The 72089-nt window shown below is 36.5% G+C and overlaps 1 long non-coding RNA gene across 3 annotated transcripts; it reads right to left on the bottom strand.

Moving 5' to 3' along the window:
* Positions 1-11858: 11858 nt before the first annotated feature.
* LOC122904561 lies at positions 11859-37687 on the bottom strand. Of its 3 annotated transcripts, XR_006384227.1 has the most exons (4): positions 37551-37687; positions 32084-32155; positions 23369-23572; positions 11859-13404 (listed from the first exon to the last, which is right to left on the bottom strand). It is a non-coding gene; the product is annotated as an uncharacterized LOC122904561 (long non-coding RNA). The 3 variants fall into 3 exon arrangements; XR_006384225.1 differs by lacking the exon at positions 32084-32155; XR_006384226.1 differs by lacking the exons at positions 32084-32155; positions 37551-37687 and adding an exon at positions 23881-24209.
* Between the last annotated feature and the right edge of the window lie 34402 nt (positions 37688-72089).

Genomic DNA, 72089 nt, shown 5'->3' on the forward strand with positions numbered 1-72089 from the left:
GTACACTCACTGTGGTGAGCATTGAGTAATGTATAGAGTTGTCAAATCACCATGTTGTACACCTGAAAGTGATATAACATTATATGCCACTATATGTCAATGGCAAAATTTAAATACACAAATAAGTAAATAAAAATTAAAAAACCAGGGATACCTGGGTGGCTCAGTTGGTTGAGCAACCAACTCTTGGTTTTGGCTAGGGTCATGATCTCAGGGTCATGTGATGGAGTCCATCATCAGGCTCCATGCTCAATGGGGAGTCTGCTTGAGAGTCTTTCCCTTTTCTTCTCCCTCTGCCCTTCCCCCGATTTGTGCCTGCATATGGTTGCGCTCTCTCTATCTCTTTCTCTCTCTCTCTCTGTCGCTGTCAAATAAATAAATAAAAACTTTAAAAAAAAGGTGAAAATTGTGTCTACCTAATTTTTTTTAAAGATTTTATTTATTTATTTGACAGACAGAGATCACAAGTAGACAGAGAGGCAGGCAGAGAGAGAGGGGGAAGCAGTTCCCCGCTGAGCAGAGAGCTCTATGTGGGGCTCCATCCCAGGACCCTGAGATCATGACCTTAGCCGAAAGCAGAGGCCCAACCCACTGAGCCACCCAGGTGCCCCCTCACTAAAATTTTTAACTCAAGGTAAAGTTGGAGAGATTAGCCATATATAAAGTATCCATCTGAGAATTGGAAATTTATAAGAAATGAGAATCTATTAGATTCTGAAAAGGCTCATATAATCCAGTTGGTTTTCAAATGTCAGGCTAGGACAGTAAAACGGGAACCCAGGAGAATGGTTAGGGGACCGTTGCTGTGATGGGTTGTGGGGAAGGGATGAAGAGAGCCACAACCACAAGGGATAGGAGTCTGAGGCCCATGCAAGCTGTGGTGGATGAAATAATCCACTGAAATTTATGACTGATGAGTTGGGAGTAATGAAGGAAAAAGAGAATAGTCTAGGTCAATGGCTATCAGACTTTAACTGAGCATCAGAAGCCCCAAGAGGGCTTGTTAAAGCAAACATTATGCAATCATTCCAGGTGTCTAGTTCATTGGTCTGGGGTTGGACCTGAGAATTTGCATTTCTAACAAGTTCCTGGTCGGCATTGATTGCATTTGTTTTAGAACTCCACTTTCAGAACCCTGCATTAAATTAGGAAAAAGATGTTTTGTACTTGTCGAATACAATGCAAAGATACCCAGGTATGAGCTGTATATATCTTTCTGGAGCCCAGAAATGTAGTTTCAACTAAAGATTGAGATTCCGGAGTTACCAACATAAAGTATGGTACAAGATGAGCATCCAGAATTGAATTTCCATAAGTGTTCAGTAAATATGTGGTTAAGTAAATTAATAAAAAGATAAAAGAGAAGAGGCAAATATAAAAGAGAATTAACATTTATATGCTTAACAGAGGAGGAGAAAGCCTGAAGGATAAAACAGATGAGAAGAAATGAAGGGGGGTCAGAGTGTTGGAGTAGACAGAGGAGGGTAGTGTCATCGTCAAGAAGGAAAGTGCCAGGAGAAGGGGTATCAAATATGTAGAAGAGATTGGAGGGGAAAGTATTTTGTCTCTGGCAATTAATAGATGACTCATTACCTTTTCCAGTGATGTGACAGAAGTTAATTGCAGAATTAATTACATGGAAGAAAATTAAAAAATTGTTTCAAGACCAGGACAGTCCAATAGAACGATGAAGTGAGCCCCACATGTAATTTTAAGTGTTTTTAAGGCCATGTTCAAAAGGTAAAAACAAACAGGAGAAATTGGTTTTAATAATATATTTTATTTATCCCAATACATCCAATATATATTGCCTCAGTATTAAAAGTATGAAAGATTTTACATCTTTTTCTGAGGAATTACCTAAAATCTGGTGTGTATTTTAAATGTGTAGTGCATAGAGGGGCGCCAAGGTGGCTCAGTGGATTGAGCCTCTGCCTTGGGCTCAGGTTGTGATCTCAGGGTCCTGGGATCGAACCCCACATCGGGCTCTCTGCTCAGCGGCGAGCCTGCTTCCCTCTCTCTCTGCCTCTCTGCCTCCTCGTGATCTTTGTCAAGTAAATAAATAAAATCTTTATAAATAAATAAATAAATAAATAAATAAATGCATAGTGCATCGAAATTCAGACCCGCCACACATCAAACACTCTGTAGCCACATAGAACTAGTGTTACTGCCTTGAGTGCAGGGTAATGTCCTGTCCTTTTATGGGGTTGACTGTCAAAGAAAAGGAAGAAGTAAGGTACTAGTTAGAGCAAAACAGAGTTGAGAGTTGAGAGTCTTAATCTTCACTCTTTCTAGCCTCTCCCCTTTCCTTCTTTCTTGCTTCCTTATTCTGCTGTAAATTTGCATGTTTATATCCTGTGAACATAGGCACTCTGTGATTTGTTACACTTAGTCTTCAAAAGTTTTTATAAAATATTGCATATATATGAAATTATATGTAACAAAAACATAACAACATTACATAGTATTTACCAACCATACAACTTCTCTTGACATCCTTGCATATTCCTGTGTAAGTGAATAACTCTCTCTATTCTCCCAGTTTAATCATGATCTGAAATTTTGTATTTATTGTTCCTCTACTTTTCCTTATGTACTACAATATTTTTAGGTATCTCTAAATAAAATATAATTTTTGTGTGTTTTTAAGCTTTATAATACAGTATCATATGTGTATTTTTCCACATACTATTTTTGTTCAAAATACATTTTTGAGAATTTAATGCAAATTACTAGAGTTTATTTTTATTGTATCCCATTTTTAAAGTATATCATGGAAACTGTATTAACTTCTCTATTGTTGGATATTTGAGTTATATGTTATTTTATGCTTCTATGAGTCTTCTCATTAAACATCAATTTCCTTATACTTACCACCTGGTTAGTGAGATAGGGAGAGAGGGAGAGACCAACTCTCAATTCTGATTTCTCTAGATTACATAACTAAGAATGAAATCATGTATTCTCACCTTTATTAAATAATGTGAAATTATTCCCAAAGTATTCATATTAAGTTTTATTTCCCACTAATAGTTACCATTGATCCACGTACTTAACAACATTTGATATTGTAAGACAACAATTTTGGTGAGTCTGGTAAATGTAATGATACCTCATTGTGATTTTAATCTTTTTCTTGATTACTATTGAAGACTCATATATTTGCCTTTTCTGTTTCCTTCTCTTTCACATACATGTAAATATTTTTTGTCTCTCTTCTGTTTCATTTTTTATTTGTTTGCTTTTTTATTTATAAGAGTTATCTATATGGCCTGCATACTGATCACTTGTCAGTTTTATTGTTGGCAAAAACCTTGTCACATATGAGTCTTGTTTTTTCACTTTGTTTTTTTGGGTTTTTTTTTTGGTGACCTTCTTTTAATTAAAGAAAATCAAGCCTAGGAGCACCTGAGTGGCTCAGTCAGTTAGGTGCCCAACCCTTGATTTCGGCTCAGGTCATGATCTCAGGGTCCTGAGATCCAGGCCCAAGTCAAGCCAGCTCCCACCCTCTCCCTCTGCCCCTGCCCACATCTCTCTCTGTGTTTAAAAAACAAAAAACAAAACAAAACAAAACAATGCAAATCATAAATGCCCAGTTGATGAATGATGATTTTTTAAATGAAAAACTTCTGTATAGAACCAACTAAATATTGTCACAACCTAAATCCTTCCAACAGTCATTATTCCAAAAAAAGGTAACCAATATTCTGACTTCTATTATAATAGTTGAGGTTTTTTTGTTTTTTTACACAAATGAAATACAACAGAGTGAACTATTTTGTACCTGGATTTTTTTTTTTTAAACAGTGCTTGAAGGGCATCTGGGTGGCTTAGTCGGTTAAGCATCTGCCTTCAACTGGGATCATGATCCCAGGGTCCTGAGATAGAGCCCAAAATTGGGCTCCCTGCTCAGCAGAGAGCCTACTTCTCCCTCTTCCTCTACTGTTCCCCCTGCTTATGTGCTCGCTGTCTCTCAAAGAAATAAATAAAATCTTCAAGACAAAACAAAACAAACAGTGCTTAAATTCATTCATGTTGTTGCTAAGAATTCATGCACTAAGAATTTGTTATCTTTCAATAGTGGATCATGTTCTATTGTGTAAACATACTACAATTTATATAGCCATTTGCTGGAGAGCATTGGAGTCATTTTCTGTTAGGGGTATTTGAAAATAATGTTACAGACATTCTTATGCATGTCTTTTCATATACACATCATTAAGAGTACCTATATCTACAATTTTGGTAGTTACTGCCAAACAGATTTAGAAGTTGCTAAATTAGATTTTACTCTCACTACCAGTATACAATAGTTCTTGTTGTTCCATATCCTTATTAAGATACTGCTATGTAGTTTTTTTAACCTCAGACATTTCTATAGATTTAGACTAGTACCATATTTTGATACCATCATGTTCTTTTTTTTTTTTTTTTTTTTTTTTTTTTTAATTAGCATGTTCTTGCTGTCTAAATGTGGTTGAGTACCTTTTCATGTTTGGTTGCTTTGATACCAACTTTTTGTGAAGTAACTGTTTCAATGCTTTTTCCTATTTTATTTATTAGATTGTTGATTATTTCTATTAATGTGTTGGGGTTTCTTCTGGATAGGAGATCTTTGGCAGACACACACATTCCAAACCTACTTCTCACTCTGTGGTTTGCATTTTCAATCTCCTAATAGTGTTCTTTTGATGAACAAATGTTCTCAATTTATTCAAAGTAAAATTTTCCCATTTCTTCTTTTATGGGCAAGTGATTTTTTTGTCCATTTTAAGAAATTCTGCTCGCCCCAAAGTCATGAACATATCTTCTGGTAGCTCCAAGTTATCTGAGTTATCTTCTAAGTTATCTACCTAAGTTATCTTCCAGTAGCTTTATTACTTTAGATTTTATAATTAGGTCTATAATTCATTCGGAATTTATTTTTCCTGTGGAGTAAAATAAGGCTAAAGTTCAATTTCCTTGCGGATAGCGAATTTACCCAGTATCACTTATTGAAATGACAATCTTTTCTTCCCCGAATTGTAGTGGTAACTTCAGCCAAACTCAGGTGACTTCATGCACATTTTTGAACTGCTATTCTATTGTGTTAGTGCGTCAAACTGCCCAGTGTACCTACCATACTGTCTTAACTAAAACGGATTTTCAGTAAGTCTCCTTCCAAATGTGGTCTTTTTTATTCAAATGTCTTTTTTAAAATTTTTTAGTTTATTTATTTAATGAATTAATTAACTTACTTTTTGACACAGAGAGAGACAGAGGGAGAGGGACCACAAGCAGGGGGAGCTGGAGAGGGAAAAGCAGGCTTCCCACTGAGCACGGAGGCTGATGTGGGGCTCTATCCCAAGACCCTGAGATCAGGTCCTGAACCAAAGGCAGATGCTTAAGGACTGAGTCACCAGGTGCCCGGTCTTTTGAATGTTCTTGAAACTTTCATTTTCATACTAATTCTGAATCTTAATTTCAAAGCTTCTTCTCCACACACAAAAAATTACTTGAAATTTTTATTGGAATTGCAATGCATTTTGAGTTCAGAGAAAACTGGCATCTTTACAATATCAAATTTTTTAATACAAAAATATGGCATGTCTTTGCATTTGTTTAGAGTTTTTGTTAATTTCTCTCATTAATGGTTGGTAGATTTTCAGTACAGGGAACACCTTTCTCAGTTTTCTCCTAAGTATTATTTTAAAATTCCATGTTTACTACTACTTGTCACTAATACACAGAAATAGTTTAATTTCTCTGTATGTTAAGTGTGCATCTAACCATTTTGCTAACTTCATTTATTAATTCTAATAGCTTATCTGTAGAGTCTTCAGATTATCTACATATATTATCCTGTTGTCCTGAATCATGACATCTTCCTTTCTTTTCAGCTCTTGCAGAAGCTGTTTGTTTCCTTTATTGCAATTGTTAAAAAATCCTGTCTTAACATAGACCATAGGATCATCCAAAATAGATGCGGTTTTAAGAATTCCTTCTCATATTCTGCATGCATATGAAACACCTGGAGATTTAAAAATGCAAATTCTCATTGAGTAAGTCTGGAGTGGGGCCCAGGATTCTGTATTTCCAGCAAGCTCCTAGGGCAGACAGATGTGTCCATCTAGAAATGTTTCTTTAAGTAGCAAAGATGTATGGAAATCTTTGTCTGATTCTCACTCACTACAAGGGTTGCAGCATTTAATATTTGAGCTCTAAGTCTGATGTGTACTAGAGGTTTGGCTTGTTTATTTACAGATATCATGTAACAGATTAATAAATTGTTATTTCTACTTTATTTGTTAAAATTACTAGTAACTATTGAAATTTATAAAATTATTTTGCTTTTAATGAAATCATTATATAATTGTTCTACAGTATTCCATTAATGAGCTGAATTGCCCAGATCGATTTTCAGACTTTAATCAACCTTGCATTCTTGAAATCATTTCTACTAGGTCATGAAATATTATTCCTTTTATTCATTGCTGGATTCGACTTGCTAATATGTTGTTTAGAACTTTCATATCTATGTTCATAAGTGATATTGGAATGTAATTTTCATTTCTTTTGATATACTTTGTCAGGTTATGGTCTTATTACAACTTTGATCTCATAATTAATACAGTTTGGGAGTGGTCTCTCCATTTTTACCTTCTGAAAGAATTTGTGTAAGAACAGTTTTATTTATTTATTTATTTAATTTATTTGTCAGGGATAGAGGGAGAGAGAGCGAGCGAGCACAGGCAGACAGAGAGGCAGGCAGAGGCAGAGAGAAGCAGGCTCCCTGCTGAGCAAAGAGCCCGATGAAGGACTCGATCCCAGGATGCTGGGATCATGACCTGACCTAAAGGCAGCCGCCCAACCAGCTGAGCCACCCAGGCGTCCCTAAGAATGGTTTTATTTCGTCCTTAAATGTTTGAAAGAATTTATGGGTAAAACCAGCTAGGCCTGGAATTTTCTTTCTGTAAGATTTATAATTAGAATTGAAATTATTAGATAGAGAATTTTCACACTGTTTTCCTAAGATTTTTTTCCTTTTATTTAAAATTTTAAATTAAAATAAAAAATATATATTTTATTTATTTATTTGTCAGGGAGAGAGAGCATAAGCAGCGGGAACTGCGGGCAGAGGAAGAAGCAGACTCCCTGCTGAACAGGGAGTCCAATGTGGGACTTGATCCCAGGACCCTAGGATTACAACCTGAGCCAAAGGCAGATGCTTAACGACTGAGGCCACCCAGGCAGCCCTCACATTAAAATTTTTATAATATAGTCTTATGATCTGAAGAATCTGTAGTGATTCTTTCTTCATTCCTGAGATTGGAATTTGTACCATCTTTTTTTGGGTAAATCTTGCCAAATATTTATCAACTATGCTATATTTTTAAAGAAACTGACTTGTAGTATGGGTAATTCTCCATTTCCTTCTCTCTATTTCATTGATTTTTGTATTCTTTATTTCCTTCTTTTTATTTGCTTTGCGTTTTTATTGCTACCCTTTCTCTTAACTTTTTGAGACAAATTTAAACGATTGAATTTTCACCCTTTCTACTCCTCAAATATAATGCGTTTAAAATGATAAATTTGGGGGGCACGTGGGTGGTTTAGTCAGTTGACTCTTGGTTTTGACTCAGCTCATGATCTCAGAGTGCTGCTTTGGGCTCTGTGCTGGGTATGGAGCCACAGACCCTTCCCGCTCTCCTCCCCCCACCCTCCCACCCTCACCCCCACTTACACATGTGCATTATCTCTCTCTCAATCTCTCTCTTTTAAAAAAACAAAAACAAACAAACAAACAAAAACCCTATAAATTTTATTCTAATAATGAGTTTAGTTTTATAAGTTTGGACATAGTTATGTTTATTATCATACAATAAAAAGAGTTTCTTTTATCATTAATAAGTTTTCTTCTATACTTTTTGTTTTGGTCAATTTGTTCAATTGCTACTTGTATTTCTTCTCATTTCCATGCATGGGTTTTTAGGCTAACGTTTTGCTATTGTTTTCAAGATTAATTTTACTGTGATCAGAAAACATGTTCTGAATTATTTTCATTCTTTGAAAGTTTGAGGGATTGGTTTTGTGCACAGTAGATGATCAGTTTGGATAAATAGTCCATATGCACATTTACCTCTTCCTTACCAGCACATTTTTTAAAAATTTGTTATCATACCTTTTAATTCTATATGAATTTTGGTTCTAAAACACTATTCCTATATTTGTTAAATCATATAACATTTATTTTTACCCACATATTTACCTTAAATTGTTTCTTTGTTACTTCCTGCAATTTTGTGTTTCTGTCTAGAATAATTTTTCTTCTGCCTGAAAAGTCCCTTTATTTTTTTTTCCTTAATTCAGATTACTGGCAATAAATTCAATTGTAACAGTGTTTTCTTATCTGGAAATGTTTACACTGGTAAAGTTTTTTCTAGATAATTTTCTAAAGTATAAAATTTTAGGTTGTCATCTATTTTTTTCTTTTTTTTTTTTTTTCTCTTTAAAATTGTCATTCTGTTGCCAGTGGCATCTATTGTCTCTGATTAAAAAAAAAAAAAAAAAAAAAAAAGTTGTTTTCCTTACTGTTTCTTCCTTGATGGTAATGTGTTTTATTTTTGTCTGGCTTCTTTTAACTTTACTTTTTGTCTTTGTCTTTCAGAATTCTTCTTCTGATGCAACCAGAAGTGGTTTGTTTGTATTTATTCTACTAGGGGTTCACATTTTTTCTTGAATTTGTGGGTTGATGTCTTCTCTCAGTTCTAATGATACATTTTTTGTCATGGTTTCATTGTCATTATTTCAAATATTGCATCTGTTATGCTTTCTCTTTTCTGACTTTCTGAGAGATTTATTAGACCTTTTCACATTTCTGATGTTTCTTATACTCTTTTACAAAATTTCCATCTTTCTTGATCTTCCTATTTGAGTCAGATATTTTCTACTATCCTATCTTATAGTTTACAAAAAAATTATTCTGCAGTGTCCAGTCTAGATCAAACAGTTACTGGTTCTTAATTTTCATTATTACATTTAGTGATTTTATAATTTCCGCTTGATCCTTTTTATGGATGTCAGTATTCTAGGGAATATTTCATTTTGAACATGTGAAATATATTGTAATATTCAACAAATATTTCATATATTTTTCTGAAACGTGATAATTACTATTATTTTAAAGTTTGTGTCTGATTACTCTAATGATTGGGTCATCTGGAAATTTTGAATTAGTTTTCTTTCTCTTGACTTTTTGGTATGCCTGTAAACTTTTTATGCTTAATGACAGATACCGGACAAGAAAAGTGGAGAAGACTCTGGAGGATAAGTATTTCATTTTCTGTCAAGCAGCCCGAGTTGGAACAGATCACCTTAAACTAATCAAGGAATGAACCATCTGAACTGAAGTTTTATAAATTACTTTCTACCTCTGCTTCTCCCCTGTTTCCAGGCTTGGATCTTCTGGGTTTTCACTGATTGTCTGGGATTCTACCTACTTGCAAGTCTTGAAGTCTACTGAGAACTACTGAAAACTCAGCTCCATGCAGTAGCTTCTGCCTGTCTGTTTCACCTCTCATCTTGAGCAATATTAGAATTTATAAAATGTTTCTAGAGGGAAAATGTAGATATCTTGAACTCCTTTCTCTGTGCATTCTTTCTCTCAAGGATCATTTTCTTATGCTTCAGAACCCCCATTATGTATATCTACCTCTATCTATATCTATATCTCTACATAATATTATGTATATATAGATAGTCAAATATTGATAATGTTTAGAAATTCAGACTCTATGTTGGAAAATAAGAAGAGAGCTTTTTTTTTTTTTTAAAGATTTTATTTATTTATTTGAGAGAGAGAGACAGTGAGAGAGAGCACGAGCGAGGAGAAGGTCAGAGAGCGAAGCAGACTCCCCATGGAGCTGGGAGCCTGATGCGGGACTCGATCCCGGGACTCCAGGATCACGCCCTGAGCCGAAGGCAGTCGTCCAACCAACTGCGCCACCCAGGCGTCCCAAGAAGAGAGCTTTTGATTGCCTGAGGTACCAGAAGAACTTGGAACTGCTTTAGTTTAAATGTTTTGTTTTTATAGAAATCTACTTAAATGTTATCACAAAAATATATAGTTCTAGTTTCAACAAATAAAAAGAATCTAACTAGTATCTAATGCTAAACTTAATTACATCCAGGATATACATAACTGAACATACTTCTTAATTGGCTGTGAACAGAGACCAAATGGTCAGGCAATAGTGAAACTCAAAATGAAAAACAACCACACTGAGAAAGACTAGCCGTGCTGTGGCATATACAACACCTGGTACTGAGATTTTCAAAATGGCTGATTTTGACTCACTGACAGATAGCATTTTTAAAGTTGGTTGTTTTTATTAGCTGAAGAGTAAAGTTGGCATCCTGTTGAGATGAGTTTCAGTGAGGTTTATGGTTGTTCTTTCCATTTCTGGGCTCTTGTCCTATGAGATATTATCCATTTCAAAAAGTTGTGCTATTTCAGCAATTTCTTGTTCAACATTGACAGTTGCCATTTCACAAATATTAGAGAGATTGAAAAGGCCTATAAGATCATTAAATCCATCCCCCTGGCACTGTAGGCGAAGCAAGTGAAGCAAAACTATTTTTTTGTGTGTGGGTTATATTTGGTCTGGTCGTTTCTAGTAAAATAATATGGAGTGAATTGGGTGGTGGGAGTCTAGCTAAGTGAAAAGTTTCTACAGGAATCTTCAGTGTTTCCTTTCTTTCTTATCAGTCTGAATATCATTAATCATTAGGTGCCTATTTTATATCTCAAATACATATTTTAAAACCATTTCTGAGGCATGACTTCTCTTCATTTAAGTCCCTCATCTGGTTAATTTAAACACTGACCAGATAATCTGGAACTGAATGGAATCCCACAACCAATAGTCTTGGAAACCTACTACTTCTATGTGTAAAATGATGAAAAATAAAGACTGCATTACTTTTATTTTAAGGATAGTAGTTTCACAAGTGTTTGCATTTTTACTAAGGTTTAAAGGTGACAAAAGTGTTTTGTTCTGGTTAATATTAAATTATTATTTAAATGACTATTATTGATTTTAGTCAAATTTACTCTTTTGTATTAATGCTCCGTATGAGAATACTACTGAAGAAGCATCTGTGTATAGTTACTTGAACATCTGTGGTGTCTAGTCATTATATTTAGTTAATATTAACTAAATTTAATTTTAGATTTAAACATCTTACAAGTATCTACCATATTGTAAGATTTTAATGGACCTATCTCAAGTATAAAAATAGTTAAAATAATAAACATCATATTTAAACTTAAGAAATTCTTTATAATCATATTATTAGCAAAAATCATATTATTAGCAAAAATCTGACCTTGCTTGTTATTAAATATTATTTAATTAAATCACCAAAATTATTTCATAGCAGGAGATTTGTAATACAAATAAGCCACATATAAATGAGTAACAATCTCCCTTAGGCAATATCAAAACATTACTCCCAATGAATAAATTAAAGGAAGAAATTATAAGAAAATAAAGAAGATATCAACTATTACACTGTCATTAATGTCACCTAGTTCTTAAAATTTTGGCTTCTAAACTCTTAAACTAAGGAATAAAACAATTAAACCTTATTCATTTTTTTGTTTGTTTGTTTGTTTTAAAGATTTACTTGTTTATTAGAGAGAGAGAGAGAGAGAGAGAGAGAGAGAACGTGTACACTTTGGGGAAGGTCAGAGGGAGAGAAAGAATCTTAAGCAGGCTCCATGCCCAGTACAGAGTCTGATGTGGGTGTCGATCTCACAATCCTGGAATCAGGACCTCAGCCAAAACAGGAGTCAGACATTTAATGGGCTGAGCCACCCAGATGCCCCTAAAACTGATTCTTTAGAGCTTTACTATATCATTTTAAAAATGTTTGATTATATTGTTTGGAAAGCACAAAAAGCCAAATATTTTATTAAAAAATCCTTTAGCAGCTCTCAAAATGTTACAGAATTAATTGTGGAACAATGGTCACATGCTTGTTACTACATTTTGGGCACAAAATAATTCAATATTATAGCACCATACAATCAGATCACACTCGGTAAATAGGTGTCACAGGCAATCTCGACTCTTAAGGAAGACTTATGATGACAATATGAAGTTCAGTCTGGTAGAGGTTGTGACTGTTCCCATTTTAGTATCAAGTAATGAAATGTCAGTTCCAAGACTCTACTCCTCTCACACTGCTTTGAACATGTAACCCAATATGCTATTTGAATAATTGAGCAGATCTTCACCAGCAAAAACAAAGTTCTCTTGCCATAACATTTAAAGAATATGCATGAAAAAATTTTCATAGGTATAGTCCTTCTTTTGAAAGAATAACTATGGAAATCAACATGAGATACTATATTATGCTGTCATTAATACTTTCAAGTTTTCAACAAGACCAGGGATGTTTGGCAGGAGACAATGACAAATGAATAGGTAAGCAAGACTTCAGGTAAACCCATTGAGTCAAAGAAAGTCACTCCTGAAGGATAAAGAAAACCTTTCCTAAGTAAGAGTTGACACATTTTTCACCCTCTGGAAGGTACATTAAATTCTATACGTCCACTACCTAAATTCTGGGAGCTATGTCCCTTCACCTGGACTCAGGAGCATAGATTTTTCTCATAAGGTGAGATGAGATATGTCCCTTCACCTGGACTCAGGAGAATGGATTTTTCTCATAAGGTAAGCACCCTGATGTATGGAGTACAACTGTATTGGAAACGCCGTGGTACATATCTTGCATGTATCATTGCCCCTAAATAAGAAACATCTATTTATGTGATGCCCCCCAGTGTGAAGACTGCTTCAGAAAGAAAAACTCATAGTGCTGGATTTATTAAAAAACTGTGTTTTGATTCCTAACATAATGCTCTCCTAAAGAACATTCAACTGTAAATCTGATCACACACCAAATTCATCTTCACTACCTTCTCTCCTTTCTATGCTTCATGTCTCTACTTTCTACACTTCTCCACTTTTTCCCTTCACTACATCTCTTCACCTCCTCATTCTCCACTTAGGAAGCATCCTTTCTGTGATTGTATGTTAAAATCTTAAATCTTTAGGGACTTTGTAGATCATCTGCTCCTATATCTCATTTAAGACACAAGAAGAACACTTGATTTTCCCAAGTTGCATTAGGTAGTGGTAAAGTTATCATCACTAGACGCAAAATAGTCATGAGACCCAAGTCAATGTTGCATCCTGGGGCCTGTGGCTTTCTGTGAACTGTGATGTCTTGAGGGCTGGCATGCCCATTCCTAGGCGTGACTCTTGTCCTAGAGATGATGTTCACCTCTTGACTTTTGTGTCGCTGCCCAACTGGCTCCTACTCTGAATGCTGTAAGAAATTCCAGATTTCCTGCTTTGAAAGAACAACCATAAAAAAGACATAAACATAATTGCACAAACTCAGGGTAGCATCATTAATTTTGGTTTATAAACTTAGGAGAACACAACTTTTAATGTTAGAAAGCTGGATTAGGAATCAAGAAGCTAGTTTCTGATTTGCTCTAAGTACCTTGGAAAGTTTGGGTAAATTTCTTAATCCTTCTGTTTCTCATTTCCCTTATCTGGAATTTAAGAGGATTTGTATTAGATGACTCTTAAGGTCCCTTCTAGCTAGAAATTTATGATTCTTTATCATGCAAAGTAAAGTGGAAAACTGAGATAACCACATAGGTGTAGCAAAGGGTAAACAAGGCTCAATACTTTGCTTTATTTGTCTGCATATTTCAGATGAAAATAATTTCTTAATCCTGAATCACCAGTACAATTGTGTCTGCTTTGACTTTACTCTGTGTGCCAATGCAGCCAAAACCCCATGCTTCATTCATACATAGAGTCTGGTAGACCATGGAAACAGAATGCTAGATTGAGCTATGTGAAATTGGCATACACTGTACTTATATTAAATGGATCCACATTCCCTGTGGCAGAATCGGAAAGGCAATGCACACAAATATAAATAAATGGAAAACTTCAAGGCTTGTTTATGTAACTACATTCCAGTGTATGTATGAAGACATTGCAATTAGGAAAACTTTGCTTGTCAAAACTGGTCATTTAAAATTTGTTCTCACTTCCTTCTCTCTGTGATTTTTTTTAGCAATGATTTTTAATCACCTCCTTCACCAAAAATAAGTTTAAGTGTCTCTTCAATTCATTTGCACTTTTACTTTCCCAGCTTTTCCTGACAGCTTTTTCTTGTATGTGGCATTAAATAGTTCTGCTCTGGTTCCCCTGTATTAACCCTGGGGCTGAATTTTGCCTTGACACACGTCCTAATGCATTGCTAGTACAGTAAACTTTACGTTGAGTCCCTTAAATAAGATTTGAGCCTATTATTAGAACAGTGCATGCATCTAAACAATGATCTGTCCGCCATTTTCTATATTTCAAAAGTTTTCCTGCCAACACTCAATTTTTAAAATTTTAACTATTAAATCTCCTATTTCCAACGAAGCTAAAATGGAAATAGTTTCCGAATAAATGTTGCCCTTTACTGCACCCCATCCTCATGCCTGGTATCTTTCATTTTCTGTTCAGTCCAGCAGTGGACACTATATTCAAAATAGGAATCAAGCAAATGCCTTACGAAGGTTCAGTATCTCTCTTCACTCTCATCTCCTCCCCCTTTGATGAGAGAACCTAGTAAATCTGGGTTGCTTTTTCTAATGCAGTTCTTCTCTATGCTGATGGTTTTACAGATTTTCCCACAATATCCTCCAAATCCTTTTCTGGGTGTATGTTCTGCATAATTGGCTCCCTGATCCTGTACTTCTTAGTTTGTATCTTTGTACCTGAACTGCATTTAGCATCCTCCGCTTTAATCACCCACAATTCAAATCCTTTTCAATCTGATAATATTGCACCTTATTATTTGCTAAGACTTCAATTTTAGTATCACTAGCAAATTCAATGATCTTTTCTCCTCTGAATATGTCCCCAAATATGTAGGCCTTATTCCCAGAGCTCTAGAAAGCTTGCTATTTCTAACCCCCTTCGAAGTTGAACTTGCCATCTACAACTGCCTTCCGTCTACTACTCTTAAATTAGTTTTCCGCTGCAATATGCTATTTTACCTCCCGTTCCCTGGGTCTGCTTTAGATATAAATCTCTGATGTGAAACCTTGTCAAATGTTTTTTGAACACAATTTTTTCTTATCTGTTGAGGCAGTGGTGCTGTCCAAGAGCAGCTGACAATTAGAGAAATATGGCCTCCTGTGCACAAGTCCATCTTGACGATCTCAAAGCAATCTTGCTAGGATTCTCTGTTTACATTTGGAGAAATCCAAGCAGTCTCTTAAAATGGACAGACAGATAAAGCAAGCCATAAGTATTTCCTGTTTTATTTTCTTAAGCTTTCAGGGACCGAAGACTAAGGCCCAACTTTTCCATGTCTGTTCTGGTGGTTAATATATGTTGGTAAGGTGGCCTTTGTTGTGTAGGCTCAGATTTGGAGCAGAGTGCAGTTTTGTGCCGTGTGGAAGTTTGTGCACAGACGAGGGGTGGACTGGCAAAGCAGTCTGGACAGACTGATGGCTACAGTACCATTGGTGATGACTTGCTAGCCCTTGTTAAGTATTTACCACATGTCTTTTTTTTTTTTTTTCATGTCAAACCTTGTTCTAAATCATTTCCATTCTTTTAACCTAAAAGTGTTATCTTGAAATGAATATAGACTTCCAGAAAAGCTGTGAAAATGATACAGAGAATTCCTGTATACCTTCCTCCCAACTTCCTCTATTGTCAGCCTCTTGCATAATCAAAGCATGATCACTGAAACTTGGAAAGTAACATGGGTGTAATACTATTAACTGAACTATAGACTATGGACATTTTTATAAATGTGTCCTCTAATGTCTTTTTTTCTGCACTAAGTTGTGCCCTTGGAGTCTTTTTCAATCTGTGACAATTCCTTGTCTCTTCCTGTCTGGTCTGTGGCAATCTTCTCTTATCTGTCATGATTTGACATTTTTGAAGTGTACTAGTTGGGCATTTTGTAGAATATCACCTAATTATTTTTTTTCCTGATGTTTTCTTATAGCTACCTTAAGATTATGCATTTTTTGGCAATAATGTCACAGAGGTGATGTGCCCTTCTCAGTGAGTCTGATCAAGGGATGGTGCTAGCCTGGATCATTTGATAAGATGGTGTCTGCCAGTTTTCTCCACAGTAAAGTTCCTATTTTTCCTTTTTTAATTAACAAGTACTGGGGGGAGATATTTTGAGATTATGCAAATACCATGTTTCTCCTCAAACTTCTGCTCACCAGTTTGAGCATACATTAGAGTAACTTACCTATAAAAATTATTACCCTAGTGGTTGTCCATTGGTGATTTCAACTTCCCTCTTTTATTTCATATTTATTCACTGGAATTCTTCTGTTAGCAAGATCTTTCCTTTCTCCTCTCTTTATTTATTTACTTATTCAGTTTTGCACCTACATTAATACGAAGCCATGGATATTTATTTCAAGGGCGATGTGTAAAAGGGTCTCTGTAGAATTCAGCAACATAAAAAATATACTGCTAATTATGTGTGAAAACATTGGCAATGTCTATTTAGGAGAAAATAGGTCTAAAAAATATGCTTAGACAGATATTCAGCGTGAATAGATTGTCTGATGGAGAAAATGGCTTCCCAGAACAGTCCCAACAGCCACCAGATCTGCTTCATTGGATTTAAAACAAAAGAAAATCATCACTCCTGGATCTCACCTCATGAAATGTCGGGTTGGAGGAAGGTAAAGCAGATATGTATAGATTCAGTATTGGAGATGATCAAGTAGCTGCTAACTCTAATAATTCAGGAACAGAGCAGGTAGCAGGATGTGATCATGGAAAGCAGCAAAAAATTGCCTGCAAGCTGTCTATGGAGGAAGTCAAGTCTGGGAAGTGGGACATACTGGCGTAGAGCAGAGGAAATTGAAACTGATAGAGAGATGATGGAATAATCTTGCCAAACGCACCTTGCTCCCCCAAGGCTGTCATTAATAAGTTGCTGACACAGTCCCAGAACTTATTCCTGATGCACCAGGGCTTGGCAATCAACAAAACTGAATCCCAGGAGTATAGGCCTGAGGCCACTGACATAATTCCTGCCCTGTCACACCCAGCTCAGAGCCGGCACAAGCCTGGGCCTACAGGGCTGTCTGCCAACATACTCGGTTGCAGGGAGTAGAAGAAGACAAAGGCAGGAGAAATGAAATAGATGGCAGAAAATCAACATTTTATAGCAATCATTTCATTGACAGCATCTATTCATTCATTATTCTATATGTCCCTTCATTTTTTAAATAAATATTTATGGAAGACATACCATATTCCAAGCACTGTGCTAAGCTCTGAGAGTCCAAAGGCAAGCAAGTTATGATCCCTGCTCTCAAGAGGTGTTTATAATCTTCACCTGCTCTCTAAATCCCTATTTGAGAGTTGCTGCCTCCGATTTATTCATTCATCAACAACAGAAATATATGTAATGAAGATCTATAGTGACTCTATGGAGATATACCAATAAAAGTCTCTGCACTTGTTCTAAAAGAGCTCATAGGTGATAAGCACAACTGTTTTTACGGTGTGGTAAGTGTTACAATGGAGATGGGCACAGGATCTGTGACAACAAATGGAAGAGGCTCCTAACATAGACCGGGAAGTGTCAAAGGTTTCTTCACAGCAAAGGCACTAGCCTGAGTCACGAAGCAAGGGGAAGATTTGCAAGATAAGTAGGTAACAAGAGGACGGCAATTCTGGATGCAAGAGACAGCAAACTCATTTATTTTAGAAATGCAAGTCACCAAGTAAGATTGAATTATAAAGTTCAAGGAGAAAAGAGGTAAAATATGAGAGTGGAGAAGCAGGCAGGAGCCAGATAACAAAGCACCTTGGAAAATATTCTACAGCTTAAAGTCTATCCTGGAGGCCACAAGAAGCTATTTAAGCAAAAGAGGTGACTAAATCAGGTTTAGATTTTGAGCAATCATTTTGAAAGCAGTGTAAAGAATAGATTTGAGAGACCTAAAACAATAGACAAGGAGGTAATAAAGAAGGCCATTAAAATAAATCAGGCAAGACTTCTGGGTATGTATTCAAAGGAAATGAAAACAGGCTATTGACAAGATATCTGCATCCTTGTGTTCATTGCAGCATTATTCACAATAGCCAAGACACGGAAACAACCTAAGGGTCTGTCACCAGATGAGTGGATTAAGAAGACATGAGCTATAAATATAGATATCCAATTGTATATTATTCGGCCATGAAAAAGAAGGAAATCCTGCCATTTGTAACAACATGGATGGACCCTGAGGGCATTATGCTAAGTGAAATAAACCAGACAGAGAAAGACAAGTACAGCATGGTATTACTTATAATACAGAATCTAAATAAAAGGCCAAACTCAGAAACAGAGAGTAAAAAAGTGGTTGCCAGGAGCTAGAAGGTGGGGGAAATAGGGAGGGTTTGTGACAGGGTACAAACTTTCAGCTATAAAATGAATGAAGTCTGAAGATCTAATGCCTAACATGGTGACTAAAGTTGATAACACTGTATTGTGTAGTTTGAATTTGCTCAGAGAGTAGAACTCAAATGTTCTCGTGCACACACAGAAAGTTAAATATGTGAGGTGGTGGATGCATTGATTCAACTAGATTGGCAGAGGAATCCTTTCATAGTATAAGCATATATCAAATCATCATGACATACACTTTACATGTTTTACAATTTTACTTGTCCATTAGACCCATAAGGCTGAAAAATTAATAAGTAAATTACATATGGTACTAATAAACTGGTAGGACATATAGAAATAATATTTCTTAAATTAGAAAATAAATAAACATATCAGGCAAGAACTGACTAAACAAGAAAAGGAATAGATTGGTAGCCATGGCCTTAGAGAGAATGGAATAGATTCCATGATCATTAAAAAGTCAAGATACAATGATAGACTGATGGCATAGTTGGGGATAGTTTGACTTAAAAAACAGGGTACTGTTCTCAGAGAGAAGGAAAACAAGATGTGTAGCAAATTTAAGTGAAAAATCAGTATATATATTAAATTAGAGGTGCCTGTTAAAAAAAAAAATCAGGAAATGTCCAGGTAGGAGTCATGATTCTAGGACTCAGGAGAAATGAGCCTCATGTGGAGATTATTGGAGTCTGTCTGATACTTGAATGTGCATATGAATCACCTGGAAATTTTATTAAGATGGAGCTTCTGATTCCATGGTAGGTCTGAGGTGGGGCCCGAGGTTCTCTGTTTCTGACAGAATGTCACATGGTGAGGAAGAGGTTGGTCTGTGTACCACATTGTGACTAGAATCGTCTTGAAAAACTTGCTGTGACACATTTTCTTAAGCCCCATCCCCAGAGATTCTGATTTAATGATGAGGGTTGGGCCCATGAAATCGCTTTTCCAATAAGCTCCTGGTAACATCAGTGCTGCTGGTCTGAGGATCCCACTCAGAGAGATTCCCTGTTTCTAGGTGGTGCATACATGATTTCTATGTGCTCAGAGTGTCAGGGAATCATTTTTAATATATAGAAGAAAACAAACAAGAGTCTTTCTCCAAAGAAGGGAAAGAATAAATAAAATAAGGGAAAGTAGCAAACACTGTCCCCCAGGGCCTGCAGTGGGCATCTGAGAAAGGAAACACTATCCAGATTTTGGCAGAATAAGAAACCATGTTCCAAAGAGAAAAAATAAACATCATCCAAGTAACACAACTAAGCTGAAGGCCTGAGGAAAAGTGAAATTAACTCTGTCTCCAGTGCTTTCCACCATGAAGAGCAAGTCTCATGGACCCCTTTCCTAGGCTCCTTATATCTTTAAAAATTTAGACAAAGAGGGGTGCCTGGGTGGCTCAGTGGGTTAAGCCGCTGCCTTCGGCTCAGGTCATGGTCTCAGGGTCCTGGGTTCGAGTCCCGCATTGGGCTCTCTGCTCAGCGGGGGGCCTGCTTCCTCCTCTCTCTCTGCCTGCCTCTCTGCCTACTTGTGATCTCTCTCTGTCAAATAAATAAATAAAATCTTTAAAAAAAAATTTAGACAAAGAAAAGGGATTATTGGAATTCATACTACTTATTAACAGAGTCATTATTCAATGCCCTTGATCTTGAGCAGACTCATGCAAGTCTAGGATTACCTGCTGAATGAAAGTGACCAATACTCACCAGTCATCGTCAGTGAAGAACTGGTTTCATTCAAGTATTGTCTTCTCTTCAGCTAAGAGAAGATCTGAGACCCAAACATGCCTGTGACATTGCCCTCATGACATCCTTCCCAGCCTTCATGTCCTGTGATCAAGAGCCAAGAGAACCAGGACTTCCCCAAATTCTATCACCCAGGTAAATGTTATTAAATCCAACTTTATTTGCAAGGGATCTAGCAATCACAGTTTACACCCTTACATAGAAAGGACTTCCTTCATCTTTGTGAGACATAATCAGAGGTCTCAGAGAAGAAACTGACTTTGCTAGTGGCTGCCCTGGGATCTGAACCAGGGCTCTCATTTTTGTTCCTTTTCCTGCTACTTAGAAAAGTTCCTTCATAATAGCCCCCAAAGTTGAATCCCTCCCTTTTTTCCCCAAAGACATCTCTTACAAAATCTATACATTTTGTGGACCAGACTGTATGTCGTGTTTGTTTTGAGAGACTGCACAATTTTGGGCCACCTTCAGAAAACTCTCTTAGCTTTATAAAAATTATCATGCACACTGCCTTTTTCCTTCCAACTAGCAAAAGACCTGCTCATGGCTCAGTCACACAAAAATAATAATAATAACAATGTATGTCCAAAAAATGAAAAGCCATTGCTCTCCCTTTGCCATGGCAGTATTGTATAATAAGCAAACAGGCGATAGAGAATTCTGCAGAAATTCCCACAGATTCCAGCATGGAGACAGACCAAAACCATTACATGGTATTAAAAGCATAATCCTACATGACCTTTAAAATATATTTTACCATCATTGTTGTAATGACCAAAACTGTGTTTTAACCAAGCCACTGAAACTGCTAATGCATATGAGGGAAAGTATTTAAGGAAAGAGGTTATACGACTTGTCAATGATTCCCTCTCTCTTGCACACACACACACACTCACACACTGTCTCATACACTCTCTCATGCACACTCTTTCACACATATGCACACGCTCTGACACACGCACTCCCTCTCTCAAACACACACTCATAAGTGCACTCTCATACACAGACCATCACTAAAAGGAAAAACTACCAATTATTTTCTCCTCACAAGATTAAATTCAATTCCAAACAGTCTTAAGGCAATGGAAAAATGTGGAAAACTTCTTGAGAGATCAGTGAAAGCTTTCAAGATTACTTGTGATTAAGGAATTGATTGCTTTTAGGGCTAATGAATTCTCAATTTTGCAAGCCTATGAAAGCAGAGAACACCTGGGTTGGTTTGGATATTTGTGCAAAAAGGGTAGGTTATTGATATCTCTCAAGACCTTGTATCATGGACATTGAATATTGTACACATGAAATACTATTTTGCATCGCTATTGTTTCCAAAGGATAAGTGATAATCTTTACACAATAAAATATAATGTTTTAAATTATAAATTTTAAATGTGTGTTTTATTAATCGATTTATATATGATCTTGACAAGTAAAATAATTTACACTTATATAATTCTTTTACTTTGAGAATATTTTATATAAATATATATATTTAATTTCATACCTCATATCTAAGTAAGTCATTTTTAGACAGTCATATCATCGACAATTTATGGATGAGCAAAGTAAAGCAAAAAGGGAGTAGGTGAATTTTCTAAGTTTAGAAAAGAAGCTAGGGCCAGAATCAGAACTATAGGCCAGGTTGCCTGTCTCCCATTTTCAGCATCATTATCCAAACAAAGTGTCAAATGACATGAAGACTTTTGGTATTTATGCTGCTGTACCTACCAGCCAGAATTACTTTTTGATTGTAACTTTAATAATTTCAGACAATCTTTAATTCCCAAAGTCAATTGCTTCCTATATTGGTAAGTAAAAATCAAATTCTGAAATTCAGACAAATAAAATACAGTTGAAGAAGAAGGAGAGGAGGAGGAGAATCCTAAGGATGCCTGAATATGACACTCACACTGAGAAATCACCACCCTAAGTACCAGGTACTCACTCAACTTAAATACAAATGTGATATATCAGCCACTAGAAAATGAAATTGTTCCGGACTATAAGGGGCTTATAATGTGAAATGAATATTAGATAAAATTAAAAGTATGGAATATGCTTGTATGCAACTGATGAAACACTAAATTCTACCCCTGAAACTAATAATACACTATATGATAACTAAATTGAATATAAATAAAAAAATTAAGTGTGGAATATGCATATTTTAAGCAAGCTATTATCAATATTATATGGTGCCAATTTTTTTTTGCCGTGGTTATCAGTCCACAGTGATAGCAACTAGATTACTGTGAGGTACTTCTAATATGTTATTAATGTTTTCAAAGTTTCAGTTGGAACAAACAGATTATTAATAAGGCACTGCCAAATAGAAAAGTTTGAGGATAAATCAAATGGATGTACTTAATATGAAAAATTGAAATCATATAAAAAGTATATGTGAACATTTTAATTCTTTTAAGAATCAAAAGATTAAATAACTAGAATCATAAGAAAAAAATAATAGGCTTCACATGGCATTCTCTCATGCCCAATACGCTGCTGTGCTTTTTATGGGAAATTACAGCTGCCAGAGTTAATTTAATTTAATATAATTTAATTGTTGAATTTGTATTTTCTACACATCATTGGAGGCCCTAAAGCAATGATATGTTTTTCTTTAAATAAATAATTTCCTCTAACAGTTTAAAGAAATGATTGGCTTAGAAGACATTAGTAGACTGGAGAGAACGACGAAAATATGCAAAGTGTCACACAGAAAGATTTCCCTGACACCAATTCACCAATGAAAGCACTGAAATAATTAGGTAGTTTGTTTTTCTCCTTTTACAAAAATGTAATTTACTCCTAAATTCTCCCCAAACACAAATGCCACAGTTACAGAGCTTGAGATAGATGTTATGTGCCCCTCACAACTAGCCTTTCTTTGCCCCACTTTCCCATCATGCACTTCATGCTCTATCGTCTTGCACTGACCCCTCTAAGTGCATTGATAATTGTGTAGAAACAAGTGCTTACATTTAATTTATTCATGATACAAACTGTCATTAATGTCAACAAAAACAGAGTAGTCCTTAATTCCAAACAGGTTAATGGAATTACTTAAGGACACAAAATTTAATGAAAAGAAGACTAAAACATGAAGAAAAATTACCTCATACCTGGCTTGAGTTATGAACAGTTGGGTATTTGACTCCTCTGGATATCATCTATTTTCAAGTCACATCTTCTCTCTTCCTACCTCTCCAAAAGCCCTCATCCTAATAGGGCTCCTGGTCTGAATCTCCAGGGGTCCAGAGAAAAAAGGATATGCCTGTCCTTGAAAATTCTTACTTCCTTTCCTTTTTGAAGGCTGAAGGATATACCTAAAAGAAAATGATTCAATTCAGTAATGAGATGGAATACACACACACACACACACACATATATATATATTTCACCTTATATATTTTTCAAATTCTTACTATGTTTTGGGAACTGTATACTTCTTTAATCATCATTACATACTAGTGTAGGCAACATTATTATTTTCATTTTACCAATGGGAAAAACAAGGCAAATAAAACTAATAACTTGTCCAATGCTGCACAGCAAGTTAAGGCACAATTTGAATTTCTTCCTTGGTTATGATTAACACTGAACTGGTTTTGAGTAAGATGTTCAATTGCCATACCTAAGTCTTTGTGATGTCTGGGCTCTGTGCAGGCATTCATTGAGCCTTCCATGTCCACACTTGATTGTATACACACTTGTATATAAAACTCATGCCAAATTCTCCTCTCAATCTCAAAGATTGCTTTGGTATCCAGACTTTTCCATGCAGCCATGCCCCTTTTCCATGCCCCTCCCTTCTCTGAAGTGGCAAAAACCTGCATTTCTTCTCTGTCTCTACCGCTGGGGTGACTCAGTGAAAGTTCCTCAGGCCCGTGTGACACTGACCCACACATCCAATTTTAACTCTTCCATGTCATTATTGTTGTAGAATAGAGTTCCCCAAAGTTCCTATTGAAGAGAATAGTGGAGGTGGTCAGTGAGGCCCCTTCTCAAAGAACTTTAACAGTCACTATCACTTACAGTGATGTGTAGGGAGTTGGCCCATACCAACTTGTATGTTCCAATTGCCACACCTCCTCCCAACTCTGGGCACATCAGTATCTTGAAATTAGCCATGGTAAGAGTATTTATAACATAGAAGTTGGAAAACATTATAATTCACAGCTTTTTCCCCTCAAAAGCTGATTATTAAACATTTACAAGTGTTGCTTATGCTTCTCTTTGAATTCCTTTGGCTTTCCTCAATCCAGAAATTGTATTTGTTTATTATTTCTTTTTCCTCTTTTTCTGTGGATAAGGGTGAACAAAACTAGATCCATATGCATTCTCTCAAATATTTTAGTCTTATACTTATTCTAATCCTTCTTGAACTATCAGAGACCTTATTATCTAGTGGTCAAAATGAGGACAGGTAATAGGTGAAAAGAAAGTAGGGAAAATTTGGTTCATACGTCACAAAATATACTCACAGAAGTAATATGATGCAATTGCACATGGAACATGTCCCAACACTTTCAGATGGGCACAGTGTTATCAGAAAAGTGTAGTCATTCTGAGGGTCCTGAAACTCAAAGGGTGGCCTTCTTTAGAGCATTCAGGGGCTGACACATGCTTGCTACTTTTGGATGCTCCCTGCCCTTAATGCCCTAAATTAAGATCCTGGTGACCAAAACAAAAAGAAAAGAAAAGAAAAGAAAAAAGAAAAAAATCACAAAGATTTCCATGTCCAGGGATATGGAGCAGGCATATCTTTCCTATTCATCCCACTAAGTACAATGACAGACTATGAAGTATATGTAAAACAAAATAAAAAGACTTAAAGGTGAAGAAACTAGCTAAACATCTGAGTCATGAGAAATGACACAGTGAAAAGTTCCCTATTTTGTTTTGTTTTTTCTTCATATATTTCAGAGATGGGGCTGAAGAAGTCAGCAACCCAAGACACAGACAAAAGAACCCCCAATAAAAGTCTGTCTGTCTAAGCAAAGGACCAGAAAAAGGGCAACCTAGGAAGACAGAAAACATTTAGATAATCATTGTTCTATTCTAGCTAAATACCACTAACAAACAAACAAAATGCGTCCTCACACCCAACCATGACAGAAAAGCCCAAGTATGCAGCCCAGACTTGAGACAGCCCCCTGAGGCTATAACAAGAGGCCCAACATCTTTGCTGGGGTGGTGTCATGGAAGGTCAAGTGGTGATCTGAAACGTTCAAGCTAATCAGGTGATAATGGAACTCTTCTTTCCCCTCATGCTTTAATGGATATGGTGGAGACAATATGGGGGTCCTGAACTTCCACTCCCCCAACTGAGGCCACCCTTAACGTGATACTGGTGGAGACCACCTGGGAAGTCAAATTTCTGTTCCCACCTAGTAGTAGAGTAAAGCTAGAATGTAAAATGGGGGGCCATTGGGGATCCTAAATTTTTACCTCCACCTAGCAGTAGCAAGGTGGCACCCTCCTCCCCATGCTAGAGTGATGTCAAAAAGCAAACTAAAAGAGAAGATTAAAATAAGATAAAGAAATTTCTTTTTTTTTTTTTTAAAACTTTTTTTTTTTTCTTTAAAGATTTTTTTTATTTATTTGAGAGAGAGAGAGTGTGAGAGAGAGCATGAGCGAGGAGAAGGTCAGAGAGCGAAGCAGACTCCCCATGGAGCTGGGAGCCTGATGTGGGACTCGATCCCGGGACTCCAGGATCACGCCCTGAGCCGAAGGCAGTCGTCCAACCAACTGCGCCACCCAGGCGTCCCAAGATAAAGAAATTTCTTAAGAGGGTACAAAAATGACCAAGTTTTAACAAAAAAAAATTACCCATCATGCCAAAGACCAGGAGACCTCAAACTGAAGAAGAAAAAGATGGTCAATAGATAACAACATCTGGGAAAATTGGATATGCACATGCAAAAGAATGAAATGGGCCCTTATACGCCATTCAAAAAAATTAACTGAAAATGGATTAAAGATTTCAGTGGAAGACCTGTAATAAGACTCCTAGAAGAAAACAGGGAAGAAGTTTGTTGACATTGGTCATGACAGTGATTTTTTGGATTTGACCCCAAAAGCAAAGGTAACAAAAGCAACAATAAATTAATGAGATGACATCAAACTAAAAAGCTTCTGCACAACAAAGGAAACCATCAACAAAATGCAAAGGCAGCCTATGGAATGGGAGAAAATATTTGCAAACTATCTAATGAAAAGGAGTTAGTATCTAAATTATATAAGGAGCTCAAACTATTCAGAAAAAAAGAAAAGAAAAGTCAGATTACAAAATGAGCAGATGACTTGAATAGACATTTTCCAAAGAAGACATACAAATGGCCAACAGGTATGGGGGGGGGCGGGGGGGGATACTCTCATCACTAATCACCAGGGAAATATCAATTACAATCACAATGAGATAGTACTTTACCCCTGTTTGAATGGCTACTATCAAAGGCAGAAGAGATAGCAAGTATTTGAGAGAAGGCAGACAAAAGGAAACGCTTCCAGACTGTGGGGATGTAAACTGGTGCAGCCTCTATGGAAAATAGTATAGACATCCCCCCTCAGATTAAAAATGGAACTACCATAGATCCAGAAATCCCATTTCCAGGTGTATATCTGAAGGAAATACAATTATTATCTTCAAGAGACATCTGCACATCATCTGTGTTCTTTGAAGCATTATTTACAAGAGCCAAGACATGGAAACAACCTAAATGCCCAAATAAGAAAAATGTGATAAAGAAAACGGAATATTATTTAACTATAAAAGATAGAAATTCTGCCTTTTGCAGCAACGTAAATGGACCTTGAGGGCATTATGCTAAGTGAAGTAAGTCAGACAGTATAGGACAAATGCTATATGATCTCACTTACATGTAAAATCTAAAAAGAAGAAGAAAAAAAATGAAAGCACAGAAACAAAGAGAAGAAAGGCAATTGCCAGTGGCAGGAAAATAGGGGAACGGGGAAAGATGTTGGTCAAAAGGTACAGACTTCCAGCTATAAGATAAATTCTGGGTATTTCATGGGCATTATAGTGACTACAGTTAACAATACTGTTTGTAAACTTGTATTATATACTGTATTGTATACTTATATTGTTAAGAGAGTAGAAATTAAATATACTCACAAGAAAAGTGATACATAATATGTACAGATGATAGATGCACATAAGATAATAGAACTGTTAACTAATCTTACTCATATATATTTTGTAATATATGAGCATGATATCATCACATTGTATGCCTTAAACTTATACAATATTATGTCAATTATATCTCAATAAATCTGGAAAAAAATAAAAACATGTGTAAAAAAATAGATGCCAACATCAAGTTGACAAAGCTATTAGAATATTCTGACAAAATTTTAAAGTAGCAATGATATAATTGATTCAATAAGCAATTACAAAAACACTTGAAAGAGATTAAAAGGAGAGATAAACACATCTACAGTTGTTGTTGGATACTTCAACATTCGTCACTCAAAAAGTGCTAGAACAACTAGACAGAACATCAGCAAGGATCCAGAACTCTAAAACACTATCCACCAACAGGCACTAATTGACATTTATTGAACACTCCATTCAACAACATTAGAATACATGCTCTTTTCAAGTGCCAAGATAGATCACTTCTTATTCTATAAAACAAATCTCAATGGTTTTAAATAAATTGAAATCATACAGTGTGTTCTCTGATCCAGTGAAGTCAAATTAGAAATCTGTAATAGAAAGACACTAGGAGGGGTGATTGGGTGGCTCAGTGGGTTAAGACTCTGCCTTTGGCTCAGGTCATGATCTCAGGGTCCTTGGATCGAGCCCCACACTGGGTTCTCTGCTCAGCAGGGAGCCTGCTTCCCCCTCTCTTTCCGCCTGCCTCTTTGCCTACTCTTGTGATCTGTCAAATAAATAAATAAATAAAAATCTTTAAAAAAAAAGGAAAGAAAGACACTAGGAAATTCTCCAAACATCTAGAAACCGAATAGCACCCTTGAAATAGTCCATTAGTCAAAAGAAATTGGTCTAAGGAGAAATGAAAACAAAACAAAACATTCAAACTGAATGAAACTAAAAAGGCAACATAGTTTGATTTCCTAGACAAATAATCTCTTTCTCCTACTTCCTAACTGTGGCCATTAGTGCCCCTATGACCATGGGGAGAAAGGAGAGGAGAGAAGAATAAAAGAGAGGAGAGGAAAGGAAAACTCTGACCTACCTCAGGTTTAAAAAAAAAAAATAGTTAACATTCTAATATATATGTATATATATATATATATATATGTATATATATATATATGTATTTAAGATTTTATTTATTTGACAGAGAGAGACATCACAAGTAGGCAGAAAGGCAGCCAGAGAGAGGGGGGAAAGCAGGCTCTCCGCCAAAGCAGAAAGCCTGATGTGGTACTCGATCCCAGGGCTCTGAGACCATGACCAGAGCCAAAGGCAGAAGCTTAACCCACTGCACCACCCGGGTGCTCCAACATTCTAAAACTTTTTGAGAAACAAACATGGGAGTAATCTTTTCAGGATCCAGGACTGAGCACAGAACTTGTAGTCTTGACAATGAAAGTGTGATCAATAAAATGAAACAGTGACAAGTTGAAAAATTTTGCTCCATGAAAGACCTTGTTAAAAGAATGAAAAGACAAGCTACATAGTGAAGAAAGTATTTGCAAAACCCGTATCTGATAAAGGACTAGTACCAAGAATACATAAAACTCTCAAACTCAATGGTAAAAACAAACAATCCAATTAGTAATTAAACAAAAGACTTGAAGAGACATTTCACTGGAAACAAGCACGTGAAAAGATAATCAACATCATTAACCAGGAATGAGATCCAAATGAAAACCTCAATGAGCTATGGCTACACACCTACTGATATGGTGAAAACTAAAAAAAAAAAAAAAAAAAAAAAAGTGACACCACCAAAAACTGGTAAAGATGCACAGAGACAGGAACACTCACACGCTAAGAGTGGAAAGGTACAGTATGGCAACTTATCAGGTTCTTAAAAAATTCAACATGCAACGACCATACAACCTGGCATGTATCCTGGAGGAAAGACAACTTACGTTCCCACAAATACCTGTAGGTGAACGTTTATAGAAGCTTAATTCAGAATAGCCCAAAACGGGAAATGGCCCAGATGTCCTTCAATGAGTGAAGGATTAAAGAATCTGTGGTACATTCATACCATGAACACTATTTGGGGATAAGAGCGAACAAACTATTGCATGTAACAACCTGGGTGAAATCCCAGAGAATTACGTTGAGAGGAAAAAACCCAATCTCCAAAGGTCATACATGGTATGATTCCATTATATAACATCCTTGATGTGGCGAAGTTATAGAAATAGAGGACAGGTTTGTGGTCACTAACGTGTAAGGAGAGGGCGGGCATCGAAGTATGGATGCGGTTACAAAAGGGCAACCAGAGCATCTGGTGAGGGTGAGTTTTCTACATCTTGAATATCAACACCTCTGTCTTGCTTGTGATGTCGTACTATAGGTTTGTGAGATGACTAGGGGAAGCTGCATAAAAGGTACGTAACCTCTCTCTGTAAAACTTTGTGCCAATCTACAATTATCTCAAAATGTAAAAGTTTTGTCAAAAAGAAAGTCAGGCACCCAAATTATGAGGACACCCGAGGTAGAGGCACTGCCTGGTCCTGTCAGCTTGCCAGTTCCATCTGAGCCACGTTCACCCCTGTGATGTCCTGCAAACACCCACCAAAAGCAGCTCTGACACCCTTGCTGTGCTCCGGGGACTTGACTCAGACACCGGGTCATATAACACCTCTCATCCTATCCTTCCCAGACCTGCCTGGCTTCTGGCCTTCTGCTTTGTTTTTCTGCCTGTAATTTCAAATCATTTCTTTATTACTGCTAATGAAACCCTTTCTCTGTCTTCAGTCATTCACTGATTTCCTGGACAAACAATCTCTTTCTCCTGTCTCCTGACTGTGGCCATTAGTGTCCCTCTGGCCACAGGGAGGGGAAGGTCTCTGCGCTCCAGCTGGTAGGTGAGACTGTCCTGGAGGAGGGAGTGTAACACTGAAGCTGACTGATGAGGCAGAGGGTCACTAAGATACCATAGCCCAAAGTTTGAAAGTGAGGTCGTCTCTCTCTCCTTGTTCTTTGTGAATCTTCCCTCTTCTGTGGTTAGAAGTTTTTTTGAACATGGCAGTGGCCTATGCTCTGAGCTAGACCCAGGAAACGAAGTGTTTCCTTTTCCCCAAGTCTTCCACGTTCTTTCTGCCTCCAGAACCAAAGCTAAACAAAGAATAAGCAGAGGGATGGAATTTGAGATTTTTCCAATTTAAGTTATCGAGGGCCACATTCTTAAGATCATGAAAGGTTCTCTTAAAAACAAAGCAAAGCACAACTCTATATTCTCTCTTTCATTAACTGTCAATAATGGATGCAGATACTCCCTGGATCAGGGACACCCTGATCTCTGGCCTCATAGGCCCCACATTCAATGTGGCTGAGGGGAGGCACAGACAACCTGATTCTGTTGGCTTTATTTAAAACAATAAAAAGAGACAGGGCAATAGTACCTGTGCTTTGACGTCAGCCATTACTAACAAAGGTTCTCACTGCAGCTATCTCAAAGGATGTCATTTTTTTTTTTTTTTCCCAGATGGCCCATGTGTTTTTTCAGAGAAGAGCTGCACACACGATACGTCTTGGCTGCATAGCACAGGCTTCCCAGGAAGAACTGGATGGCAGAGTCCTAGAACTGCACAGGAGCTGATCTCTGAGGAAGAAGAGGTGGTTTCCTCCACTCAACCCTCTCAATCAAGCTCCTCACCTCTGTGCACAAGCCGCAGGCCCTCTCTGGCAGACGCTCGCTTCTCCAGCCTGATCAGGATGCAGGCACGGTTCTGAACCTGCTCTCTGGGCATGTCTTATTTCCTACCGTTCCAGCAAACCCATCACTGAATTTACTCTGGTAAGAAGCAATTGTAAAACCAACTCGTGTGGTACAAACAAAGCAGGGGAGAAATGGCGGTGCTCCCTCCAACACCATGTCTCTGGGCAGAAGAGAGCAAAGGAGAGGAAAAAGAGCAGACGCCCCAGTCGGCAGTGTCCAAAGTGACTTGGGTGGATGTCTGCTGAAATCAGAGGCACTTTTTAAAATAAGTCCAACAACTGTGCTGGGCTTTCTTCCATTCCATCCCCTCCGGTTTCTCCCACAGTCGGTCTCAAATTGCATCGAATTCCATTCTCTAATTATTCATGTGAATTTTAGAAAAATCTCCAACCGTCTTTGGGAATGTGTACCCTAATTTTTTTTTTCCTTTTTTAAGCTGAAGAATCTTTGTCTCAAAGGATCGTAAAATATTAAACATTTCCCTAAATCTAAAAAGGGAATGAGATCGCACAGTAGTATTTCAAAGGTCCAGTCCCAGTCTGACCACGTTCCGCAAGAGGACAAGATAGAAGAATACCATGCGGAAATAGTTTAAGAATGGTTGTTTTCCAAAAATGTCAACTAAGCCATAATTTCCATGTTCATAAAAATTAACATAGGGTGCTCTTTCAGGAAAAAAAAAAATAGATCAAAATATGCTGTCTCCCTGGTTGTTTGCATCTGTGTTTGGAGCCAGACATACTATTCGTGATGGTTCTAACTCCTCTCTCTTATGGGTCCCCCTTGCACCTGCACTCAGTGTTTCCATTTTATTTTCAGCTCTCCCTTCATACCCAGGAGGTGACTCATTTTTGGGTGGTAAACGAGCAAGAATATACCCACGGCTTGAAAATTTTCAAATCAGTGTTAAGTGAATGCAGAAGATTATCCTTAAAATACCTGTCACAACTCAGGTGGCATCTGTTTCAAGAGCACAAATAATCCAATATTTTGTCATCTCATCATTCGTGGCTTTTGAGAGAAAAGAGCAGAACAAGCTATAAGTGAAACCAAATAAACAAATTTTGGTTTCAGCAAGGACAACCAACCAATCTCTTTTAAAATCTGAAAATTTAATCACCTTACTTGCCTGTGTGGAGGTGCACGTATTTTGACAAAGTTTTAAAGCCTGTGTTTCCTTAATTAACATGTTTGTCCAAATACCAGTTGATTTAAAGTGAGAATGAAGAAGACATCGGTGCTCGACTATATATAAGCTATCTGTAAGAAATTACACACTTACATACATATATATACATACATATATATGTATATGTATATATAAACTTTCTAAGTGATCAGATAAGGCTTCTTAATCCATATAATTAAAACGAACTTAAGCTTTATGTTAGAGCCCGGTTAACGCCTTTGGAGAATTTGAAATAGATAAAAACCACAAATAGTACATTTTATATCTTTTGTAGTTCATTTTCTATTTGTACAAACAAAACAAAATAGAAATGTCTATCTTAAAGGTTGCCATGCAAGTTGCCGGGATGCATGACTCTATATAATTCTATCACTCCCATACTCATATCAATATTTAGAAATTTGCTCTTGAGAGAGATTGATTTACCATATGTGGTGATAACAACCATTACGAACTCCCAATATTTCACAAACCACGATATAAATTGACTTTACTTCACACTCCTGGATGCCATTAGACTCCTCCCCTACCAGGGAAATTGTTTCCATGGTAACCGAAAGGGAAAAAGCACAGGGAGGGGAAAAAAAGGCACAGAAAGCTAATGAAATGAGAGATCTATGGAATAAACAAAATATGGGCAAGTGTTGGATGTCATAACACTTTTATTGTTTTTAGATTCCACATACTTCTGGAGACACTAAGCTCTGCCCAACAACCGGTAGGGCTGCTTGTTTCCCAGTATGGAGGACGCCTTGCAAATGGAGAAATGGATCCGGCTGAATCTTTCTATCCACACCAACTCTGTAGAAGGCGTGTGGTCATGGCTGGGCTGATTCAGAGCACGGCAGATAGTTAGCTTGGAAGCAGAGCTGTTCACAGGAGCATCGAATCGCCCTTCCTAAGGTAGCTGCAGTTCTTTTCCTAGCCACACACAGAATTCTCCAGTGGGTGTCTGAGCGCTAAAATCCTTTCAGACCATTTGGGGCGCTCCGGAAGTTCTCTAGAATGAAACATTAGGCAGCACCTGCTTTTATCTTTTTCTTCATGTTGCTGAAGTAAAATATGCAGCTAATGTAATTTAATTTTTACTAGATTCTGCATATATGTGGCTTTCAGAGTGAACTCAGGGGAACACACATTACTCATAAACATATACTTTTTAATTAATTTTTCTTTGTAATTCAAAGTAGATGTCTAATGCATTCATGGAACGATATGCACTCCCTCTGGGGGGCAATTTTAATACCTGCAATTCCCTAGCTTGTTAATCAAAGACTTTTTAGCCTTGTAGATAATTTATATCTGCTTAATGTTCAGAAGGTTGAAATTGCAGCCATATGAAAAAAAAATTCTTGCATCTGACAAAATCAGAGAAGATAAAAACGCTATGCAAATTCTACAGAAATGGAAAATGGTAGAAATATCCTTTCTTTCTGAGCTGCTTTTTGTGAAAATATTTTGTGGCTTTATGGGGGGAGAAAAGCAGTTTGGTTTTTTTTTCTTTTTTTTTTTTTCTGGAAAACACAGTGAAACTGCTTGGGTAAAAATGCAACAATGGCCAGAAATCTCCATCTCAGAACATTCCTATTTCTAGTACATTTATATTTTGGAAGAATACTTTTTTTTTCTTCTTAAGAAAAATATTATTGGCAAAAAAATTTACATGTGAAAAATTTAGATTCTTGTGGGCATTCAGCTTAGGTTTAAGTTCAGCTTTGCTAGCTCTGAGGCTCCATGTGTTTCTCTCCTGTTGTGTTCCTATGTGACCCTGTCATTAAGCTCTGTTTTCTCCAGCACATAGTGAGACAAGGTGAGAAGAATGGTCCAGCTACACCCTGGGCAGTGGCTTTAGATCCGGAACTGTGGAGAAGAGGCACCATAAGTCAGAGATGGAACAGGGACGGGAACACCATGTGCTCTCCATCTGGGATCCTTCTGCATGGTGCGGCCCTGCTCCTTGAGATATGTGCCTGCTCATGTGAGCAATTGTACGTATACAAATACGTTCGCCTGGACACACTGATGCACATGCACGCACACACATATACACATATACTTTCTGCCTTGTAGGTACATAGCTACATCATTTTTTAAAAGATTTTATTTATTATTAGACAGAGAAGGAGAGAGAGTACAAACAGGGAGAGCTCCTGCTGAACAAGGACCCCCCCCCCTGTGGGGGGCTCAATCCGAGGACTCCAGGATCATGACCTGAGCCCAGACCAGAAGCTCAAATGACTGAGCCACCCAAGAGCCCCAAATAGCTACATTTTAACTGAAAATGGCATCTCTACAGTGGGGGCAAGGAATAGAATGGTGGACCCTTAGAGATATAAGGAAGGTTCGAGAACTCTGCATCTGACCTCCCACGGGCGGTGGGGGGAGGAGGGAGTTCCCTTGTAACAGAGCTGAATGTGGATAATTCAGCTTGGGCTTACACATCCAGGGAGAGGGCACTAGTACTATATGAGCCAAGTTAGAGCATTGTGAGACTGCGTGAAGTTATTAGAAAGAGACCTTTTATATAATCTCACATCTACCTTTAGCCAGTATTATACTCTGAAACCAAATAGAAAAAGATGAATTTTTTTTTCTACTGCCCAGAGGTCCTTAAACTGTTTAACACAATTGCCTTCCCCTTTTCTTGAGCAAAACATCTTCCTTTGCCTCCTTTATTCCTCTCATGATAGGGCTTCGGGGACCCTCCTATCTCGGTCAACCTACTTGAGCCACTTTGGCACCCAAACTGGATATAATATTCTAGATATGGTTATTATTTACACAGTTGAGATGCAGGCAACTCTGTTTTCATTTATTAGCAGTTTGCTAATAAAATCAGATGTGGCTGTACTTTCACAGCCAGGACATGCTGCCAGCTCACCCTGGACTTACCAGTTACCTTTACACTCTTTGATCTCTTTACTGCTAGAAGTCTGGTCTTCCCACTCTGCCCTGGGCAGCCAACATTCTGAGGCTAACTGCAGAACATTATGTTTATTGCCGTTACAATTTATTTCACAGGTTAAGCCGTCCTTTTAGCCTGTTCATATCATTTTCAATCCACAGTGCTATTATTTTAGTATTTGCTGTTAAACTGGGATGTTGAGTCAGTCACAGAGTTGGACAGGATGTGATTCATGACTCAATCGAAGTCCTCAGTAAAATTGTACGCAGGCCCAGGTGAAGAACGGATGTCTGGGCTGCTACCAGAGACTTCTGTTGGAGTAACCAGAATATAGGTTCTCTGATGTTTCATCGACTGCGAACCCACCTAGCTGTGCTATCAGACCACATTTCTAAACTTCACTCAGTAGGAAAACTATGGAAGAGTTTACCTTTTGAAATTAAGGAGTACTCACCTTTGCTCGTTTACTGTTTACTGTGCGCATCAAGAGAAATGTGCTGAATTTGATGTGACCCATACACCTTGTGTTGCTTTATTGGGCATTTCTTCTTAGTGGAAGCTTTCTGATACAACTATCTTGCATTAGAGACATTATTTTAATAGTTTGATCTGAACATTTATCTCTCTTTATTTAGAAGCTTCTCACTCTTATAAGAAAATCTCTTGCCAGATGCATTTTTTCCTGACCATCATATTGCCAGTCCCTTATCAAGAACCCAGGCCTTAGTGTCACAACCTCTAGTTCAGCCTCCCCTTCACAGTTATTTCTTAGATCTGTTAGATGATATTTTGAGAGGCCATTTTGATGCTGTGGACATTTTGTGGCTCTGGGCATGAGAGATGAAGTGAGGACCAGAGATGTTGCAATTACTACTTGGTAATTACTTATTTATACAAACGTTTTCTTTTCAGAACCAGAAAATGCCCATGATACCAAAGTCTGCATCAAAACAGTTATTTGGATACCTTTCACCTGGCTCTCTCAGGTTCAGTTTCTGACCTCAGCTCTGTTGAAGGGGATCCTGCTCTGTATCACTCCACACACCTCATACCCAGACCCGGCCCTACAAACTTGGCCTTCCATGCTGACTCCTACTTGCCAGTGCAAAGAATTCAGATAAATGTGGGAATCAATTGAGCTACTTTTACACAATTCTGACTAGTCCTGGTTTTTTCATATTTATTATGTAGTGGGGGGGGGTGGAAACCAACCCTTCTTTATGCTGCTCACTGTCTCTTCTCCAGGCTATACAAGAACAGAATCTGGGACAAGCAGCACAGAGCAAAATGATTTGAGAGAGCATAAGAGTTCAAATATGGAGCCTGGTAATACAAATATGGTAGTAGCTAGAGTTTGGAACAGGAACATATTCCACAGATTTTATACAGTTATTTTTGTATAATAGGACTACAAACTTTCAGATGGCTAAAGAAAAATGTAGAACACTACCAGAAATCAGCAATGGACCAATGCAAGGGAAAAGACTATTTCTGTTAAGGATTACTGTGAGTTGGAAGTCTTTGAAAGGAACTGGGACAGTAAAAAGATATTTGATTCAGTTCTTTAGAGATGTTAAAATTTCCCAACATCCTGGCCTTTTAGAGTCTTCTTCCAAACTGCACAAGATAGCAAAATATACTATCAGGGCAGATATTCTGTGCCTTTATCCATTGCCCCTTGATGATTCAAAACATACATGTCTAGCCCTGGCCTCTCCTCTCAGCTACAAGGTAATAAATAAACTCCCATCATTATCTCAAAGGACAGGTCCAAACTAAGATGTTTGATTTACCTTCTTTCCCAAGTCTGCTCCTTATATCAGTAAATAAGGATTCTCCACATTCCCTCTTTCAGTAAGTAGCACCACCATCCATTCACCTACAAACTCAAAAACATAGGACTCCTCCTTAAGTCCTTCATCACCCACACCCCATTCAGCAGGAAATCCTATTAGCACTTTCTTATAAATATATTCCAAATGAGCTACTTCTTCTTATGTCAACTGCTGCCATCTGAGTCCAAACCATCATCATTCCTTAATTGGGCTCCTTTACTCGCATCCTAATAGGTCTATGTGTTACCCTCTAGAGAGTTTACATTTTCCCTTTGTTCCAAACCCTTTGATGGCTTTCTATTGTAGAGAAACAAAATAATGTGCAAATTCTTGCAAGGCCTACTCAGTCCCATATCATCTGGTCCCTGAGAACCTCTCTATCTTTATCTCCTATCTACCACTGACGATCAATGTGCTGTCCTTTTCACTGTTCACTCTCTCCAAAACTTTTCCCACCTCCATCTCCTTTGTACTCACCTTTTGGCTGCCCAGAGCTTTCCTCCTTCAGATCTTCACACTACAAGTTTTTTCTTATTCAGGTCTCTGGTCAAATATCCTTCTGTGACAGTGGCTTCCAATCACCCTACTTACCATTTCTTTCTTTCTTTCTTTCCTTCTTTTTTTAAGATTTGATCTTAAGGTAAATAGATTTATTACCTTAAGGTAATTACCTTATTTGACAGAGAGAGAGAGAGATCACAAGAGGCAGAGAGGCAGGCAGAAGCAGACTCCCCGCCGAGCAGAGAGCCGAATGCTGGGCTTGATTCCAGGACTCTGAGATCAGGACCTAAGCCGAAGGCAGAGACTTAACCCACTGAGCCATCCAGGCACACCCTACTTAACATTTCTGAAGCTCACTCTTGATCTCATTGCTCTGTAGTATCTTCTTCATTGTACTTGCTATCTAATGTCTTACTTACTGATCTACTTCTCCACTCATTTATTACCTGTTTCTCCCACTAAAATGTAAGGTCTGTGAGAACAGAAACCTAATATGTCTATTTCACTCCCACATCTCTTGTACCTGAAACACAGCACTCAGGAAATACCTGATGAATGATGTAATGCAATGAAAATCTACCTCTCTTTAATTTCTATTCCCCTTATTTAAATGACCTAAGCGATACTTTCTGAATATTAACAATGCATAAAATCGTAGCTCACAATGACAGTATAGACTATTACTGATTCCAACAGAATTTACTTAGCTACTCAAACAACTGAAATAACAATTATTGACTAATAACAGGAAAATGTTCCTAGCAAACATTTTCACTAGAAGTCAATTATATATTTTTTAAAGATTTATATATTTTAGAGAGGGAGAAAGAATAGGGACAGGAGCAGAAAGACAGAGAGAAAGATAGAATCTCAAGCAGATTCCCTGCTGAGCATGGAGACTGATAGGCGGCTCAGTCCCATGACTCTGAGATCGTGACCTGAGCCAAAGTTGAAACTCAGAAACTTAACCAAATGAGCCACCCAGGCACCCCTAGAAAACGTTAGTACTTTTAATCTTTTATAAGAAATTATGATGTGAGTTTACAGCTTGACACAAATTACAGTGAATGGCCAGAGAAATAATATTCCTTGGTAATCTTACCTTGTTTCTTACAGATACCCTTGAAAACATCATAAGTTATATTTAAAAATCAATAGGACATACTTCTAAATCATACTTTATAACTTGGGAGATACGATTTAACTGGGAATGATCTCAAAATCCATATTTGAACAGTAGTATGCATAAGATTAAATCAAAAACTATTCATAGATCACTAAACACATACCTGACAAAAATTTATTTTGAGCATATATACCAAGTTTTACAGAGACATATCAGACAGCAGAAACTCATTCAGATAGAATATATAGTAGACAAAAAAAAAACAGAATTCCTGGATGCAAACAGGCTAACCATCAACCAACTTAACAGGCCTATGAAAAGCAATTCAATTAAATATATAGTAGCTAGTGTGTCTACGGAGCAATTACCATAGGCCAAGAACTCAGTTCTAAGCACTTTATAAGCAACGGTCCCATGTCTTGAATCCCTTTTTCAATACGACCTGAACATTAATAAGCATTTTTATAATGGATCTAATGAAGAAATTTATAACATGTTAATTTTCCCAACTTAAGAAAACCAAAGGTTAGCTAGTTGTGGGGGAAGATGATGTTAGGAAAAACAAAACAAAACTTCAGACTCAGGAGTGGAATTTGAGCGGTATGAGGAGTATTATTTAAATATCTCAATCTTATGAGAAAAGGCAAACTTTGGAGCAGATTAGTAGCTACTTCTCCGGAACTGGGAATCTATAGTACAAATAACAGAAATAGATACTGAGAAATGAGAAATGAGAAAGAACCAGGTGTAGAGGAAGTCCTTTACAAACTTGCAATGTTCCAGGTCTTTCCTTAGTCTGTGAGCCTTCACATAGACTGGCCAGTCATGCTCCTGACTCATCTCCTACTATTCTCAGCCACTTTGGCTTCTTGCTGTGCCTCCCAAGCTCCTGGCATGCTCTGTCTCAGAGCCTTTGGACTTGTTTCATCTCTGCCTGGAATGCTCCTCCGAGCTATCCTCATAAACTCCCTCATCTCTCAAGTGTTCACTCATTTGTTACCTTCTTGATGCTTACCCTGACTATCCTATTAATACACAAACCATCTACCTCCAGTACCACCAATCACCTAACTCTGCTTAACCTTAAAGTTTTTCCATAGCATTTACATCTTCTCGTATATTATGTCATTTACTGTTTTTATAATGTATAATATCTATTTCTCTACTCTGAAATTTAGGGTCTAAGTGGACATGGATTTTTCCCTGTTATAATAGATTCTCTAAAAATGGCCTCTCTTTTTCACCCATTGCTAGGGTTGCCTATGCGCTGGGTGGCTTAAGCAACAGAAATTAATGTTCTTATAGTTCTAAAGGTTAGAACCCCAAAATCATGGTAGTAACAGGTTTGGTCTCTCTCCTTGGCTTGTAGATGGCTGCCTTCTCATTGCATCCTCATAGGGTCTTTCCTCTGTGTGCATGAATCCCTAGTGTGTCTTTGTGTGTCCCAATTGCCCTTTCTTATCTTCAATCTTACCAGTCAGATTGGATTACTACCCACCCTAACAGTCTCATTTTAAAGTCATCACTTCTCAAAGGCTCTATCTCAAAAAGATAGTCACATCTGAAAAAAAATGGAGATGAGGATTTCAATATATGAATTTTGCAGGGACACAGGTCAACCCATAATATACTATATATCCATCTATTTTTCTCATAACTTTGTAACACTGTCCCACTCTGACTTTGGGCTTGGCCTTGAGATTTGCTTTGGTCAACAGCATGTTAGGAAATATGACACAAGTAAAGGCTTGAGAAGCACATGTATGATTGGATTTGTTCACCCTTGCTCTTCTGCCATGGCTCTAAGAACATGTCTAGACTGGCCAGTTGAAGAATGAATGAGACCTACAGAACAAAAATAAATTTCCAAGTTTTCCAGCTATTTTCATCTAAGATCAGTCACAGCCAAATGACCCCCAGCTGTGTGAGAAAAACCAACCAAGATCAAGAGCCATCAACTGAACATAGGAGAATGTCTCAGGCATGACTAGCCAAGCTTATTATTTCCTCTTCAGTACCAACGTCACCTCCACAGAGTGGTGGGCAAGAGCTGCCTGAGCAACCCTTCCATGCCCCTTCCAGCCTTTCCCCTCAGGACTTCTTATATCCTCTCATAAAATTTATGTTTTCCTTTGCAGTGTTTTCCATAGCACGTGCCTACAAATGTGTGTGATTAATACTCTGTGTACACCCCTTATGCTAGATTTTGACGTCACAAGGGTAACATATCCATCTCAGTATTACAGTCTTAGAATCTAGGATAACACTCCCATCAAGGTTAGTATACAATAAATACTTGTTGAAAATTAGGGCAGTGACCAAGTATTATTTATTGTGTGTCTATTTATTAATAGATGTCCCTGATGGAAAGAAATCACAAATGAAACAAAGTACTGCTGAAATAAAACATATAAAATAAGTCTGGTCATTACTAAAGAATTTCAGAGTTTCCTTACTTAAGGAAGGTTTTCAATAAATATTTGTTAAATGGATAGACGGCCTCAAAGAAAACATTCTGAAAAAATGATGTTTATGTTCCGAAACCTGAAGTTTTGGATTAATATGTTAATAAAGTTTTTTCAGGCTTTCTCTGCTGAATAAAATTTCAATAACAGCAGCTCACATTATTGATCAGCTTTTGGCAATCCTGTCATGCCACTCACAACATCAGACCTTGGAAAGAAATGTAGGATGAAGGGATTTGGAAGCAGCATGTATCTATAGATTTTGAAATAATGCTTAGATGCTGAACTACTTCAGAATGAATATAAGACAAATTATAAAAATGTTGTTTCATGAACTTCAGGAAACCTGGACACAAGCTTGGGAGGTTTGATCCTAATGGGGAATTCAACATAGAGGAACAGCATTTGGAACAACCCAGCCATATAGGAGTAACTGAGAGAAAGTGAGGGTAGCTGGAGGACATTGAGCCTCCAGCTCAATGAAGATGAGGTGCAGGACTGCACAGAGACCAGATTATGTACATCTCAGAGGACCATTAATGATATTCATCCTTGTCCTAAGTACATCAGGAAACTATCTAATATTTCCTGAACTATATTCTCTCCAGCCAGCATGGAGAGGATATACCGGAAAGCAGAGTAGGATGAAGCTATTGTGATGGTCCAGTCCTACCTGACAACAGCTTGTGGGAGAGAGCCTGGCCATAGTAACCTGCTGCTTCTTTTCAACAGGCATATATAGAAATGTGTTTTGAAATAAGCAAAGTCTTCTTCTAAAGAGAATAATAGACTAGACTTGAGACTTTTGCTTGAGGCTCTATATATCTATTAACAGAGCCTTATCAATGAACTATATAATCCCTATTAAATGAGGCTGTGAGCATGAGCAAAACTTTAGTACCTACCACTACACCTGGCAACAGCACTGCTAATGCATATTTGCTGAATAAATGACCAAAAGAATCAAGGGTTACAAAAAAGGTTATAAACACTGAGTGACTCTAAGAAGCGTGTTGAAAGTAGCCGAGAAAACCATTTTCCTTTCTGAAACTCGAGTTTCATTACTTGCAAGAATCCAATAATTCCTTTCATTTTTTAAGCTTCTGCACATATATATATGCTGAGCCATCAATTAAAATAAACTACATAAAATGCCTACTCTGCAAAGTGTGCCTGCCTCTGGCTCATGCTCCATTTCAATACTGGCATAACCAAAATAACTAATGTGGTTGTTCGATTCTAGGGTCAGCAACTTGTTCTCTCTCAATTTCTAAATCCCAAGGCAGACAGCTTTGAGATACTAGAATGAGAAGAGCTAAAAAGAAATTGCCAGTTCTTTTGTTCCCTTATTAAGTCTGGAGTATTCTATTTAATCATATCTTCCTCTAGGAGAAATCAACTATTTGAAGAAAAATACATTCCTGGTATCTGAATGCTGTCTTTCAGTAAGGAGCAAAGATCAAAGAGGGTGCATTTTCTAATCTTTGAACATTAACAATGTCCCTTGTACTGCAAAATGGAATTACTAAGGGCTGTTATGGAGACCCCTGTAGTTTTGAGCATATAAATGGAATGTCTTAATACAGCATACGAAATTAATTGTAACATATTTAATAGCCCTCAAATAAATTTGAAAGAACAAGGTATTTGGCACTTGGATATTTATTTAAAACATTTCGCCAACTGCATGGAGCTCTGTAATAAGTCTGAAATATTTAACACAGATAAGATATCTTACCCAAGCTCAGCATTTTTTTCCTGATGTTTGTAATTTTTGCTATAAGAAAATTGGACAGTTTTATCACCAGGTAATATTTGTTAACCAGTGTCTGACAAAGGAAAAAAGATGGATGACTGCTAGATCAGCATGTGGTCTGCCAAGAAAATAAAAGGACACTCATAGTAAGTGATTTTAATCTGCTGGTCAGTGCCCTATTCAGGATGTCATATTTTTTTTATGAAAATGCAAAAAAAAAGGTTCATAACACATAGTGGTGACATATATAACTTCTGTTTCATGATTTGCAAAGAGTAGGCACCTCATTGACTGGTTGGATTTATTCTCTGTATTTGAAAGATAGCCCTTGGATTACCCAAAGAGAACCTTCTCATTTTTGTAATTGCTTTATCATTCCAAGGGGATCCTGGTGCATGGCTCATCCATCCCCTTTTTATAATGCCCCCTATATTCTGCCTCTTAATCAAAGGACACTTTCCCCAAGAATGCATTTACAGAAAATTGAGATACACATTCTGTATGGATGAAGGCAACTGTGTCATCTACATTTTCCACGATTCAGCCATGCCCTTTGTTCTTGGACATGATAGAAAATCTGTTTTCACTCTCAATTGGAAAGCCAGCATGAGTTAGACCAGATGGCTGTTGACCTTCAGGCAATAGAGAATGGGAGAGATTCCCAACTGTTCTCATTACTCTGGGCAGTGACCTCCTTTGGAGCAACAGCCGCAAGAAGCTGACACCTAGAAAACTTACTTTCTCCTTGAACACTAGACACATTACTGGTTGTGTACTGAGATCTCTAGTTACCTAATCTTCATGGTGTCCATGTCTCATGTCTGTGTTTATACATATTACTTTTTATTCAATGAAGTCAAGCCGCTGGTGTTCCAAATGTCTTGATAAGAGAAGACAGCTGAGTTCAGGTGTCTGATGATGTTACAAATGTCTTCCCCATTTTTATATCTGTGTGCACAACATAATAAATACATCACAGTATATACTCACAGTGTGTGTGTTTCATTGAATGATTTAAAGATAAATGAATGCTAGTCACCATACTTTATATTATTCATGAGATATTTTCAGAAAATGTACATATCATAATACATTGTAAGCACCTATTTTTTTCATCTTTTTTTATTGTGTTATGTTAGTCATCATACAGTACATCATTAGTTTTTGATGTAGTCTTCCATGATTCATTGTTTGCGTATAACACCCAGTGCTCCTATCTTAATTGTTTTCCAGTAACACCAGTAAGATAGCTTCTGTTATTATTCTTTTTTTCTAGGTGAAAATGTTGGTATTATGTAACTAGTAGTGGAAGAAATGGGACTGGATCAAGTCTATCTGAAGTCTGATACTCCAATCTTTAACTGCAATATTCTCTTATTTCCCCTTTTCTTATCATAGGGAGATGACTAGCTGGGATTAAAATTATATCCCAAAACCATGGAATAGTTTGCCTGTAAATTCTCTTTCAGAGCCCATGGGTGCTTATTTTTCATTTATTTACATAGTTTAAAATAATAAATGGCTATACATGAGATATATCTTTATACTTGGTACGAGATTGAAAGAACTGATGAGTGCTGGACAGAGGTTGGGATCAAAGTATTTTCCTCTTCTCTTTCTATCAGGTTGCCTTTTAGATCTGATGTGATCTGACATCTCCCCTCAGGACATCTGAGTGTGCCGAATTATCAGTACTCTGTCTCTTTCCTACTGTCTAGCCAAGAGAAAACTGACATCTTGCTGTGCTGGGTCTCTAGCTATCTGTACTGCATAATTAAATAAATAAAATGGAAAGAATTAGGTCATTGGAGCAAATGTATGCATTTATTGAGCCATAGATGAAGGGATATCTAAAATGCATCCCCCATTATGGAATGTATCTGAATCCAGTGTTATGTCACATATAGGTTGAAAACACAGGCAGAACAGCCCTTGTCACCTACACAGTCATACAAGTATAGCTTCATGACTAATTGCATTCTCACACAAGAAGATAGTAAGTAGAATTTTGTTTCTGTGTTGATCTTAAAGCCATCCCCTTTCTTTATATCTTAGTGCCATAATTATATCACCTGGCTCAGAACAAGCAACCATCCCTTAGAAGCTAGAGAAGAGTGGGATGGACCTCTGTTATGAAGAGAGAGAAAATCCCATATGGCCATATCTTAGTGGGACTGAGGGGATGAAGGAATAGCATATAGCTGTTGTTCCCCATCATTCAAAACAACTGACACCATAGTTTCATCACTGGACCCATTTGGGCTGGTCTTATAGGATGGTGGCCCCAAGTCAGAATGAGTAAAAAATGTCCATTTTACTTCCATGCCCATCTTTATCCCTCCCATAGTGGCAACTCACAAAGCTAAGCACTTTCCTCTTCAAACACTGTGTCTTCTTTCTCCTGGTACCACTTATCCATTCTAAGAATGTCAGTTAGCAAGTATCTACCAGTGTAAAGGAAAGATCTTTTTTTTTTTTTTTTTTTTAATTTTGCAACACATTTAGAAGGAAACCGTTACAAATCTTTAAGGGCTTAGTTTTTTAATATTAGGAAAAGTGTAATTGGGCAGAAGGTTATTTACTAGGTACTTTTGAAAAGACCAAATAATAGCTTTTCAGCATATCCTACATTAAACAGCATCAAAATGATGCATGGAAATAGTATCTGACAATGACTTGGTAACTATGTGTATACATGGTTATAACATTTTAATGCATCTGCCTGCATTCTAGACTCCATTCACAAAATCATTCTGACATACATAGGGATATTTTTACTTGAATTTATATTTATTATTTGGCACAAACCTAGTCATTCCACAATATCATTTTACAACTAACAGAACTGATATGAAACCATGTTGGATTTGAAAGAAATTATTCAATCAGTATCTGAGATACTAAAAAACAGCCACATTTTTAAAAATATTCTCTTGTTACATTGCTAAAAAAACTCACTTCACACAATTCATACATGTCATACTCTCATTCCTAAAAATGCATAAAGACACAGCTTTTCTGTCTCTGAAATAGTTGTTTGCAATGCTGGTTTGCAAGGAAGAAAAGTGCCCTCTGTCTTCTTTTGGCTTAAATCCAATCAAAATATAACAATAGATTTCAAGGGTCAACTCTTAAATGTTGGTTTGAGCTGCTTGGAACATTGGGAAGAATTTTGAGGCTCCATCCAGGCACAGAGTATAAAGTGTTAATACCAATTAGTGATGTCTGCCTTGGGAGCACGAGTGAGGAATAAGATCCCCTATGCCATGTATTTGTCATCTCTGATTTAAGGCTATCTTAAATATAATCACATTTATTGAATTGAATTATATGAAAAAATAGTTGCACACAGTAAAAGTCAGTGATTTGTGTTTTTTGGGTATCACATTTTGAGGATATATAAATTTTGTTTTTGCTAAATGATACAGAAAATAAGCCATGACAGAAATCTCATCAGCTTAATAATAACTTTTGTATTGCACTTTCCATGTTATGAAGTGCAAACACTTTTCATAGATATGATCTCATGTACTTGAACAAACCTGTGAAGTAGGCATTACCTTTTCCCTATTTATATATGTTGGCACTAAGACACGAAGAGTTTTGATAACTTTTCCAAATTGTACCCAGGATGAAAATACTTACCTCAGAAAAATACCATGATGTGGTTTTGGGGAATATCCAAATAATTCTGAGAGTAGTATATTCTCTCATCATGAGGGGTTTAAAAATCAATCTGACAAAATACATTCTGGACCATCCAGGTCACAGTTGATACATGTTGCTTCACTATACAGTCCAGCCAAAAAAAAGTGGACAATTTTCTACATGTGTTCCTTTGTTCTCAAATGTCCCCTGTCCATTTTTATCATCTGGCTAGGTCTTAACTCTCTTTCAAGACCACTCAAACATTAATTTCTTCTAAATGTCTTAATTTTCCTTCCCAGAACTGAATTAAGGTGCCATTTTCTTTTCTTTTCTTTTTCTTCTTTTTTTTTTTTTTCAAGATTTTATTTATTTATTTGGCAGACAGAGATCACAAGTCAGCAGAGAGGCAGGCACGGTTGGGGGTGGGGGGAGCAGGATCCCTGCTGAGCAGATGTGAGGCTCCATCCCAGGATCCTGAGATCAGGACTTGAGCAGACAGCAGAGCCTTAACCCACTGAGGCACCCCTGCCATTTGCTATACATCAACCGACTAAGGAATGTTCTACCATAACCTCACATCAGGAAGTTTTGACTCTGAGTCATCTTTTGAAAGGGAAAAAAGGTGTTTTTACTTAATTATTCTGAGTTCCAGAACATTCACTGGTCCATATGGGATCATCATGCCTTAAAACACACAAAGATATACCTGAAAGCACTATTTTTTTTACCTCTCTTGAAAAATTCCTCTTCTCCTACCTATGTACGTTAAGTGGACTCTAGAAGGAGCTAGTTCCTAGAGGCCATTCAGGAAAACATCTCTCTTCTACTCCACAGAGTGGATGGGTTTTTAGACAAAAAGTATTTTTCCCCCAGGTATCTTACGGTTCTTGGTGCTATAGTAAATGGAATCGATTCTCTAATTTCCCTTTGTGTGTTTTCATTGTTATTGTATAAGAAAGCAACTGACTTCTGTACATTGATTTTGTATCCTGCGACATTCCTGAATTGCTGTATGAGTTCTAGTGGTTTGGGGGTGGAGTCTTTGGGTTTTTCATATAAAGTATCATGTCATCTGCGAAGAGAGAGAGTTTGACTTCTTTGCCAATTTGAATGCTTTTTATTTCTTTGTGTTGTCTGATTGCTGTTGCTAGGACTTCTAGTACTATGTTGAACAACAGTTCAGAGAGTGGGCATGCTTGTGTTCCTGATCTCAAAGGGAAGGCTGTCAACTTTCCCCATTGAGGTTAATATTCGCTGTGGATTTTTCATAGATAGATTTTATGAAGTTGAGGAATGTTCCCTATATCCCTATACTTTGAATGGTTTTAATCAGGAATGGATGCTGTATTTTTTCAAATGCTTTACCTGCATTAATTGAGAGGACCATGTTTTCTCTTCTTTTATTGATTTGTTCTATCACATTGATTGATTTGCAAACGTTGAACCACTTTTGCATCCCATGGATAAATCCCACCTGGTCATGGTGGATAACCTTTTTAATGTACTATTGTATCCTATTAGCCAGGATCTTGTTGAGAATCTTGGCATCCATATTCACCACTGATATTGGTCTGAAATTCTCCTTCCTAAGGGTATCTTTGCCTGGTTTGGAGATCAGGGTAATGCTGGCTTCATAAAAAGAATCTGGAAGCTTTCCTTCTGTTTCTGTTTTTTGAAACAGCTTCAGAAAAATAGGTATTACTTCCTCTTTGAATGTTTGATAGAATTCTCCAGGGAATCTGTCACGTCCTGGGCTCTTGCTTTTGGGGAGGTTTTTGATCACTGCTTCAATCTCGTCACTAGATGTTGGTCTATTCAGGTTGTCAATTTCTTCCTGATTCAGTTTTGGAAGTTATAGGTTTCCAGGAATGCATCCATTTCATCTATATTGCTTAACTTATTTGCATATAACTGTATAGAAAAATGAAACTCAACCTTTCTCTTGCACCGTACACAAAGATAAACTCAAAATGGATAAAAGACCTCAATGTGAGATAGGAATCTATCAAAATCATAGACAAGAACATAGGCAGTAACCTCTTCGACATCAGCCACAGCAACTTCTTTCAAGACATGTCCCCAAAGGCAAAGGAAACAAAGGCAAAAATGAACTTTTGGGACTTCATCAAGATCAAAAGCTTCTGCACAGCAAAAGAAACAATCAACAATACAAAGAGGCAACCCATGGAATGAAAGACACTACAGACAAAGGGCTAACATCCAAGATCTATAAAGAACTCCTCAAATTCAACACACACAAAACAGATAATCACTTCAAAAAATGGGCAGAAGACATGAACAGACACTTCTCTAAAGAAGACATACAAATGGATAATAGACACATGAAAAAATGCTTATCATCATTAGCCATCAGGGAAATTCAAATCAAAACCACACTGAGGTATCACTTCACACCAGTTAGAATGGCCAAAATCAATAAGACAGTAAACAAGTGTTGGAGGGGTTGTGGAGAAAGGGGAACCCTCTTACACTGTTGGTAGGAATGCAAGTTGGTGCAGTCACTTTGGAAAACAGTTTGGAGATCCCTTAAGAAATTAAAAATAGAGCTACACTATGACCCTGCAATTGCACTACTGGGTATTTACCCCAAAGATGCAGGTAGTAAAAAAAAGGGCAATCTGTACCCTAATGTTCATAGCAGCAGTGTCCACAATCACCAAACTGTGGGAAGAGCCAAGATGCCCTTCAACAGATGAATGGTTAAAGACATGGTCCATATATACAACGGAGTATTATGCCTCCATCAGAAAGGATGAATACCCAACTTTTGTATCAACATGGATGGGACTGGAGGAGATTATGCTGAGTGAAATAAGTCAAGCAGAGAGAGTCAATTATCATATGGTTTCACTTACTTGTGGAGCATAAGGAGTAACAGAGAGGACAGAGGGGCTGGGAAGGAGAAATGAATTGGGGGAAATCGGAGAGGGAGACAAAGTATGAGAGACTGTGGACTCTGAGAAACAAACTGAGGGTTTTGGAGGGGAGGGGAGTGGAAGGTTGGGTGAGCCTGGTGATGGGTATTAAGGAGGGCACGTATTGCATGGAGCACTGGGTGTGGTGCATAAACAATGAATTTTGGAACACACACACACAAAAATTAAATTAATTTTTTTTAAAAAGTACTTTTTTCTCTTTTCTTCTTCCTCACTCCTTCTCTGAGATTAGCTGCAAGATTCAGAACATGGAGATAAGATCTCTCTCTTTTTTTTTTTAAGATTTTATTTATTTGACAGAGAGAAAGAAATCACAAGTAGGCAGAGAGGCAGGCAGAGAGAGAGAGGGGAGGAAGCAGGCTCCCTGCGGAGCAGAGAGCCCGACACGAGGCTCGATCCCAGGACCCTGGGATCATGACCTGAGCCGAAGGCAGAGGCTTTAACCCACTGAGCCACCCAGGCGCCCCGGAGATAAGATCTTTTTACTAAAAATCCCCACATGAATCAGTCTCAAGAAACACGCTCCAATCCAATTTTCATGGAAACTCTTTGTTAGATTATTAGATACATACAAAGCCATGAAAGGTTATCTTGATACTTATTCTGCTATGTTCTTGTGGGGGTAATTCCTCTAAAAGGGATTATTGACATAAAAGAATTTAGGCATTCCAGATTCCTTGGCTATAATCGTATCTACTAACATAAATCCCACAACTATAATATCCTTATATAGATTTCTATTATTGCATTTACAAATTAATATGAATAAAGTACGACTTGTGACTCAGAACCCACTAAGTACTTTTTCCTCAGTGTTATGTTTTTGGATCTCTGTCCCTTTTTTAATTTAAACAATTATTTGGTTCAGTAATTTCCTATATGTTATCTCTATCAATACAGCTTAAAATTGTATCAAAGTCTTTGAACCCATTCACTGGAATGTATAAAGTAGTTCTGAGGAGGTAAAATAATAATCACATGTTTATTGGAAGGATCACTGTGAACAACTACTATTGTCATGAATTTTGTTTTACTGCTTTTATCATGATGTATAGTAAAACACTAGTGTTTATATTAGAGCTGAAGGGCCAAGATATTAAGTCATTCCTGTCATTATATCCTTTCCTTTTATTAAATATCTTCGGAATCATCTGCCTTTGCAATATATATGTATGCCTGTGTATGTGTGTGTGTATACAAACATATTTATATATGTATATTATATACATATATGTTATATATATGTTTATGTATATTATATACATATATGTATATATTATATATATGTTTGTGTATATATATGGGCATGTGTGTGTACTCATAAATATATAATATATAAATGTATAAATATATATGTGTGTATATATAAATGTATGTGTTTGTGTGTGTGTATATATGAAGAGAGACAACTTAGTTAGGATTCACCACACTTTTATACTGCTTGTTTGTAAATTATTTTTAAATGACTAGAAAAGCAAGGAAGACTAATATTGTGAGGGATACATCAAGATTGAGAACATTTAAGTGTCCATGCTAATACACGGCAAATATAGTTCACTATAGGTAAATGCAAAATAATGAGCTTTCGAGTAAAGAATATAAAATTGGAAATATCTGCTTAATGGAAAGGTGCTGCAGCATGCTGATTAGAAACACATTTGAGTCGTTGCTGCAAAATTGTCTCCATTTAGCCTTTAGCCTAACATGGAATTGTGGAGAAATACAGAGTAAAATTACAAAAAAAAAAAAAAAATATATATATATATAGTATTGTAATTCAAAGGTAGAATTACTGTAATAAAAAGTAAGTATACATTTTCTCGTAGAAAATACAAAGCATGGGTCACCTCATTTTTTTTTTAAGATTTATTTATTTATTTGACAGAGAGATAGAAAGCACAACCAGGCAGAGGGAGAAGGAGAAGCAGACTCTCCACTAAGCAGGGAGCCAGATGGAGGGCTTGATCCCAAGACCCCTAGGATCATGATCTGAGCTTCACAAAGGCAACTGCTTAACCAACTGAGCCACCCAGGCACTCTGGTCACCTCATTTTTAAATCAAAATATCAAAATAGTTGAAATGAGCTGCTTGCTAGGGTCCAAAATAACTCTGGAGTTCAACACAAGTTCTATGAAACCGAAAGATAAAGTTCCTGTTGTAACGTAATTACAATAGAAACAGACTGAAAAGTAGAGAGACTCAGTGTTTAAAAATTAGAAAAAGAAAAAAATATAAGATTTATTTCACAAAATTACATAAATAAGACTGTTTTAAAAATATGGGGCACCTGGGTAATGCAGTTGGTTTAAGCATCTGACTCTTGGTTGTGGCTCAGGTTGTGATTTCGAGATCCAGCTCCAAACTGGTCTCCATCCTCAGTGCAGAATCCGCTTAAGACTGTCTCTCCCTTTCCCTCTGCCCCTTCCCACCACACATGCTCTCTTTTTCTCTCTCTTTCAAATGAATAAATAAATATTTTTAAAAATAAAAATTAATAAAAGTGAAAAATCTTGACTCAACATAGTGAGCAAAACAAAGACACAATTAAATGTTGCCCAAGTAAGGACTGGAGAATCTTGAATGAAACAAATCCGACTGCAATAGGAAAATCAATGGAATCAAATTTAACTATCAGTTTTTCAGTTTTTGAAATAACACTGATATATTTTGTGATATAATTTGTGTATATTTATGTGGTTTACATTAATATTAATATAAGTTAATTCCACAGATGAAGTGAGGGGTCTTGCAAACCCCAAGACTATCAGTTGCGTATCCGTTTATTGAGAAAATCTTTACCTAAAGTGCAAATGCTTTGCCTCAAGTGTAGAGTCTAAAATATTGCAAATTTTGCTTAATCTGCATCCAAATAATGACAATACAAGAGTTTTATAAGACTTCTGATTCAAAGAGAAAAGCCTAATGTCTTACGATGTGATTAGAAGCATTGAGCAAAACTGCTTTTTGATTCACAGAAAAAGAGAAAGCTTCCTTATCAAAAGCATAGAGCACAAGAGTCCCATTGTTGTGTCTAGATAATTACTATATTTTTTATTTTCAGGAAAAGGATGGGTGACTGAATTAATATATTCTGGTATAAAACCAAACAAACATAGGTTTTCATCAATAAATTGGGACTTTTTTTTTCATTTTTGAAATTATTTTTATAATTTCCTGAGATCTCATCAGAATTTTCACTCTATCTGTTAGTCTTTATACCTAGATCCAAATACTTCACATACATTATATCTATGGAAGCTTTTCTAACCACTTAGCCAGCTATTAAACTTCACCTTCTCAAAACATTTTCCACAACTAATAAATTTTTCTTTGAGGCCATTGCTGTTCTTTAGATAAATTTCCATTGTTTGCCATCACTGATTACCATAATATAACAGTATGGACGTTAATGAAAAACCCCAAACACAAATCTGTATACAGTGTGAGAAAAGAGCACCCAAAATGTCTGGATGCTTGAAGGAAGATACAAGACTTCAGTTTCACTTACATTGATTGAGTGATTTTCCCCCCCAGCGTCTATTTTGCACAAAGACCTCTGATTTTTAAAATGTGCCCCTGAAAGTCCACAAAATGGATAATTCTAACTCAAATCATCAAAGGTGGACAGCTTCATGTCCTTTGCTCCGGGGGTTATCATGGCCTCTTTAGTGCACCAAACATTTCTCTAGAGGAGCTTCTGGGACTGTTTATCTGGCTTATGCGACTATGAGGTCTAGGGCAGTTAGGGCTCAGGAAGTCATTGGCTGGAGTAACCTACAAAAATCAGTCATGGTATGGTAGGTTAGGCTGGAACGTAATGTCCCAGAGATTGCACCCCGCTTCTTCCAACTGACCTTCAGAATTTGCACATTGAGAACGTGGTCTGGAGAGAAGGAGCATTTGCAGAGCATCTCCGTCTGCTTCTCAGACTGAATCCTACAGCAGCTGCTCAGTGCTCTTTTATGTTTATTATCTCTCTGAGCTCCTTAATCCTCCCATCATCTCTATGAGGCCGGCTATACTATTATCCTCGGAGTACAAATGGGTAAGGTTTGAGAAAATGAATCATCTGTCCCTGAAAAGCTGTGCTTATCTCCTCATGGGCTTCATCAAGGCCACCTGGTATTTGGTTTAATCTCGGAGGTGGGCTAGCCAAGGGCTCAGAGAGAAGGAAGAAATAGGAAAACTAAATCTATGTTTTGCTGAAAGGGAAGACTGGCAGGGACTTCACTCCAGAGTTCTCTCTTTCCTCTACAAGTATATGACCTTGACTAACTCTCAAGGCATCTCTCTAACCTGGAGTAGAGGGGTAGAATGAGAGCCCCCACTGAATCTCCTCCTGACATTTTTTCTAAATCCTCTCTACAAAGGGAATATTGTATTCACTTTCTAAATCTCCAAATAATTAACTAGAGATTTGACAAACTCAACCTGGCCAGTATCAATCCCCCCAAAGACTCTATCTCAATGTCTGTGTTTGGTTAATGTTCATTGCCTTTATTCATTCTTTCAACAAATGTTTACCCAGCACCTAGTGTGTTTCCTATGCTGTGTTTGATATCAAGGAACTATAAAAGGGATAAACTTTCTTCAGGCGGTACATTTTATTTCCTATTAGATAAAATAACTAATAAATGTGATACGATAAGATAAATTGCATGATCAAGATAAGCACAAGATATAATGGGAATGTAGAAGAATGAAACTTACTCAAACTGAAAAAGGTCAGGGAAGGACTTTTAGTGGTTTTGAAGGGTGAGGAAGGATTGGTAGAGAGAACTATGTGTAAAGGAACAAAGCTGTGGGTAAGATGCTGGTATGCTATTATGACTGGAGGAACATTAATAGAATCCCAAGAGAAGATGAAAGTAGAAAGGAAGACAGGAGCCCTGATATGAAATATGAATTTTATCCTGAGGGCAGTGAAAAGCCATGAAGGATTAAAAAAAAAAAAAAGGATATACATTTGATAAAGATCACTCTGACAAGCAGTGTGGAGAATGGGTGGGAAGAAGGGTGATCTCACACATGAAGGAGTAACTGACACAGCTAAGAAGGAATTAGAAAATTGTAGTCTCCACCACGGCCCATGAAAATTATTTGTAAGCTGGAGAAAAGGTGATTTTCCTGTCTCTTTAAGAACCATGCAAACCGGACTTGATAACTAAGTTGCATATTAGCCATATCTGATTATGCTTCATGTCATCCATTCCTCCAGGTCAAATGCAAGTTCAAAGTTAGAATGTGCTCTGGCTTCTGAATGCCCTTGTATCCAATTCTAATAGTGTTTCTATGTTTACCAAGAGGAAATATATGTTTCCTTTAAAAAATATATGTTTTCCTTTAAAACAAAGGAAACAAAAAGGAGACAAAACCCATCAACCTCTGAAAAGGGAGAAATCTGATAGGAAGGTCATTAGATAATTTGTGCAGATTCAGCCAGGATTATACCTTATTTGCATATAATTGCACATTTAAAAAACACCTAGTGGCCATAGCATTCCAGCACAATTTGATATGAATGAAAATGTGTTTTAGTCTGTAAGAAAGCCCAAGGCGTTGTGGAAGATATCCGGTTTCTTGATCTCTAGGTTAAAATTTATCATTTGTAAATGGAAAAACTAGATTCTACACTTGGTCTGATATTTTGAACTCCAGTTTATTAAGACAATGTCTGACATAATGTGTTCTCTGAATTTCTCAGGTAAGCAATGAAGAATCAGAGATTAAGTGATTTGTTAAGGGGAGCATAATAAGGACATCTGTGTAAAGGAAGATTTGACTCTCTGGTTATGTGTTTCATTCTGTATCAAAAGCTTTATTTGCAAATATATATATTGCAAATACATATTTATATTTTACAAAATGCTTCCAATACATTTTACATGATCCATTTTATAGATATGAAAACTGAGTACAAGAGCTATAAAGCTATTACATCACTTACAGGTGTAAGGCTAAGAAGTATTCAGCACAGCAGAAAACCCATCTTTGTAATAGAGAGTTTGCCTCCTTCCCCCATGTCTTGGTCCTCTCGAATATATTCCATGCAAAATGAAACTGGGAAATCACACGAAAGTGGACTGAGAGAAATGAAAGGACGGAAATCTCAAGCATTTTGAATTTTATCTTTTGTGACTCATTCCTGAGACTTTCACCCACACATAAAATCTTTCTTCTATAGGAAGCCAATGAGGAGTCCTCTTGTATTAAACTCTACGGAAAATGATAGTTGAAACAATGAACACAGAACACTTTAGCAACAGCTTTTGATATTTGTGTTTTATAGAAGCAATTAGAGACTCATCTATGTATGAGAATTCACACAAACATGCACACACACACACACATACACCAAGTATATATTATGTTATTATTACCAAAAATCCAAAAAAAGTGAAAAGAACCAAGATTCCTGTAAATTCCATTAGTTAGCTATTTATTAACATAAGCTGTGCAACACTAAGGAATAAAAGTCTTAGGCTTCCTGGTCTTTTTTCCTAATGACTAAATAAATTTAATTATCTATTTGATGACTTTGAATAACTAAATTTTCTAGTGAGCATTAATGGGAAAATGCACGCTAAGTTAAAATGATAATTATAAAAAAAAACCCCTTCAACATTAAAGCATCTCCAGTAACATTATCAATTTATAAAATGTCTAAAGTATTAAAAATAAAATAGAGGTACATGGGTTCTAGGGCTGCTTCTGGCTCTTATTAAGTTGTTACCTTAGGCTAGTCTCCTCATGCTCTTTATCTATTAAAACTAGATGGTAATTTCTTCCTATTTCCACCTCATGTGTTGTTTTAATATGTGATATGGTTTATGTAAAAAGTGTTTTGAAAATTATGGAATGCCACAGTATGATATGTTATTACAGCTATCATTTATTTATTTAGACTGAACCACTCTGTACACTGTAATTTTTTCAAGGGACAAAAATTTGGTTAAGAAGAGGCATAAAAAATACAAAATATTTTCATCAAATTGATAATGACTGTAAGGGTATAGATACATTTATGTAATAGCAAAGATAGTCCATTAAAAAAAAAAACGAGAAACAACTTCTTGTTTCTGATATTTCTATATGGAAAGATGTTCATGTCACACATGTTGTGTCCCTTGCTTTATGGTTCCTTGATCTTCTCTATTCTAAAGACCTTCAAGTACTCCATTACAGCAACCTACTAAAATATCATCATTACCCTACACAGCTTAGCTTCTGAGATCTTAATCTCCCAAAGTTCCCTCTTTTACCATAACTTTCCTTCATCAAACCCTCATTTTTCTCTTAGGTTTACCCACCTGTTTTCTAATATCACCAAGGCCACCAGATCCTTGATGCTTTCATTCCTCATCAATCAGCGTCTTTGTACTTTATTATTAAGTGATGAGCCCATAGCCTATCCCTAAAATCACTCATCATTGTCTCAGTCCCTTTGCTCCCTTTTCTTTCTGCCCTAGTGTTCCAGTACATTCCCAGTGTTGGATAAAAACAGAGATCCAGCTCTGTAGGTACAAGTGAACCGCACTATCCCTATGTTGCTGCTGGACAACATAGCTATATAATTCCAGCTTGATACTGCAAACCATATTGACCTAAGTAGCTTACTAATGGAGCCAAGACTATCCTCAGTCTCTGGAGTTGATTGGGCCTCATTTTACAGACACCATATATTACTTGAGGAGTACATTTGTCACATTATGATCTGTATCAAGATAACATTTTTATATACTCCTTCTGTGCTAATACAGAAATCTTTATTTCAAATCCAGCTACCTTCATCTACCTCAAAGAGCTGCTTCAGGCCCTGCTCCTCACGATCCTCTTCTAAAACTTCTCACTGTCCTCTGGTTTCTGCCTCTTAGTCTGCTTTGGCTTTCCATCTCTTTCTGCCTTAGTCTCTTGATGAGCTGTTGACTAGCTTTCCTGTTTATCAGGACAATGCCTTGAACCAACATCCAAAAACTCAGTAACTCACTCTTGACCCAGCCTGCAGACCTTTGCAAAGATGGGAACTTCAAGCCTCAGCATGCCCAAGAGGGATGGTCAGACAGACATATGTATTATGACTACTTCTTTGTATGTCTATCTCATCTAGCGGACAGTGAGGCACTTTAGACCAAGAAATGTAGTCAAAGGAATTCAAGATGTTAACAGTTAAAGAAATAGCCTAAAATAGTGTCTTCCATGGACAACTTGCTTCAGAGTCACCTGGGATTTTTTAAAATACATCTTTTCCTGGACGTGATCGAATCCTCATCATACTGCCAGATGATTCTTCTATAGCGTTTGAGAAGCTCTGCTCTAAAGGGACATGTATAACAGTAATGAGAAATTTAAGTGCCCTAGAGGCAACAAGCAGACTGTAAAAAGTAGAACAAAATGTGGGTCCTGTGTTAGGCTAAAAAACTCCTACTATTCACTTCTGGAAAGTTGGTGTCCCCTCACAAGTGCATCCAGGGTTAACAAACTTAAACTTTCTGATGCCAGAAACCTGGATTTTTATGTAAAATCTGCTGATTTTAATACAATGGCAAATAACTCACACTTAAATTTAAAAAAAAAAAACAAGATAAAACAAAACAAAAATTACAGAACATGTGTCTGTAGTCAGTTTCTAATTCTTACATTAGAGCAACCTGAACAAATATAACTGAAAGACACATATTTGAGGTCCAAAAAATTAGAAAATAAGTATTGGAGGGCCAAGTTAGGAAGGGAGGATGCAGTTGAAACTGTCTACAAAGAAAGAGAAGAATGAGGAAGGGGTCAGGAGAAGAGGGGATTACAAATGAGGGCTGGGCTGCAGTGTCAGAACGGGTGGAGAGGCCAAGCAGGACAAGGCTGATAATAGACAATTGGCAATTAGGAGGTCAGTGGTGACTTTAGTGAAAGCACTTTCAGAGTGGTAGGGCTGAAACCAGATCATAATGAGCTGAGAATGTGTGGGATTAAAAGGAGGTGGAGGGGGAGAGGAAGAAGCAGAGAGAGAGAGAGAGAGAGATCAAGTGTAGATTATTCCTCTCAGGTGTTTAACAATAAAATAAAGTTAAGGAAGGAGATAAGATAGTACATCAAGAGAGGACAATGCAAAGAAAACTACTTTGAACACATTTTTGCTGAAATATGACACATACAGAAACATACATGAATCCTAAGTCAATTCTCCCAAAGCATTCATTTCTGTGGCCAACACTAGGGAGTAGACACAGAGTGTTAGAATATTACCAGCTCCCCAGAATCCTTTCCTCTGCCCTCTCAACCATGTCTCTTTTCTTCATCACCAAGAGTAAATGCTATTCTGACTTCTGACACCACAAGTTAGTACGGTGTTTTGCAAACTTTGTATAAATGAAATAGTAGATTTTAATCTTAAGAGCTTGCTTATTCGGGGGTGTCTGGGTGGCTTGGTGGGTTAAAGTCTGCCTTCAGTTCAGGTCATGATCCCAAGGTCCTGGGATCAGCGGGGAGCCTGCTTCTCTCTCTCCCCCTACCCTCCCTTGCTCCCCCCAACTTGGGTGTGCTCTCTCTCTCTCTCTCTCAAATAAATAAATAAAATCTTTTTTAAAAAATGGAGATCTTACTAAAATCACATATTCTAATAATTTATCTAAGAATTTTAAAATTTCCTACATAAACAATCAGGTTGTTTCAGAATCAGGAGAGTTTTATTTCTTTGTTTCTAATCCTTGTCCTAATAGGTCTTTTCTTTTCTTCATCAAACTAAAACTTCCATACAGTGTTGAAAAGAAGGATGATAATGGTCATTATTCCCTTGGTTCTGATCTTGCAGGGAAAACCTTCAACATTTCATCATTGATTATGCTTAGATTATTGATTTTTAACTTTTCTTTCCTTTTAGTAAACAAATTTAAGGTTTTAGCTGCATCTGGTATGTTTTGATATGAAATAATTCAAAATATTTCTAAAATTTCCATTTTATTTTCTCTTAACCCACTAGGAACATAGAAGCATTTAATATTTCCAAAATGCAGGTATTTTCTAGTTGTCATCTTTATTTTTTTATTTCACTGTGATCAGAGAGCATAGTATTATAATTTTTGAAATATGTAATTTGAAATAAGAGATTTACTTTATGGGCCAGTATATGCCTAATTTTTATAGAACTTGTATGTAAATTGGGAAAAAAAATACATTCTTCAGTTTTAGCAATATCCTATATATCTTATATAGGTCAAGTTTGTTAGTCATGCTATTTAAATAAATATACATTTAACATTTGTGTGATTATTTTATGAATTATAAAAAAGAAGTATATTAAAATCTCCTTCTGTGATTATACATGTATTTCCTTCCAGAGTTCTCTTAATTTAGGGCTCATATAACTTTAAGCCACATTATTAGTTACATGTTAATTTAGAACTATTATGTTTCCAATAAATCAAATCTTTTGTTATTGTAAAGTGTTATAAGGCATTAATATTTATATTATCCATATTCATTTATATTGTGCAAGTAATTGTTATTTTGTCCTTTATTTCTTCCCTCACCTCCAAATATTCATCTTAAATTATCTTCCTTTTGCCTGAAGAATTTTCTTTAGACTCATATCCTGGTGAAAATTTTTCAGGTTTTCTTCATCTGACAAGACTTTTATATTACCTTTATTTTTTTAAGGACCTATGCATTGTGTATAGAACTTAAAGGTAGAAGTTACTGTCTTGGTACATTGGGGGTAGAATTACTTTGTCTTTTGGCTTTTATTTTTTTATGTTGACCAATTGACTGTCTGTCTGATTGTGACTCTTTTTAAAGTAATGCATCATTTTATATTTGGATGTTGCCCTCATATTTGGTTTTTATAAATTGTTCTGTTGTATACACAATTGCGATTTTCTTTGTCTCAATCCAGTTTCCCTCCTTAGAGTTCACAGTGCTTCTTAAACTTAATAGCTTGAAATTAGCTGTTGAATTAGCTTCTGTCCTTAGCTTTAGAAAATGTGTAGTCATTATCCTTTTAAAGATCTTTTCTATGTGGAGATTTCAATTACATGTATGTATGTAATCTTGGTTCTATGTCTATATGCCTTTTACATTTTCTTTCTTTTTGTGTTTTCCATCCCTCTGTCATTCTCTGTTCCATTGTGGCTATTTTCTTCTGTCCTATATTCAAACTCACTAATTCCTTCTTTAGTTATTTCTTTTCTGCTATGATTCCTAATTATTGAAACCTGAATTTTGATTCAAGATTTGTTCAGTTTCAAAATTTCAATTTGCTCCTATTTATTATTTTAAGTTCTATGCAAAATTAAAGTTGTTTTCATTTCATTGATCATATTAGACATAATTAGTTTAAAGTCATTGTTTAATAATTCTAAAAATCTCCCATGGGTCTTCTTCTGTTATTTAGAGCTTTTTCTTTCAATTTTTCATCAACATTTTTGGTTTCTTCACTTGACTGATTATTTTTGATTGAGAGCTGCTTGTGCTATATGAAAAATAATAGAGATAATTTAAAACCTGAACTTTTTTTTATCATCCACCAGAGCAGATTTACCTGTATTTCTCATAGGTGGCCAGAAATATTAGCAAACTCAAATCATCTTAGGGCAACCATGGTATCAGTTTATCCAAAACTAGTTTTTGGTTTCTTTAAGAACAGCTTTATCTCAGGGCACCTGGGTGGCTCAGTGGGTTAAAGCCTCTGCCTTCAGCTCAGGTCATGATTCCAGGGTCCTGGGATTAAGCCCGGCATTGGGTTCTCCACTCAGCGGAGAGCCTACTTCCCCCTCTCTCTCTCTGCCTGCCTCTCTGCCTACCTGCAATCTCTGTCTGTCAGATGAATAAATAAGATCTTTAAAAAAAAAAAAAAAAAGAACAGCTTTATCTCTAGCTTAAACTTATTCCAAGAATATTGACCTTTGATTTTCAATCTAAAGTCTGGGTGCTTTGCAACAGTTCAAGTAAAAAATGATGGTGGCTTAAACAAGTGTGGCAACAATAGATTTAGTTAATAGTGGTCAGACTCAAAATATATTTTGTAGATTGAGACAATAGGATTTTCTGGTGGTTTAGATATAAGAAGAGATGAAAAATTACCCCTAAGTCTTGGACGTGAATGTTCAAACATAATGTACTAAGATAAACAAGAATGATAAAAGCTTTTTTGTATAATATAAAGAATTTTATTTCCACACAGACAGCACACAATCTTTTCCTCTGCAAGCTACCTCTGGAGCACAAATCTAGAATACCTTTCAGGTGGTAGCTGCAGGATTGCCTCCAGTTTTAAAATTATAAACCTCACCCAGTCATCACAGTATTGTCTTTTCCATTTAAAATTCCTGCTAATTCAGTTGAGTTGGTTGACAAACTCGACCCGTCACAACTCAAAGAAGTTTATCATGCATTATTTCACTATGAGTTTTATTGTAGTATTCTCACAATAATAAACAATCATCCCATTTTAGGGGATGGATAAACAACAAAGACACAGAGAGGTGAAAAATTTGTCTAAAGTCACATAGTGTATTGGTGGGGGAGGCAGATTTGCAGTTAGGTCTATAAAGCTCCAAAGCTTGCGCACCTTTCCAGTTCATTACGCTAGTTCTGATAATCTGTAGACCATGGAAAATGTAAGCTAAAGAGCTTGCATTTATAAATATAAATGAATATAAATGTATTACATTTATAAATATATTACATTTATATACACACATATATGCATTTATCTTGCATTATAAAATTATTACATTTATAAATATAACATATATAATATGTTATATATAATATAGAAATATATATTGTATATAATATAAATATATTATATAATATGAAATAATAATATATAATAAATATATAATATATAAATATAAATAAATAAACATAGTTTATTCTGAATTTATCAAAATCTAAGAGAGTTTTTCTTGAAATATTTCTTTCATTTTTCTCTCTGCTTGTATGGTTGGAACCTGGAGATGTTGGTAATCTGGAACCTAAACTAATGTGTTCCTGTTGAATGGCAGAGCTCCTGGCCTCCATGATCTGTCTCTCTTGTGATCACTTACTTGATAGGCAATCTTAGAATTGCTCTAGGACCAAACACAGTTCAGGGCACAGGGGTGGCACTAACAGAATACTTGTGGATGGGTGTAAGTAAACAAACAAACAAACAAAATCATTGTCTTCAGTGAGACTTTGAAGGCCTATGTGCCAACCCCCTTCCAAGCTTTCATCCATCTTCTTGACCCTCTCAACCACTCCATTCTAATCCCTCTCTTACATGGAAAAAAAAATGTTTTATTTTGAACATGTTAAATTTGAGAAGCTTATGATTTATCTGTTACTTGCCATGCAAATAAAATGGGACAATAGAATGTCTTTATCATCATATCTACCCCAACGTATATCTGTTCACAATCCAATAATGAGAGAACAATTTCTAACTTAGACTTCTAAGGGTCCTTCTTGTTCTACTGATCACTAAGACTCAATCATGGCACCACAGGCAGGACCTCATGTATATATTCCTCTCTGAGAAGACTATTCACTCATGTCTTTTCAGTGTAACTTCTACTGCATTAGTTGCTATACTATATATACTATAAAAAGGAGAGTAATACAGTTAACTCTTAAACAACACAGGTTTGATTGCATGGGTCCACTTAAACACAGATTTTTTTCCCATAAATACAGTGTAGTAATATAAATGTATTTTTTTTCTTATGGTGTTCTTAATAACATTTTTTTCCTTTAGCTTACTTTATTATAAAAGTACAGTATATGATATATAACAAACAAAATCTGTTAATCAAGAGTTGATGCTATCAATATGTCTTCTGCCATCAGTAGGCTATTAGTAGTTAAGTTTTAGGGGAGTCAAAAGTTATGTGTGGATTTCCAACTCCACACCTATCTCTGATTATTTTTTTTTTTTAAGATTTTATTTATTTGTCAGAGAGAGAGGGAGAGAGAGCGAGCACAGGCAGACAGAGATGCAGGCAGAGGCAGAGGGAGAAGCAGGCTCCCTGCTGAGCAAGGAGCCTGATGTGGGACTCGATCCCAGGACGCCGGGATCATGACCTGAGCCGAAGGCAGCTCCTTAACCAACTGAGCCACCCAGGCGTCCCCCTATCTCTGATTATTCAAGAGGCAACTGTACATTCAAGACTGGGAATAGAAAGAAAAAGACTGTGGCCAGAATTTAGCCTATGGGTGCTAAAATGTACAATAAAGGGTGAAGAAGTGCAAAGCTGGAGATCCAAGCACCATCCGCCATTAAGCCCTGGAAACATACCTTGCCTAGGAGCACCATCACAAGGAGCATCAAAAGGTAATGAATAACAGCACATTTGAATTGACAAAACTGTGAAGTCATTTGTATGTTTTTATTTTTACAAACACAAATCCATGGAGTCTTATACAACATTTCTTCATAGAGTACCTTTAAAAAGGTTATATTATTCCATTGTGGAGAATTATCCAAATAGACTTACCTGTCTTTAGGGACTGAGAGGAATACTTTGTCCAATTTAAATCAGTAGTACTGGTGTATGTATTACATCTTGAGATACATTTCTCACCTGCAACTAGTTTGGGCAGCTAGTGGGTTCAAAATTTACAAAGTTTAGTTTTCCAAATCATTTGGAACGTTCACAGCGTTGTCAAGGAAAATTCTTGCCGAAGTCCCACAAAGTACTGTTTAACATTTAGAGTAACAATATCTTTGTTATTTCAGTTGCTATAGATATCTGTAAGAAAACAAAGGGTTTCAAAGGCTAGAAAATTGGTAGTCAATCTCTTCATTACTGTTATCCTCCTTTTTCAGAAAGTGTTGGCGCTAAGAAGATGATTGGTACCTGGGGAAGAACATGGTAAATTTGAGTCTTAAAAAGCAATAATAGAAAAATATCATGAATTTGACTGACTTTATAAGTAGACTTGCTTATAAATTCATTCAAGTTATAAAATAGCCCTTTCAAGATGTACTGTTATGCTATATATTTTCCGTGTTTTAATGGGAATATGTATAATTATATTGGATTAAAATGTTATCAATTCAATTATAATGTTAGTTATGACAACGTATGACAAAGCCACAGAGCTAAAGTTTATAAGGTTGCCTTTCTCCTGCTCACTTTTCACTATAGTAGAACTAAGCTCAGTGTTCTTTATATAAGGGCAAATAATATGTTCTCTATTTTGCTGTCTTTGCTTATTGCTGGTTGTCATTTTTCTTTTTTGCTTTAAAAAGTTTGAAATATAATTATTGGATGATTGTATTAAGTGTAACTTCAAAGAATCATAGAGAAATTGGATTTTCATGGGGTTTGCAAACAAACTAGGCTACTGTTCAGATCAAGGTTGGGAAAATCTAAATATTTAATTGCTTATAGGTAACATGAGTTAAGGTTCTTAATTCAACATCAATGGGCATTTCTCTGTGGCATGGAATAATTATATATATTTAATGTCTTCTTAGAAAAAAGAGAAAATTTTGGCACGCCTGGGTGGCTCAGTGGGTTAAGCCTCTGCCTTCGGCTCAGATCATGATCCCAGGGTCCTGGGATTGAGCCCTGCATCAGGCTCTCTGCTCTGTGGAGAGCCTCCTTCCTCCTCTCTCTCTCTGCCTGCCTCTCTGCCTACTTGTGATCTCTCTCTGTCAAATAAATAAATAAAATGTTAAAAAAAAAAAAAAGAGAAAATTCTCCTTCAGCTCTACCACCCTCTCTAATTTAAGCAAGAGGCCAACAATGGGTAATAGCAATGATAAGTTTTTTTCTAACTGTTTTCTATCTGCTTAAATTAAGAAATATACAAAAACAATGGATGGTGACTCCCTGAGAAACAAAACTGGAGCAGAGATCAGATAAACAAGTATTTGTACTTTTTACCACAATCTACAATGTTAGTTGTAGCTATACAGCTAATATTAAAAAGAGATCTTACATTAGCAATTAGGTTCAGACATCCTTATAGCATGATCAATTCAATACTAAAATTCTATAAGACAAGGATTTTAATGAATGTGGTTTGAGTTATGTTTTATTTAAATCTGTCGCTTTCAAATCTATTATTGAAAATGTTAAGTCACTGTTGAACATCCTCTGCTAGTTGTATTCTTTAAAATTGCTCCTTTTCTTGTCAACAATACAGAAATGTCCATGTTGAGTAAAAAATGGGGGAAAATATGAATTTTTCTTCTTTCTAAACAAAGAAATCATAAAGAAATTATAGAAAAATTAAAAAGATCATAATTATTTCTGTCCCAAAGATCACATTATAAGACGTTTATAAAATAGCTTTCAATTCCTTTTTTTTTAATGAGCTTCTATATGCTAGTGAGAACATATTAGAACAAGAGATAATCTGGCATAAGGCAATACTGGCAATAGAATGAAACAATGGCTTTTGTCAAGGGCAACTGGAATGAAAGGGTAAAGAAGTTATATGAGATAAAATGAATTTTACTCATGCTGTAACATTCAATCTGAATCTTCTCTGGATGTTTTGATGAGAAAGGTTAAAATGTATTGGATTATTTTACTACATAAATGTGATTTAAAGGAGAGAGTAAGGGCAACAGACTAAGTAACAATCATACTTCTATCATTTTCTATAGATATTGTATAATTTAACTCCCAGGCTTTTAAACGAACAATTTTCTCCCTACGATATGCTTGGAATAATTACTTCTTCATTCCATTGGTCAAAAGCCAGAAGAAAATTTTGTTGCAGTAATTTGGGTTCATTTTTCCTAAAAGAATATGCAGAAATATGGGGAACCCAAAAACCCCAATGTTTTACCTATAAAGTATAAAAAGAGGATGGTGCATTTCATGTCTATGTTTGGGCATATGCATGTGTGCAGGCCCCCACCACATGCACATTCCCTGCGCTTGGTTCAAATAGGGCACAGAACCCTGATCTTTTCACTGTGAGAATCTCCTGGGCAGTGCAGAACTCATACCTCCCTCACAAAGGCATGAAACATACAACTCTTACTCTGTAAAGTGAATTTAATATTGTGTTCAATTAACCAAAATACACTTTAAATTCTTTTTTTCCAAACCTCAAATACTCAAAAGAAGAAGTGAAGGAGAGTCAGATAGAGTAGAAAACTATCAATTATTTTCCTGTCAATAAAACAGCACAGCGCTTTCTAATAGAAATGCAATGCAGGATAATTTTTAATTTTAGTGTTACATTAAAAAAAAACCCACAATCTAAAAAGAAACAGGTGAAACTTTACTAATATATTTTATCTAACCCAAGAGAGCCAAAATATTTTCATTGCAACATATCTTCAATATAAAGTTATTAATAAGATATTTTACATTTTTTTTCTTATTAAGTCATCAGAATCCAGTGCAGATACTATGCTTACAGAACGTCCACTTTGGACCTGGTCCATTTCAAATGCTCTGTAGCCACATGAAGTTGTATGAAGATGATCGCTGATTATCTTCTTTCAGTCTCTTTCCCAAACTCCTAACTCTTATCTCCAATTGCTACTGTTCATTTCCAGCTATATATAATAAACCATGACTGACAGTAATATGTGTCCTCCTCCTCTAATTTTATGGCTTCACTGTTTAGATTCTCTATTTTGGTGGATAGCTTTATTATCTACACTCCCGTCATTGTTCAAATTAGAAATCTGAAGGATATGCTCTACTTTTCCCTCTTCCTCATTCATCTTCAATTGAATAAGGTCAAAAACATCCTGAGTTTGCACTCTTTTGTTTCTACACTGTCTCAACATCATTCAAAGCTTTAAATATCATGTGTCTGGATTATTAAGGACTTCCTAACTCATCTCTCTCCCATCCATCAATCCCCACTACTTCAATCCACCCTCTACACTGAAGGGAAACTGGTCTCTTGAGCACACGTACTATTAATTAACTTTTTAAAAAATTAACATTGAATTACATTGCTCTTTTAAATAAAGATCTCATAGAGATTCTTCTGGCTATATTTTTGTAAAAAAAAAAAAACACACATGTCACATCTTCTCTATGTATTAATTATTGGAAATATAGCAGCAAACAGGACAAACAGTCTTCCTATTTTCAAGGAGCTTAAGTGAAGGGTCCATGAAATGCCCACTAGGACAAAAGGAAAGTTTTTAAAAATATGACTCCCTACTACCTATCCAGTTTTGCCTGATCTAGTAAATACATGACTAAGTGAACTACAGACTCCACCCCCTCCCAGAGCACCAAGGCTTTTAAAAAATAGTTTCATCAGAATTATTGGAAGACTATTCAAATTTTATTATTTCTTAGGTAACTAATGACCACTCAAGTTTATCACCACATAAAGCTGAGATTTTATATCAAACTTTAGATGGAAGAGAAATGGTTCTAACTTTAAACAAGAGTGTTATATACCATTTTATGATAATATTTTGCCTATGAATTATACTAGTATTGATCTGAGATCTCTTTTATTCGTGTATTTGCTTCAGTACCCTCATTTCTGCGTAGTTCTAAATCTTATTCATTGAACTGTTTCTTGCCTGTTTTCATTCCTATGGAAATCTACTAAAAATTACCTTTGGGTTATGAGAAATAAGACATCTTTTAGAGGACATATTCCACTCTGTAAATTCATATGAATCATACTACAAAGTTGGATTATCGTTAAAATACTGAGTTATAGAGCTTCGAGTTCTTACTTTGGAGCCTTTGGATCCGGCTAGAGCAGAAGGAAATAAAGAGTGTGAAGAATTGTGCATCAAGTTTTATGGGCCAGACCTGAAAATGGCAAACTTCATTTCTGCCAACTACTTCATTGACCAGAATGCAGTCACATGGTCTGGGAAATAGAGTCTTCCTGGATGCCAAGGGGAAAAAAGAAAAGTTTTTTGCATATTTGCATATATTTGCTCATTTCTTTTCTGTAAAAAAGTGAATATTTCCATTCTCACTTCATAAATGAAGTCAGGAGTAACTAAGGAGCTTGCTTAAGATGGCATAGCCAAACAACAGGGATGGATAAAATTCAGACCTGAGGAGCATGACCCAACCATTTAGCAGTCTACAAATTGTTTCAGGCTGCTTATTCCTTTCTTGGGCCTCTCAAAAATAAAGGGGAGACAGCGGTTGCCTTATTTTTACTTCATGACTCTTTGTAGTAATACGTTTGATTGATAAATTTGAAAGAAACATCCAAGCATGCTTGACTCAGTGCCCCTAATCTGTATAGACCAGCCTATTTTCCAAATGTTTCTGTTCATCTTCCTGCTGTATTTGAAGTGCCTGCCTAATCAGGGAGACAGTTGAAGGCTCTGCCTGAGACTAGTGTTTGGGATTGGAGAGAAGGTTACACAGGATATGAATCTTAGAAGGACCTGGCCATGGATCCAAACCACTTTCCCCAGTAAAACTTCTCACTAGTATAGCTGATATCTTCATTTTTCTCCATCTCCATTCTTTGTCCCTGATGGTTCCAAGTTTGTTGGAAAGAATGGGGTATAGCTGGTCTAATAGTAATCTACTATTTTATTTCTTCTCCTAGAGTAGTAATTTATTAGTATGCAAAAGAAAAAAAAAAATCAGTGTATCCTAAGGTGACTGACTCACTCCAAGAAGGAAATGTAGCTGCCAGAAAATCTAAGACAATTAAAGCCCTAACAGCTTTTTTTATATTGTATAATACTCGACACTTACTCTTAACCAGGCTATTTAACTAATGTTGGTTATAACCAGTAATGAGGTAGTACCTTAAAATGAGTGGTTAGTAATGTAAATGATTTCAAGGACAGTTTTGTCTTTCTTTAGAATGTATAGAAGCTTAACATCTCATGATGGCATGGTAACTAATGCAGATACTCACATGAGAGGAGAAACTGAGCTCAGAGAGAGGACACAAGACAAAAAGTTTGTGGCAAAAGACAAATGAGGACAAAGGACTCCTGGGACTTGGTCCAGTTTCCATTATTTAATTTTTGAGAGCAAATATATTCTTTATTATGAATAACGTACTTCACTTGTAGTGAAACAAAGTATCCCAACATATGCTCAACAACAGAAGGTTAATATTTCACTTCGATTAATCCAAGAAGTGAATCTAACTGCAATTATTAAAGACTAGATTTTAGATATTTTTTCTAATATGATTTTTTAATGAATATTTCTTTTTCCACAGTGGAAAACAAATACAAAGGAAACTCAAGTAAATATACTCTAAGTCATACACGAGTGCAAAGCCAAGTTAGAAAATAAGGTAAAGTCCCTCTCTACCACTTAGAAGTACAACGTAATAAAATTCATTATAATAGCATTCTAGTTTTGTCATAAAACCATAACAAACCATAGTTACAACATGAAAAATAGAGTAACTAATATTTTGCCTAGTAAAACTATAGTAAATTGGTTCTAGTAATAGCAACACTATAATAATTATACTGAAAAATAGCTGCAAGTTATGATCTGTATATTTACTACGCTATTATAATAATTATAGTTCTACCATAGATTTCTTCTATACAAAAGCTAAATTTACTCTAGTAATTGCATTCTCTTTTCTCTTCCACATAATTATAAGAATATTAAAGTGTAACTTTTGATTTGAAGTATGAAAGCTTCAAATTTGTTATTTTTTACCATTATTAGATGATTGGGAATTAGGGAAGATTATGCAAAGAAGAAAAACACAAAATTTTTCCAAGAACAAATACATCTACCTGTGTAAGACCAGTGAATAGTTAGCAAGACAGCAAAACCAAAAGGTGTTATTACCAAAATTTAAGTGTAAAAAAAAGTTGTCTTAATATGTAGAATACAGACAAATTCCAAATTACTCAACCAAAAGAAACTCTTTGTTTTTTGTCGTCTCCAAGAAAAGTCTCTCTTCCTTTTTCCTGAGTGGTGACATGGATCAGTGCCCCCGGATTCCTCCTGCTGCTCCAGCCTTCAGACAATGGTAAGGGCTCATCACCCCTGAAAGGTAAAGAATTTCTAAGGAAAAAATCACCTAAAGGGGCTTGCTGACATTCATCAGGAAATGCAGTATACTGTTGAATTTAAAGAGCCTAGGAAGAAATCAAAGCAGTTCCTTGGCCATAGCTAGTCATAAATCATTAGATATAGACATTTTTATTATGAGGATTCAAGTCAAAAATTTTTAAAGAAAGAAACTTCAGCTTCCGTAGAAAGTAAGACTCTCTCCCTCCATCATTTTCTTCTACCTGTCCTTAAAATGGAGTGAGCATACTATTGCAGACTGGCTAATCAAAAGAAATGAACTCTTGCCATTTACAACAATGTGGATGAAACTAGAGGGTATTATGCTGAGTGAAATAAGTCAGATAAAGACAATTATCATATGATCTCTCTGATAGGAGGAATTTGAGAGGCAGGGCAGGGAGTCTTGGGGGGTAGGGAGGGAAAAATGAAACAAGAAGGGATCAGGAGGGCTACAAACCATAAGAGACTCTTAATCTCACAAAACAAACTGAGGGTTGCTGGGGGGTGGGAGGGAGGGTAAGGGTTATTGGGTTATGGACACTGGGGAGGGTATGTGCTATGGTGAGTTCTGTGAAATGTGTAAGCCTGATGATTCACAGACCTGTACCCCTGGGGCAAAGAATATATTATATGTTAATAAAAGTAATTTGATTAAAAAAAAAAAATAACAGACTGACTAGATGTTCACCAAATCTGTCTCCATTTCCAGGACATAGAGTTAAACTATATTTCCCAGCCTGTTTTTAATTAGGTGGGGGCCACTGGACTCTGTTTTGTTTTGGCCAAGGGAACATTCGCCACTTCTAGGACCCTACCCTTGTGAGATCTTCATTGAGGTGTCCCTCCTACAGCTTGTAGAGATGAGAGCAATGCAAGATGAAAAGAACCAAGTCCCTGTGTCTCCAGTACATAGGAGATCTTCTCAACCCACATGGGCTGTAAGGTGGGCAAGGAATTTATCTTTACTGTATTAAGCCACTGATAATATGATGTTGTTTCTTATAGCACTTAACCTTTCCTGATACAAGTTCAAGTTCCACTGTTATCTCTACATTCTGCTTTAATATGATTTTAGAAGCGACCACAGAAAGCAACTTTAACTGTGTTATTTTTTTCTTTCTCTGCCCTCCCTCACTCCTTCCTGACTGGCTGGGCTTCCTTCCTTCCTTTCTTCCTTCCTTCCTTCCTTCCTTCCTTCCTTCCTTCCTTCCTCTCTTCCCTTGTTTTCCTTCCTTGCTAATGGAGATGTGTAGGTAGAGGGTTGTAATTTTCCCTTTAGCCCTTATTTCCTTGTTCTTCCTTTCTTTCATCCCTCAGTACCATCTCTTTGCTTGTGTTTTGAATTCTATTTAGAATAATATTATAAACTCAGATGTGTAATGTTTTGACTGTAACCTCTTCAGAACTTCTGCTGAATATCTATACAAATCCAGTCCTGAGATTTAAGCAATAAAAGGTTTGTGTATAAACTGTCTAAATAGCTTGAGGATGTATTACAACAGTGAATTTCCTGTTATTTAACTCTACTTAAGGTAAGGCAGAAAAACACCAATGATTTTAATTTTGAGCTCTATAATTCCTAAGGCAAAAAGAGAATTACGTTTCATTATGTTTACA

Source organism: Neovison vison, chromosome 4, assembly GCF_020171115.1.
Source record: "Neovison vison isolate M4711 chromosome 4, ASM_NN_V1, whole genome shotgun sequence".
Taxonomy (NCBI): domain Eukaryota; kingdom Metazoa; phylum Chordata; class Mammalia; order Carnivora; family Mustelidae; genus Neogale; species Neogale vison.